This window comes from Erythrolamprus reginae, chromosome 3 (genome assembly GCF_031021105.1).
Source record: "Erythrolamprus reginae isolate rEryReg1 chromosome 3, rEryReg1.hap1, whole genome shotgun sequence".
In the NCBI taxonomy this organism is placed as follows: Eukaryota; Metazoa; Chordata; class Lepidosauria; order Squamata; family Dipsadidae; genus Erythrolamprus; species Erythrolamprus reginae.
In genome coordinates, this window is record NC_091952.1 from 102,150,102 (window position 1) to 102,222,190 (window position 72,089).

The 72,089-nt window shown below is 42.3% G+C and overlaps 1 protein-coding gene across 1 annotated transcript; it reads left to right on the top strand.

Moving 5' to 3' along the window:
* Positions 1 to 14,283: 14,283 nt before the first annotated feature.
* On the top strand, positions 14,284 to 52,690 carry LOC139165364 (mucolipin-3-like). The gene is made up of 14 exons (XM_070748554.1): positions 14,284 to 14,505; positions 16,220 to 16,387; positions 16,894 to 17,043; positions 19,206 to 19,294; positions 19,372 to 19,468; positions 23,921 to 24,020; positions 24,773 to 24,885; positions 24,976 to 25,125; positions 25,650 to 25,751; positions 25,873 to 25,995; positions 26,367 to 26,573; positions 28,440 to 28,590; positions 46,826 to 46,980; positions 51,917 to 52,690. The coding sequence occupies exons 1-14, from the start codon at positions 14,284 to 14,286 to the stop codon at positions 52,688 to 52,690; spliced, it is 2,601 nt and encodes an 866-aa protein (XP_070604655.1).
* The last annotated feature ends 19,399 nt before the right edge of the window (positions 52,691 to 72,089 follow it).

A 72,089-nucleotide genomic window follows, 5' to 3' on the forward strand; every position in this document is an offset into this window, starting at 1 on the left:
TTTGGCAAGTCTTGCCGGTGGTAGATACCACCTGTAAAATAGTTTGTAATAGTTTTCTTTATAGGCTGATGATAGGGTGATTTTGGTTATTGTATTCCATGTTTTCTCCCATTCTGCTATATGGATTTTTCTTTGTAGGTTTTTCTCCCAGGCTACCATTGGATTTTTAATCATCTCTTTTTCTTTCTCGTGTTCTAGTAAAATCTGGTATAGTTTGGTTATCTGTTTTTCAGCGTTTCCTGTTAAGATCTTGTCTAGAGTTTGGGTGGAATTTGCTATACCTGGTATTTGTTTATCCTTATTATATCTTGATTTTATTTGTATATATGTCCACTCGTCCATCCTATAATTTTGTATTTCCAATTCTTGTTTAGTTTTAAGTTCTCCATTTGGATGTAAAATATCTTTATATTTTATGGTCTTGGTAGGGTCTATTAAATTCGGATATACTATGGCTTCCATGGTAGATAGCCATGGTTATTGAATGATAATGAAAGACATATTATATATATAATATAATATGTCTTTCATTATCATTCAATAACCATTGTGAAGTCTAGCTCCAAAGATCTGAAATAAAATAAAATTTATTGGAATTATATGGAACTTTGTGTGCACGATGAGTCAAATATTCAATTCCTAAAATGCAATATGAGCAAGTTAAATAGTCCCAAAAGCCATCTATTTTGCCTGAAGAATTCCACTTTTATAATTTGTATTTTCATTTGAGAATGGGAATTATAATCCAGGACAGGACAGGAAAAAGTCAACTCTGTTGGTTGGCCTTATTTACCTTGCATTTCTCTGATCTGCCTTTTTGGGATGTTTCATCCATAAAATAGTTCAGAGCCTCAATGGCTCATTGGACATTTCAGGAAGATGAAAGTCCTCAATATTTTTGAACAGGCTTCTACAATGGAGAATTCCCTTCATGTATGATGTGTCTTGGAGTTACAAGTCCAGTGCACATGGAGGCCACCAGATTGGGTACAGCTTCTCTAAAAAAACCTAGGCTTTATATGACCTTAACTGTTTTATTAAATATGACACGGCGCCTATGCTTTGTTTTTATTGATTTATGTCATGTTCATTAGTTGCTTGAAAGTGTACTCCTTTGTTGTAGATTGTGTAAGTCTACCAACACTGAGCAATACAGCAGAAAACCCATAAACACCAGGGGCAAATTTCAGATGGGCACTAGTAAGGCTAGCCAAACAGGGTTAGCAGCATGTTTAATGACAAGTCACTTTAATCCAGTACAGTGATACCTTGTCTTACAAACTTAATTGGTTCCGGGACGAGGTTCTTAAGGTGAAAAATTTGTAAGATGAAACAATGTTTCCCATAGGAATCAATGGAAAAGCGATTAATGCGTGCAAGCCCAAAATTCACCCCTTTTGCCAGCCGAAGCGCCTGTTTTTGCACTGCTGGGATTCCCCTGAGGCTCCCCTCCATAGGAAACCCCACCTCCGGACCTCTGTGTTTTTGCAATGCTGCGATTTCACTGAGAATCCCCTCGCTGTGAAACCCCACCTCTGGACTTCCGTTGCCAGTGAAGTGCCCATTTTTGCGCTGCTGGGATTCCCCTGCTGGGATTCCTTGCAGCATCACAAAAACACGGAAGTCCTGAGGTGGGGTTTTCCATGGAGGGGAGCCTCAGGTGAATCCCAGCAGCGCAAAAATGGGTGCTTCGCTGGCAACGGAAGTCCAGAGGCGGGGCATCCCAGCGGCGGCAGTGGGTTTGTAAGGTGAAAATAGTTTGTAAGAAGAGGCAAAAAAATCTTAAACCCCGGGTTTGTATCTCGAAAAGTTTGTATGACGAGGCATTTGTAAGATGAGGTATCACTGTACTCCACACTCAACGTGTAGTCCTCAATGGAACTGCATCTACATGGAGGGACATATACAGTGGGGTACCCCATGGATCTGTTTTAAGGCCAGTACTCTTCAACATATTCATCAATGATGTGGATAAGCGTATAGGTTAGGTTAGGTTAGGTTTATTGGATTTATATGCCGCCCCTTTAGATGAAGAACTCATCAAATTTTTGGACAACACCAAGCTAGCAGGAATAGCCAACACTCCAGAAGATAAGCTTAAGATATAGAAGGATCTTGATAGATTTGAATTTGGACATTATCTAACTAAATGAAATTCAAAGATGAAAAAAGTAAGGTTCTACATTTAGACAAGTAAAATAAAATGCACAGATATAGTATATGCGGTACCTTGTTCAACAGCAGTAACTGTGAGAGGGATCTTGGAGTCCTAGTGGACAATCACTTAAATATGAACCAGCAGAGCGCTACAGTGAGCAAAAAACCCAACATAGGATCTAGGCTGCATAAAGAGAGGGATAGAATCAAGATCATACAAAGTGTTAATACCACTTTATAATGCCTTGGTAAGGCCACACTTGGAATATTGCATTCAGTTTTGGTCGCCACAACTTTAAAAAAATGTTGAGACTCTAGAAAGAGTGCAAAAAAGAGCAACAAAATGATTAGGGGACTGGAGGCTAAAACATACAAAGAATGGTTGCTGGAGCTGGGTATGTCTAGTCTGATGAAAAGGACTAGGGGTGACATGATAGCAGTGTTCCAATATCTCAGAGGCTGTCACAAAGGAGAGAGTCAAGCTATTCTCCAAAGCCCTGACTGAAGTGACTCGAGACAGCAAGTAAACGAGACGGTTCTCTTTATTTTCAGCTCTTTAGGAAGTGACTATCAGCTGGAACGCGTCTCAGCTGGCAAGGGGAAAACCGGCTCTATTTATAAAATTTTTTCCCCGCTCAAAACGAGCTGTCAGCGCCTTAACCAATCAGGCGCAACCTATTTACATAGTTTCCTCGGTAACAGAAATATACAGAGTACTCAACACCCCTCCCTTCCTAGAAAAAAAAAACATACAGATTACTCAGAAAGCCATGTGATATATTCAGCCAATCGGTGTGGTCTTTGGGTGTTCCTTGTGGACCTGCGCAATTCAGTTAGTCCTTCGTCGTTGGCATGGAAGGAGGTCGGTTCGTCAGTACCTCCTCTGGCTTCCAAAGGCCCAGGTTGAACTCCGGCCCCCAGAGTTGAGCTGGCTGGCACATTACCGACCTCTGCTGACGAAGATGGCTCCATTATGCTGGCCGAGCGGCTTCGGAAGGGTGAGTCCAAATTTAAGTCCATTAATGCTGGAGTTGCGTCGTTCTCCGTCGGTTTGTCTGTGTGTACAATCGGTGTTTTAACACTAGACTCAGTTTCTGGGCACCTTCTTAAGTGATCGATGTGCCTAGTCCATACTCGGCCATCGTTCAATGATATTAAATATGTTTTTGGCGCTTTTTGTTGCAACACTGTGCCCTTAAGCCACTTAAGGCCTCCATCAAAATTCCTTGCAAATACACATTGCCCTATAAACATATGTCTTTCAGCATTATCAGTCATATAATTCTTTGTACAAAACACAGGGTGTAATCTATCCAAGGTTGACCTGAGTTTCCTGCCCATAAGAATTTCTGCTGGGCTCCTGTTGGTTTTTGCATTGGGAGTTATATGTTGCGCCAAAAGGAATTCATCTAGGTGTTCTTGCACCTCCCCAGGGCCAGCCCTTTTCAATGCTTCTTTGGCAACCCGAACATATCTCTCTGCCAATCCGTTCGCCCATGGCGAAAAAGGAGATATGAGGGCGTGCCTTACCCCTAACTGATCTAGGAAAAGTTCAAACTGTCTGGCTGTCAGTTGGGGCCCATTATCAGAAACTAAAACATCTGGGCAGCCATGCGTTGCAAAAAGATGGCGTAAGGCTTTAATAGTTGAGCATGTGGTGATGTTATGCATCAATATTATCTCGACCCACTTAGAATATGCATCTACTACAATTAGGAAATATTTCGAATCAATGGGGCCAGCGAAATCTATGTGCAACCTAGACCAGGGGCCCTGGGGTTGATCCCAATCCATAGGCATTGTTTTTGGAGGTCTTGGCCTTGACTCCTGACAAGGGTCACATTTTGACACCCACCTCTCAATGTGGGCATCTAGTCCTGGCCACCAGAAATGCCCCCTTGCTAGCCCCTTCATCCTCACGATTCCTGGATGGCCCACATGCAGCATAGACAAAACCTTAGACTTTAGACTCTCTGGAATCACGACCCGGTCACCCCATAATAGACATCCCTTAACATAGGATAGTTCTAACCTTTTACTTTTGAACTCAGACAGATCTGTCCCCAAGTTTTCATGGTTCCATCCCTTAAGAACGCAATTAACAACCTTCATGAGAGTGGGGTCTTTAGCTGTATGCTCTGCCACTTCTTTGGCAGTTGTCAGGGGGTTATCAGCTACATCTATTAGTAAGACATCAGCAGAGGGGGCAGGGTCTTCTACTAAGTCAGGAATGGGGCATCTGCTAAGGCCATCCGCATAGTTAATGGTTGTCCCTCCTTTATGAATCAGCTCATATTGGTATCCTGCCAAAAAAATTCCCCATCTTAGCAAGCGAGGGGACATGAAAGGTGGAGTTGGTCTGTCTGGGGCTAGAAGGCCTAACAAGGGTTTGTGATCGGTTACTAATTGAAATTTTCGACCAAAAAGGTAATTGTGGAATTTTTTCACCCCTGAGACTAATGCTAACGCCTCCTTGTCCAGCTGACTGTAGTTTCTTTCTGTGCTGGACAGCGTTCTGGAGAAAAATGCGATAGGGGCCTCTGTACCGTTAGGCAGCACATGAGCCAGTACACTACCCACCCCATAGGGGGAAGCACCGCATGTAAGACGTAGGGGAAGTAATGAACTGTACTGTACCACTACGCTTTTGGACGTTAAGAGACTCTTTATTCGGGAAAAGGCTTCACTTTCAATTTTCCCCCATTGCCAAGGAACTTCCTTCTGAAGCAGCCGGTGGAGGGGTTCTGCTGCTGTGGCCTTCTGCCTCAAAAAAACAGAGTAGAAATTAAGTAATCCTAAAAAAGCTTGTAATTCAGACTTACTTTTGGGCTCTGGAGCGTCTTGTATTGCCCTGACTTTATCACTAGTGGGATGGATCCCTTCGCCATCAATTGTGTAACCCAAAAAATTAACACTCCTGGTTCCCCATACGCATTTACCGGGTTTTACTTTTAGGCCCTTGTTCTGCAGTCTAGTTAGAACTTGCCTTATCCTTGAATTTAATTGGGTCTGATCCCTTCCTGAAATTAGAATGTCATCAAAATAAGGTATAGTTCCTCCTATTCCTGTGAGCAGTCGTTCCATCAAACTCTGGAATATTCCCGGGGCTACACTGACTCCAAATTGCAATCGGGTGCATCGGAAAGCTCCCCTATGGGTGACAATAGTTTGGAATAATGATGTAGGTTCGTCTACGGGGAGCTGCTGGTATGCCTGGGCAAGGTCAATCTTTGCAAATACCTTCCCCTCCCCCAGGGAATGAAGTAAGTGTTGTACTACCAGTATGGGGTATGGATGATGTTGTAACGCTCTATTCAGGGTTGATTTGTAATCTGCGCAGACTCGCAAAGAGCCATCTGGTTTGAGGGGAGTGACAATTGGGGTTTCCCATGGTGCTTGATCTATTGGAACTAGAATACCTTGATGGATGAGCTTGTCTAATTCGATATCTAGTTTAGGCAGTAGAGGCAAAGGAACTCTCCGTGCTTTGAGACGGATTGGAGGCACCTTAGGGTCAAGTGAGAAAGATATAGGTGGCCCTGTATAGGTACCCAAAGTTGGACTAAATACATTTGGAAATTCTTTGACAAAATCAGGAATGTCAGAATGTGCAATTGTGTGGATGCCAGAAATTCCTATACCCAAAGGAGTCATCCACTCTAAGCCTAAAAGGGAATGTGTTGGCCCTGACACCACTAGCAGTGGAAGTTCACCCTTAAAACATTTGTATACAATTGGTACATTTAGAATACCTAGAACAGGAATTAATTCCCCTTGAAAATCCTTAATACTTAAATCAGAATGCATTAAATCATGTTTCCCAATATGAGGCAAATAAAGTTTAACCTTTGTCCAAGGCATAATGCTATAACGAGAACCAGTGTCCAGTTCCATCTGGCATGGTTTAGAATTTAAAAGCAAAGAAATGTTAATTTTTGTTTTGTTGGTTGTTACCGTATGAATTGGAACGTCCCGTGTACCTCTTATGTAGTCGCGGTTATAGTTGGAGTGCTTGTTGCGGCCGAAAGAGCGGAATCCTCTGTTTCCTCGCGGTTGGTTGTTGAATCTGGTAGCCCTTGGAGAGGAGAATGTGTCCTCTGGCGTTGGGGCTCTGCATGCTTCGGCAATGTGCCCACGGCAGCCGCAACGGCGGCAATCGGCGTCCCGGAAGGGGCATTGATGGCGGGGATGGTTTCCGCAGCAACCAGAACATGGAAGAAATTGACGAGGCTGTCTTGTGGCTTGGAGGTGGTCTTGCCGGATTAGAAAACAGTCGTCTTCGGGGTGTGGAGGTGCGCTGACTTCGGATGGAGAGTGGGCTCTGTGAGGAGGCGAATTGATGTGAGCCACGACTTCCTGCTTATCGTTGTGCTTGAGTTCTTTCGCAGCCGCCTCAGCAACTTCAGCGGTCTGGGCGAGCTTGATCACATTTTGAAGTGAAGGCTCCTCTTCGGTCAGGAGCTTGTTTCTTACAGTTGAATTTCTCATTCCAAAGATGAGGGCGTCAATCAGGCATGCTTCCGGGTTTTCAAACCGGCATTTTGACAGCACGGTTCTGAGGCGCGTAGCGTATTGGTTAATAGACTCTGCCTCAAGCTGTCCCATTCTGGAGAACTGGTGTCGATAGACGATTGCTGGCTTCGTAGGTTTGAAGTGGTCGGAAAGCTTCGTCTTCAGGGAGTCCCAGGAGATGGAATTTGCCGGAGTCGGGTCGGTCAACGTCTGGGCGAGATCGAACATCTCGGTGCCGCAGTAGTTCAAAAAAATCGCTCTCTTCCGATCGGCATCGGCGTCTCTCATGCCAGCAGCCTCGAGGAAAACGTCGAATTTTGCGAGATAAGCGTCCCACGTAGTCTTCTCCGGGTTGAAGAATTCCGGAGCTCTCTCGACAGGCAAGGAATCCATAGCGGCAAGCGAAGGCTCGTTCTTCTGTCGTCGCCAGGTGAAGTGACTCGAGACAGCAAGTAAACGAGACGGTTCTCTTTATTTTCAGCTCTTTAGGAAGTGACTATCAGCTGGAACGCGTCTCAGCTGGCAAGGGGAAAACCGGCTCTATTTATACAATTTTTTCCCCGCTCAAAACGAGCTGTCAGCGCCTTAACCAATCAGGCGCAACCTATTTACATAGTTTCCTCGGTAACAGAAATATACAGAGTACTCAACACTGACGGTAGGACAAGAAGCAATGGGTGGAAACTAATCAAGGAGAGAAGCAACTTAGAACTAAGGAGAAATTTCCTGATACCTAAAACAATCAATGGAACAACCTGCCTCCAGAGGTTGTAAATGCTCCAACACTGGAAGTTTCAAATAAGAGATTTGATAACTATTTGTCTGAAGTGGTGTTGGCTTTCCTGCCTAAGCAGGAGGTTGGACTAGAAGACGTCCAAGATCCCTTCCAGCTCTATTATTCTATTTTTCTCTTCACAAATTCCATTTTATAACAAAACATATACGCCTTAAAATATATCAATAAGATATATATACATTTTCAATATTTCATAAACCAATATCTTATTTTGCACCCTTTTCAACTCTTATTCTTCAGTCTGACCCAACACTCCTCTCTCTCAACCTTCATCCCCTTCCTACTTTCTTACTCCTTCTCTCCCCTTTCTCCTTCCCTCCATTCATCCTCTATTAACACTCTATATTTTCTACTTCTTTTCACTCCTCTAACTTCCCCTTCTACTTCCTCTTCCTCCCTCTAATACCGTTCCCTGAGTGTCTCCTATCCTCACTCAATTTATATTTGACAAACTGATATTATGTTCCTTATTTTCATACTAGCGGTGCCACTTCTCAAATTATTATTTTTGTTTCATTGCTATGTTTATAATTTGTACAACCTTGGCATATGTTACATGACTCTAATGTCACCTAATCCCCTAGTTTTGTCTCCTGGGCCAACCACCAATTAATTCAATTTTTATTCTTAAAATATTGCTATAGCTTAATTTTTTTAACTAATTATCATTTCTTGTGGAGCTCTATTATTCTATTCTTTTCTATTCTATTCTATTATTTGTTTGTTTTTGTCAAGTACATATTGGTAGTATACAAAGATATAACAATGTTTATATACATGATACTAATAAGAGAGGAAACATTAGTACAGGGGACAGAAAGCATGCTGGTGCACTTATGCACGCCCCTTACTGATATCTTAACAATCAGAAGTCAACAGTGGATAGTCTAAGGGTAAAGTTTTGGGGGTTAGATGATGATACTAGAGTCAGGTAGTGAATTCCATACATTAACTACTCGGTTATGAAAGTCATATTTCCTGCAGTCAAGTTTGGTGCAGTTTACTTTAAGTTTGTATCTGTTATGTGCTCATGTGTTGTTGTGTTTGAAGCTGAAGTAGTTGTTGACAGGAAGGACGTTGTAGTAGATGATTTAATGGGCTATACTTAGGTCGTGTTTTAGCTGACATCGATCTAAGCTTTCTAAACCTAGGATTGTAAATCTAGTTGTGTAGGGTATTCTGTTGTGAGTAGAGGAATGGACATATTTCTGGACATTTTCTAGAGTGTTTATGTCCAAAATGTGATGCGGGTTCCAGATAGATGAGCTGTATTTAAGGATTGGTCTGACAAAAGTTTTGTATGCCCCTGGCTAGTATGAGATTACCGGAGCAGAAGCTATGTAGGATTAGGTTAACAACTCTTGAAGCCTTTTTGGCGATGTCCTTGCAGTGGGCTTTGACACTTAGGCCATTTAATATTTATTTATTTTATTTATTTTGTCCATTTCCTGAGTGGCTCCTATCCTCACTCAATTTATATTTGACAGACTGATATTATGTTCCTTATTTTCATACTAGCCTTTCATATTAGCCTTGGAATATGAGTATTCCAAGGTCCTTAGCGAGTGAGGGTTGTCTGCAAGGTCTTGTTTATTCAGCCTGTATGTGGTGATCTATTTGCCAATGTGTAGGACAGAGCATTTGTTGGTTGAGATTTGGTCCCGAGAGAGACAAAGGCAGCTGAGAATCGGGGCGAGGGAACTCAGATGCCGCCTTCTCTCCAAACAATCCGTCAGGCCTGCTGCGGTTTGCGCCCGGGCGGGGCGGCTGACTGGCCTCGGATTTCTCCTTGCCTTTGGGCGAGGAGGAGGAGGAGGCGGCTGACGAGTCGGGCGGCAGAAGCCGGCCTCGGTCACGTGGTGCCGGCGCAGAGGAGCAGCTTCTGCCGCCTGCAATTTTCCGCCGGCTGCTCATCGCCCGGCTTTTTCTGGGGATGCTCCCCAGACGCGGCTTTGTGGTAGCAGAGTCAGGCCGAAGTCGCCGACCTCTTGCGTCGCTTCGCCTTTGCCGCGCGGCTCAGGTGACTCTTCTGCCCGGCGGCGATGTAAGGCAAGCCCGGCGCTCGCTCCCTCGCTCGCTTCGAGGAACCAGCTTCACCTGCTAGGGCTGAAGTAGGAGTTTTTTTTTAAAAAGGCCCTCCCCTGCCCGGCCGCTTCTGTCCTTCCTTGGGATGGCGGGAGGAAGGGGCTTCCTGAGCACAGAGAGGCGAAAAAAATGGGGCTGCTTCGGATGGGATCCGCCTCTGAATTATGGAACTAGGCCATCGAGAGGGTCTGACCGTGTTTTTAAGGCAGACCCTTCCCGGCGACGAAGCTTGCTTTTTTGTGGTGGCCCCGATAATCTTTCGACGAAGGACCAATAAAGGACGAAGCGGTAAAATTCCAGGACTGAGAGCTGTGGCTGGAAGGAGGAAGAGAGCAACGTATTGAACTGAATTGAATTTTTCTAAGCCTTTCTGCTGAACTAAAAAACCTCTTCTCCCTCTTGATTGGGTGATTTTTTGAGTATTTTTAAAATAATAATAATAAGAATTTAATATTTATTTAATATCACGTTTGTTCATTTCTCTCAAAAGGGATGCTTTATTTGGGACAAACTCTTAAGTTTGCATCCTCCCACTTGCTGCTATGTGAAGGGAATGATTTTTCTAAAATTGCATGTTGATTGATTGATTTGACTGACTGACTGACTTTTTATGGTTTGGGTTGTTTTTTTAAAATTTATTTATTTATTATTTAGATTTGTATGCCGCCCCTCTCCACAGACTCGATTATAAATTATAATAAGATTATAATTTAAATTAACTGGATTTGGGACGTTATATATTGTTTCATTATGTGTTGTAAGCCACCCTGAGTCTTCGGGGAGGGGTGGCATAAAAGTCCAATTAATAAATAAGAAATAAATAATATGATGCCCAACTCCTGAAGGACTCTGGGCGTAAATGCATATGCCATCTAAACATGAAGGTGGCATCCTTTTTTCCTTCAGAAATTATACTTTCACTCCGATAGCAATGTGTATAGAAGTGATCGACTGTTAAAAACTAATTTAATTCATCAGTGGAAGCCTATGTTGACTTAATGGAAATATTCATTATTCTAATTAAGGTTAAGTTCTTAGATAGATGGGCATTGCTTTCGATTCCTCCTTAGATAAATGAACATTTAAAAAAGTTTCTTCAATTGGAAGTCTTCTGGATTTGGGGAAGTCTTCTGGAGTCTGCAGAGAGGGGCGGCATACAAATTTAATAAATAATAATAATAAATATTAATAATAATAATCAAATCCCTTCCTTCCCATTCAAATAAATTATATGAAAGTTATATGAATGTGTTGCTGTCGTATGTTTTATTGTGGAGGTAATATTAAATCTATATGCCCTTTCTTTGTACAGTAGATTTCTTTTTAGGTAAATGGTGTTAAGTTTCTTCAACTGGACAACTTAGAGAGTTCTTAAATTAAAAAAAACTCTGGATGATGCTAAAATATGTTCCTTCCATTCAGATTAAAATTGCTATGGAATTATTGTTGCCTTATGTTACATTATAGAGGTAATGTTAATTTTATATGTCCTTTCTTTGAAATCATTTTAATGAATGACACTATGTTATTGGTTATGCAGATGAATCATGGCTATTTATCATTCCCATAAACATGATGATGCTGAATAACTACAAAGAAAAAAAATCCACATCTTTCTGGAGGCTTATTTTTTATTTAAAGGATAGTTGAATAATTTTCAAAATTGTGGAAAAAGTTAAAATACTGTACTTGCATATCTAAGTGAATGAACAAAAGCTTTCTAGAACTTTATTTTTAACTTCAACTGAGTGGTGAAAGTTAATCATAGCCCCTTTTTCAAATTCATCTGGCTTTTTAATTTTAGCTTGGAACAGTTCAGTTTTTTGAAGTGGATTTTAGTTATAGGGTATGATATAATAATCATCAGTGGCTAGTATTGAGACAGTGTCAGAAATTTAGATTCTGCTTCTATGAGACACTCGTATAGTAGTGTTGACAAACCATAGATGGCCAGCTAAATCTACCACTCTAATTTAATTTATAAACCTACTCTGAACTTCCTAAACACAAATCTAATAAATACATGAAAAATATACTAATTGTATTGAATTGAAAAGTATGACCAACTAAATCAAAATTTCAACAAATCTTGTCTAGTTGAACAGTGGAGTAGGGCGTACTTGTATTTAGCACTTAGAAACACTTGGTCTGTGAAGGATCTCATGTGTAGACTAGCTGAAAAAAAATCCTAGAATGCAATGGCAAGACCATTTCCATATTGTAGCCGGGTGTGGGCTACTGCACGGACCGGGGCGGGGGGGATGCAGTGGGGTAGCAAAAATGGAGCTCCACCCCAGAGCATCCAATTTGCACTGAAAGATGATGAAAGGAAATGCAGGGCGTCCTGCATAAACAATGCCCACAGTGTGGTAGTAAAAGGTTTGGTAGCCCTTCACACTGATTGTAGCCCTCCACACCCCCCCCCCCACAAAACCCCACTTTATGAATCTACCTATGTTGTCATCAGGAATAAAATTCAACTCAAGGATTTGATTACCGGTATATTATTGCCTTCCCGTTCTTTGAAAATTTTTCTGAATTCTGATTATTTTATTTCTTTCTTTCTTTATTTTATTTTATTTATCATACAAATATAGTATTGTATTGTAGTATGTTTAACATAATATAAGTATAAAGTAGAGATAGAAAAGATAAAGAGACATTAGGACAGGAACGGTAGGCACAAAGGTGCACTTATGCACACCCCTTACAGACCTCTTAGAAAAGGGCAGAGGTCTATTGTAGATAATGTAAGGTTGAAGATTTTGGGATTGGGGGAAGAAACAACAGAGTGAATTCCAGGCCACTCTATTGCTGAAATTGTATTTTCTGCAGTCTAGTTTGGAGCAATTTACATTTAGTTTGTATCTATTGCATGCTCTTGCGTTGTTGTTGTTAAAGGTGAAGTAGTCGCCAACAGGGAGTAGTACATTGTGATGTATGATTTTATGAGCAACAGTTAAATCAGTTCGGAGGCGGCGTATTACTTTCAAATGATGATACCAAAAATGGACTGTATATTCACTAATTAACTCTGTGCATATAGTTACTTCCTCTGGCTCTGATTTGGCAATTGAAATCAATAAAGAAAATGTTTAGCATTATATTTGATAAGTTGACTGCAACATTTATATACTAAATAATTTGGATTTGCATGGGTTTTGCTGTATCTTATGAGATTATGAGCATCCCTGTTGGGTTGGCAGTATTACAGGATCGATATGACATTAATAATCCTGTGGAATAGACAGTCACCTTGCACAAATATGATAGGTCCCACAAAATAATTTAATACAGTATATGAAAATATTTTTGTACTGCTTTAGAACGAGCACAAAATTACTTCCCGTTTAAATGCCAGTGTCAAATGAGATAACAATGATTTTCCTCCCATTTATCTTAATATATCAATTGTGCGTTGGTGCTTTTTGAAAGAGAAAGAGATGAATTGAGGAATCTGCCACATATAATATAGATCCTGGACCAGGGAAGAGGAGGGAAAGAGAAGGGAAGTGAGCTACTGCTTTACAGATTAACTTCTTTGTCCTTCGTATGCGTAGGAATCTGTTCCCCAAATATTGCTTCTTGTGTTTTTCATAGCAATACCAGTAATGCAATTATATTTCTTGAGCACCATACAATTCTCAATAATAAATTCTTTGAATTTAGTTAACCTGGTTTTCTGGTATCTTCAGTATTAAAGATGTTGATAATACCTTGTCTTCATTCTCACAGTGGATCTACTTCCTATCTATTGTCTTTCTACCCAGACATGAATAGAAGAAAGCTCCATTTTTCAGATGAGAGACCTGCCTCTGAGCACACTTATTTTGGAATGGAGCCACACCGGCTTTTAACATTGTTGTTGTCCTCTAACAACAATTTGTAATACATTAAGGCCAATGTTGCAAATACAGAACTAAATAATTAACATGCCTTCTGTGAGAGGGTCAATAGAATTAGAAGGAAGTTTAAGTAGATTCTATGACATCTGTACTCTAAGAGCAAACAGAATATATTGTAATTTCTAGGGTTCCTAATACTAAAAAGCCCAGGAAGTTGTTTATGGAACTCCCTCAATGTGCTAAAGTTTCTTAGCTCAAGGATTTGGATTTAAAAATTGGTTTGTTCTGTGACTTTTCTCTGAAAGTGTGATCTGCATGACGGTAAGACATAGAATGGAGTTCCATATGATATACATGTCTTAAAGAACCCAGTTATTCATTATTGGACTTCTAGACCATTCAGAAGCCGTGATTCTCAGCCATTTTGTGATGGTGCAGAAATCAAGCAAGAGCCAAGGATAAATGTGCACGTAAGAGAGGGGGAGGATGGGAGAAATGTCGAAGATTTTTTTGAGAAATAACTCGTGAAACTATATCCTGTAAAATCTTAACAGGAAAACTGATAAACAAAATAATGTGTTTATGGAAAAAACCTCCTTATGTTTGGTTCCAAAAATAGTGCTTTCTATGATAGGAACATGAGAACTGTGGGAGAACTCATTTTTCTTCACTGTTAATATCTTTTTCACTGCTGTGATTAGTTGATGAAATAACATCAATGGGCTATAAGTTGGCATGGAAGGTGCTGTAATACTTGTAGTTTAGAGTTGAAACTCTTGTTGTTAAAGGAGACAATCACACCTTGAGTTTTAGATATGCTCACAAATACATGCATAGCATTTTGGGTTAATCATTCCAATATTGCTAATGCTTTTTTCTGTTCCAGCAATGGAAAATCCTGAAGTGCTTGTAGGCAGCTGCAGTACTCAGGATGATGAACATTTATACAGTGTAAAACATCATGCATCAATGTGCCAGCTTCTGGAAGATCAGTTAAGAAGAAAACTTAAATTTTTCTTTATGAATCCCTGTGAAAAATTCTGGGCCCGAGGAAGGAAACCGTGGAAGCTGGGCATACAAATTCTGAAAATAGCTATGGTCACTATCCAGGTGAGATACAAAGCTGCAGTACAATTATTACTTACACATTTTTAGCTACTGCTATATAAATTCAAGAAATTATAACCAGTTGAGCGACAACCTCTGATTTACTGCTGCTTTAGTGACTTGTGTTTTTAGAACCATCTCTACGGTTGGTATTTGAAACTTTCAGACCTTAATACAGGCAGTCCTCGACTTATAACCATTTGTTTAGCAACTGTCTAAAGTTACAAGGGCTTGGTCATATAATTAGAATTTGGGCGCTTGACAGCCAGCATGTACTAATGATGGTTGCAGCATCCTAGAAACATGTGACCTGCATTTGCAATCTTCCCAGTTGGCTTCCAACAAGCAAAGTCAATAGGGAAAGCTGGATTTATTTAGCAACCGCATAATTCAATCAATTACTGCAGTGATTCATTTAAAAACCATGCCCCCCCCCATTTTTAAAAATAAAATCAGGTACAACTCATGTAATAATTGCCTTGCTTAGCAACAGAAATGTTGGTCATAATTGTGATTGTAAATCAAGGACCATCTGTAAGTATTGAAATGACCTGTGTTCTTACACACTGAATATTTTGGAAGAAAATATTTTTGTCAAGTATTTAGTATTGACAAATTTAATAATATATGTATCTTCATCATATGTTCTCCATCTGTGTTGCCAAAGAACTTTCATAAGTGCCAGCTAACATAGCTATCTCGTTTAGGAATTATAGAACTTTTAGTCCAAATATTTGATGGATGCTGGATTGGGGTAATGAACAGAATAGGCTATTAGTCAAGTAGAGACAATGAACAATATCAAGATTATAGTTGCAGTTTCATTTCATTATTATATATGTCACTCTTCAGCCTTCTACTAATTAAATCCTCATTGTTCACCAACTATAAGGAAATCTGTGTGTTCAGAATATAGTATGAAAATGTCCAATATGAACTATACTAATATTATATTATGTTTTTATTCAGCAAAACAGATCCAAGATCAAAAAGAATAAAATAGTCATGATATTGAACTGGGCTAAATTATAAGTGTAACAAGAATATAGTTACATAAATATATGAGGAGTCTTTGACCACTGAATGAAAATAAAAGTTGTAAATCGGAGGGATGGTACCCAGCTCTTTTTTCCTATATGTTCAATTCCTGATTTATTTACCTTTCACACTCTCAGGGTAAAATGAAACTACCAAGAGAATGAGTAGGGAATGGTGGTAGAACTACTGTATTTTTCGGAATATACAGATAAGAGGCACCCTTTTCCTCCCTAAAAGAGGCTGAACATTTGGGTGTGACTTATACTTTGAATGTTACTTTTTCAAAGTTTTTTCCCCCAGCCCTAGCAAGGTGCTGACAATCTTCTCTGCTTCCTATGCCCTCCGAAGAAGGTTTTTTCCAGCCCTAAGTCTTTGCAGGCTTGCTTTCATTCCTATCCCCTCTGAAAAAGGCTTTTTCAGCCCTAACCAAGGATAAAATAATGTGTTCGAGCTGAACTGACTAAGAACACTAACCAGATGAATACCTGATAGGTAGATTCCCCCCCTCTATTTTACTCCCCTGAAACTAAGGTGCGTCTTATACTCCAGTGTGTCTTATACTCTGAAAGATACGGTAGCTACAAATGCTACATCAATTAAAAAATTTAATGTACTTGTGGTCAGAATGGACTTTTTGAGTATTTTAGCTGAAGAATTCCCTTTCTATTGATACTTTCAGCTTGTAGTTTTTGGTTTAAGCAATCAAATGGTGGTTACATTTAAAGAAGAAAACACGGTATCCTTTAAGCATCTATTCCTGAAAGGCTATATGGACAGCATGGATGACACCTATGCAGTGTACACGCAAAAAGAGGTCTATGACCAGATCTCTTTCGCAATAAACCAGGTAATATTTATCTATCTATCTATCTATCTATCTATCTATCTATCTATCTATCTATCTATCTATCCATCCATCCATCCATCCATCCATCCATCCATCCATCCATCCATCCATCCATCCATCTATCTATCGGCTGTATGTTCCAGCATAAGTCTGGAATGACTCAAGCAATTTTAAACAAACTTGGTACACAGATGATTAATCACATTGGTTTCCTATACCATAGAGCTTGCATTGGCTCTAATGAGGCAAGAGATGCAGACCTTTTAATTCCATAGTAACCTCATGAGATAAAGGTAACACAGGCAATTGGCCCATAAAAATGAGGTTTTCTATGACTGAATCCATTTCACCGAGTTTTATTTGAACCTTAGTCTTTGTAATTCTATTCATGAGATCAATAAATCTGAAAAGCAGGATGTTCCATCGCAGACATTCTCTTGCGTCTCCAATTAGTTCAGTTTTAATTATCAGGCAGCTCCATTAACTGGTTGTACCTTGTCGCTTAGTTTTTACAGCTGCGTGCTAATTCGGTTGGAAATCACGCCTACGAAAAGAAAGGATCAGAAGAGACGCCCATGGCAATATGTCAGTACTTCTACAAGAGAGGAATTATCAGCCCTGGAAATGACACTTTCGATATTGACCCAGAAATTGAAACTGAATGACTCAAATCAGATAGATTGTTTCTGTGTGTGAGAGAGAAAGGAGAATGAGAGTGGGGTGGGCGGAGGTCAGAAAGAGAGACAACTTGAGCAAAGTCATAGTGTTTAAAAGCAAACACATAGTAATTTCCAGTATCATTACAATATAATGGGTAGACACTTCAGATGTTTTATTTGTACAGGAAGAAATTCAACTACTGCAGATAGTCCTCACTTAGCAATTGCTTCATTCAGTAACAGTTCAGAGTTAAGACAACAGTGAAAAGGTATATTTAAGACCAATCCCTGAACTTGCAGCTATTGCAACATCCATTGTCACCTTCTCAGCTTGTTTCCAACAAGCAGAATCATTGTGGAAAATGGCAGGAAGTCACAAAAGTCACATGCCATTTTGCTTAACAACCTGAGGGGATTTGGTTAATGACTGCAGTGGAACTGTCATGGGATGTTTCACTTTATGACTATATCACTTAGTAACTGTGATTAGTAAGTGAGGACTACTTGTACATTAGAGCCTTGTTTAAGTCATGAAAACTGCAGTAGTGGTGCTTCATTTAATTCCTTGCCCCATTTCACTCAAATGATGTCAGCTTCAGTCAGACCTAGTATATTCCATATAGACGTACATTGTTTATATCTATGGAGATTCTCAGTCATCCAGGTTATGGTTGTCCTGAAGGTGCTTTTTCAAGAAGTAACTGGACTTTCTGGTTTTTCTTTGAAGATGTTTTGCTTCTCATCCAATAAGCTTCTTCAACTCTGAGCTGAAGAAGCTTCATGGATGAGAAACAGAACATCTTGAAAGAAAAATCAGAAAGTCCGGGTGCCTCTTGAAAAAGCACCTTTAGGGTGTACGTGGTTTAGTTTCCAAGTGGCCTGATACCCTGCTGATAAAAATGGCTGACTCATAGCCCAGTGTGTTGACTTTATTGTATCTGAAGCAGGTTCTTCATACTGGTAATTATTGAACAGAGTTAAGGGTGCATCTACTTGCAAGATACTGTAGTATAATCAAAATTGAAGCAATTGATGTCCCTCATCCACAAAAGTGTCTTGCCAACTCAACATTGCAAACATCACCAACACTAATTGGTGATTCAGGTTCAGGGTGAACTTTACTATTAGGAAAAGTGAGGCAGTGCCCTCAGACTGTAGACATGTGATAAAAAGCATTAGTAACCTGTTGGATGACATAAATGTTTGCTGTGTGGATTATTTTGCGCTCTTACTTACTTCAATACTGAAGTATTGAAGAAAATGTCACCTTACAATGCACTTACAAATCCAGTTAGCTTACTTGCCTGAGCCATTCATGTTTATCTGCTTTAGGCAAATACCGAAATATATTGGCTGACTCTACTGGCCTCTGAAACTTTGTGAATAAATTTGAGTGGACAGTCTTAACTGTTCAACATGAATATTGATTACTGAACATATAGAATTATTGGTAGTGTCTGTTATGAGAATTCAGAAGCATTGTGACTTATTTTTGGAGTTTGGAAATAGTGACATAAATAATAATCTCTTAGCGAACTAATGTAGTAAACATATGTGCACAACATTTCCAAACAATACCAAAAGCTGAATTCTGTAAGGATATCTTAGCTTAAACCTCTTGGGTATGAAAGATATTAAAGGACTGTTGACAGATTGAGGGTCTTTTCTTGATATATGTATGCAATTACATGAACCAATGTGTAACATATACAAATAATTACAGTACAAGAACTTTCTGAATTACTGTTTCTTCATTTTATTCAGATGGAAGTAATTCATAACTGCATTGAAACATCATTCTACAGTCATAAGTAGAAGGGCCTGTAACCATAGAAATTAGGGTATTAGGGTACTGATCTGTGGATCAAGTATAAAATTTCCTTTTTGGGTTTATTTTTAACAAGCAGATATTTTCAGGGATTCTTTATCAAATAAGAATTCCCATAAGGCAGAAGTTCAGTAAATATATGCATTAAATTAATGAAAAAACATAGCTGCTTTTTTCTTGCAAGTATGAAGAAAGATTTTACATCTCGTATTATTTAGATAAGACTACTAGTGACGAGATTGGATTTAATTTCCTTATTACTGATTTTCTGTCTTCCTTGTCTTATTAAATATTGAGTATTTTCTATATGCCGTAAAGCATCTGTCTTCCCACAGAGTGTCTTTATGTGGAGCCAATGCTACCTCTGGAAAATGGGACACTGAGGAAGACTCCTTTCAATTTTACTTTGGACTTCCAGAGGTGAGGAGAAATAAAAGTTGCTGGCATTCTTGAATATTTTTGGTAATGGTGAAATAAAGCTCCGGTCTCTGTTCTAGACTTGTAACTCTGACACTCACGTTCAAACTGAAGGCCATTAATCTCCAGACTGTTCGACAACACAAACTCCCAGACTGCTATGATTTCACACTAACAGTAAGTACAGAGGTGGAGTCCTTGGAACTTTCTGAGCTTGGTTGTTTATGTGCAGATAAACTAGGAAGCAAGTAAAAAAAATTGAACTGATGAAGACTTGTAATTAGTCATTTTCTGAAGGGCAGGTTTGGGATGGGAGAAATGGGCCTAGATTGTGTCAGCTTCTTCTTAAAGTGGACTACAGTAGTCCCTCACCTATTGCTGGTGTTACGTTCCAGACCTGGCCGCAATAGGTGAAACCCGCGTTGGGGAATTTATCGACTGATAGTACTTATTTAAGTATTTATATGGTAATTGTTTGGTAAGTTTTCATTGTTTTAAGTGTTTATAAACCCTTCCCACACAGTATTTATTTTAGATACCGTATTTAAATACAGTATTTACAATTTTAGATATATTTTTTTTTAAAAAACCTGCCGATCGAGTTCGGCGGGCTGTTTAAATCTGCCGATCGCCTTCCTCAGAAACCCGCGATGAAGTGAAGCCGCAGTAGGTGAAGAGCGGTATAGCGAGGGACTACTGTATTGCAGTACAGTGGTACCTCAAGATACGAACCTAATTGGTTCCAGGGGGAGGTTCGTAAGACGAAAGGTTCGTAAGACGAAACATTGTTTCCCATAGGAAACAATGTAAAGTCAATCCGTGCAACAAGAAAAAAACCCCCGCAAAAAAACGCTGCCGGCGTCACAACAACCGGGAGGCTTCCGCCTTTGGGTTTTTGGCTGGGGGAGCAGGAGGACCTTCCTAACTCCCTCCTCCCCGAGCCGAAAACACAAAGGCGGTCTGCTGCCGCCCGCTTGAGCCAGGAGGCATTCAGGGCGTGGAGGAATGGGAAGCTCAAACGCCGGTGGCTCCAGCTTCCCATTCCTCCATGCACTTCGCCCTGAATGCCTTCTTGCCGCCTGGCAGAGCGGGGAGCCGGGCAAGAGCGATCTTCTGCTGGCCATGGGTGAAGGGCGGGGAAGCCGGCGGCTGTAGCAGCTGGTGCAAGAGGCTTCCCCGCCCTTCGCCCATGGCCAGCAGAAGATCACTCTTGCCTGGCTCCCCGCCCCTCTTCTGCTGGCCACGTTGACTGCAGCGGCAGTGACAGCTGCGGCTTCTCCTCCTCTTCCTCCTCCACCTCCTGTTGCCACTTTCCCCAAGAAGCCTCCCGTCCACAGAGGAGGCAAGGATACCTTTGCGCTGCTTCAAAGCCCGGGCGGCTCCGAAGAAAAAGGGGGCTGCGGCGGCGGGTGTTGCTGCAGCTTATCCTCCTCTTCCTCCTCCTGCGGCCGTCTTCCCCAAAGATCTTCCCGTCTGCAGAGGAAGCAGGGAGAGCTTTGTGCCACTTCGGAGCCCGGAGGAGGAAGAGGAGGAGAAGCCGCAGCTGTCACTGCCGCTGCAGCCAACGTTTTCTTCAAAGCCACACCAAGCTCCAAAGCAGCGCAAAGCTCTCCCTGCCTGCTCTGCGGTCGGGAGGCTCCTTGGGGAAGGTGGCCGCAGAGGAGGCAGGGAGAACTTTGTGCCACTTCGGAGCCCGGAGGAGGAAGAGGAGGAGAAACTACAGCCACCGCTGTGGCCACACTTTCCTTCGGAGCCCGGTACAAAGCTAACCCCGCCCCCTGGGCAGCCAGAAGGCTCCTTTGGGAAGGCGGCCGCAGGGGGAGGAGGTGGAGAGGCAGGATAACTTTGCGCCGCTTTGGAGCCCGTTTCTTTCCTGCTGCCACTATCTCCTTGAAGGTTTTCCCGACGAAGCGCTGCGCTGGGCTCCGAAGTGGCGCAAAGTTCTCCCTGCCTCCTCTGCGGTTGGGAGGCTCCTTCGGCTGGCAACAGAAGTCCGGAGGTGGGGTTTCCCAGGAGGGAAGCCTCAGCAAATTCGCAGCATCGCAAACCTCTGCTGGGGCTTAAGAGCCAAAGCATGCTACTGAGACGGCTTTAGCCCCAATCCTGCTTTAACGGGGCTAAGGCTGCTTTAACCCCAGCCCACCATCAAGCCAGAGCAGCGAAGGAAGTGAAGGAAGCTTTCCTCTTCCCCATTTGCTCTTTATATGTCCTCCAGTTTTCACAGAGGGTTTCTAAGGTGTCCTCCTGCCTATTTGCTCTCTATGTGTCATCCAACTTTCGTGGAGGGTTTCTTAGCTTTCCTCTTCCCCATTCTCCGTGAAAGCTGGAGGACAAATAGAGAAGAAACGGTGAAGAGAAGAGCCTCCTTGAAAGGTTGAGGACACATGGAGAGCAAACTGGGAAGAGGAGAGGTGAAAAACCCTCCGTGAAAGGTTGGGGACACATGGAGAGCAAACTGGGAAGAGGAGAGGTGAAAAACCCTCCGTGAAAGGTTGGGGACACATGGAGAGCAAACTGGGAAGAGGAGAGGTGAAAAACCCTCCGTGAAAGGTTGAGGACACATGGAGAGCAAACTGGGAAGAGGAGAGGTGAAAAACCCTCCATGAAAGGTTGGGGACACATGGAGAGCAAACTGGAAAGAGGAGAGGTGGAAAACCCTCCGTGAAAGGTTGAGGACACATGGAGAGCAAACTGGGAAGAGGAGAGGTGGAAAACCCTCCGTGAAAGGTTGGGGACAGAGGAGCGGTAGAAAACCCTCCGTGAAAGGTTGAGGACACATGGAGAGCAAACTGGGAAGAGGAGAGGTGGAAAACCCTCCATGAAAGGTTGAGGACACATGGAGAGCAAACTGGGAAGAGGAGAGGTGGAAAACCCTCCGTGAAAGGTTGAGGACACATGGAGAGCAAACTGGGAAGAGGAGAGGTGGAAAACCCTCCGTGAAAGGTTGGGGACACATGGAGAGCAAACTGGGAAGAGGAGAGGTGGAAAACCCTCCGTGAAAGGTTGGGGACACATGGAGAGCAAACTGGGAAGAGGAGAGGTGGAAAACCCTCCGTGAAAGGTTGAGGACACATGGAGAGCAAACTGGGAAGAGGAGAGGTGGAAAACCCTCCGTGAAAGGTTGAGGACACATGGAGAGCAAACTGGGAAGAGGAGAGGTGGAAAACCCTCCGTGAAAGGTTGGGGACACATGGAGAGCAAACTGGGAAGAGGAGAGGTGGAAAACCCTCCGTGAAAGGTTGGGGACAGAGGAGAGGTGGAAAACCCTCCTTGAAAGGTTGAGGACACATGGAGAGCAAACTGGGAAGAGGAGAGGTGGAAAACCCTCCGTGAAAGGTTGGGGACACATGGAGAGCAAACTGGGAAGAGGAGAGGTGGAAAACCCTCCGTGAAAGGTTGAGGACACATGGAGAGCAAACCGCTTTCGGAGACTGCTGGGGAGCCGCGCGGCTGTTTTAAAAGGTGACAGCCGGGCTGGGGGGCCTTCCCAGCAACCTCCCGAACCCTGAACCCGGAAGTTTGGCAAAAGTTCGGGGTTCGGGAGGTTGCTGGGAAGCCCCTCAGCCCGGCTGTCACCTTTTAAAACAGCCGGGCCGGCTTCCCAGCCGTCTCCCGAAGCCAACCCGGAAGTTCGGGTTTGGCGTTCGTAACATGAAAAAAGTTCGTAAGAAGAGGCAATTTTTTTCTGAACCCCGGGTTCGTATCTTGAGTTGTTCGTAAGACGAGGGGTTCGTATCTTGAGGTACCACTGTATATACATTAGCAACTTAAAAGTAGAGAATAAAGTGAAATGATAACGCTGAAGCTAATCAAGAGGCAGGCACCAATGATTTATTGCTACCAGAGATTTGCCTGACCACAGCTGCAAATACCCATTTGGTAAATCAGCTATTCTTTGTGTGTGTGTGTGTGTGTGTCCTACAATTCACATTAATTCTCGCGGTAACTCACCTACTCTTCTTTTAGTTAAGTTCAAAACATAATTCTATATAGTATTAGCTTTTTGACAATAATATTAACAATAATATTAATACTTTTATTATGTGTGTAACTATATTGTAATTGTACATTTTAAAATTTGTTTCTATTTATTTTTGGTTGACTGTGGCTGGCGATCAACTTGAATACTCCTCAGATGGAAAAGTGCAATAAAACCCAAATAGTGATAAGAATAGCAATATTTCTGAAACAATATTAAAAAGATGAAGACATTGGGTCATGTTCTCTTGTTAAGTTTTGTTCGAGGATTATTCAGATATAGTCTTCCTTTATTCTATTTCGCCACCTTATTTTTAAACTGCTTAGATTTGGGGGAGAATAGTGCACTGACAGAACTAAACTAACTCCAAGCATTTTCTGTTTTCTACAAAACATGCTTTTTATATGCCATCACTGCTTCAAAGTTATACTTCAAGCTAACTATAAGACTTTATGGCTTTTTTGAGAAGAATAGTAGATAGGTAAATAGATGGATGGATGGAAGGTAGGTAGGTAGGTAGGTAGGTAGGTAGATATAGATTTTGATTTTATTACCAAGCATTAGGCATAAACTATTCAGATTCTATCTGAACTAACGAGTGTTTAGAAATAAGAATAATAGCATCTTTTCTATCTCCACAATATCTACAGATACTCTTTGATAACAAAGCTCATAGTGGAAGAATTAAAATAAGCCTAGACAATGATATTGCCATCAAGGAATGTAAAGACTGGCATGTTTCTGGATCAAGTAAGCTTAAAAAACATACTTTTGTTATTACTTATTTAGTGCTTATTAGGTTTTATTGAAGGCCTAGTGATGCATGAAGTTAAATATAGTATTTGCTATGTTCTGTAGTAACTATATTTTTTAAAGTATGTTTGTCAACTGAGCACGCAATTTGAATATGTGTGTTACATCATTTCACCTATAGTCCTTAAAAAAGTCTCTTTCTATATGGTTAATATTTGAATTACTGGCGAAATTCAAAATTTTTCCCTACCAGTTTGGTGGGTGAGGTTTGGTGGGTGTGGCAAGGAAGGATACTGCAAAATCTTCATTCCCACCCCACTCTGGGGCCAGCCAGAGATGATATTTGCCGGTTCTCCTAATTAGTCAAAATTTCCGCTACTGGTTCTCCAGAATCTGTCAGAACCTGCTGAATTTCACTTCTGATTTACAGTATATTAGAAGGGAATTCCCCACAATGGGAAATTTGCCCCAAATGCAAATAACTACATAACTTGAGGGAGGAGGGGTCCTCTTTAGACTATCAAAAGTGTGAAGCATTCATTCTTTTTGATGGCTTTGAATCCTTTAATTATCCACCTCTCCCTGTATTGAAAAATTAAGTAAGATGGAGGCCTCTTCTCCATTATTAGCACTCTCTCAAGGCAATTTCACGAAGAAAATTTCCCCTCAGACACAAATGAGTATGTGTTCTATGAGAGTATCAGGTTAACTATTATGCATAGACAAGTAAATCAATCTTTTTTTCCCAGTACAGAAGAATACCCATTATATGATGATCTTTGATGGTTTTGTCATACTGACATGTCTTGCATCACTGATTCTCTGCACACGATCTGTAATTAAAGGAATTTATCTACAAAGGGTAAGCTTATGTTTGTCAGTATCTCTTAATAAATTTAATTGCAGCTTTTCAATAGCAATTTCTCTTTTCTTGCCCTCTCACGTATCCTAGGAATTTATGACTTTTTTCCAACATCACTATAAGAAAGAAGTATCTTTCTCTGATCTAGTGGAATTTGTCAATGGATGGTATATCGTGATCATCGTTAGTGACCTTCTTACCATAGTTGGTTCTACATTAAAGATGGAGATACAAGCTAAGGTAAGTGACTTGAATGCTGATTACATGACCTGTGTTCCAGTTTTGGAAGTCCCAATTGAAATCTTATTGACCAACCTGAATTTTGTTATTTTTATAGTTCACTTGAGTCTTCAACTGGGGGAAATGGTCACATTGAGAAAACTGCTGCTCCAGAGAAGGCATTTTTCTAGCTGTATATTTTACCTATCCATGGTAATATCATTAGAAATTAGAAATGAGCAGTATCTGTGCATATCATCAAAAGTCTATTAATTTGCTGTGCAATGCATTTGTGCTCTTTGTCCACCAGGAAACAGCCCTGACATTTTTAGCCCATTTCTTTTTAATGGAATAAGGTTTACTCACCTCCCCAGAACGGTCTCCTAATCTAGCAGAACTTTATGTCTCCCATCTCAGTGTCAAAAGAAAAGAAAATATGGTATCCCCAAGAGTTAAAATGAATATAAAAGGTCCTTTTTTTATGGGCACCCCAACTGAAATTCCGTTAGTGTAATTTATTGAACATCATCTTAATCTTCATATAGAGTCTGACAAGCTATGACGTCTGCAGTATCCTGTTAGGAACTTCCACCATGCTTGTGTGGCTTGGAGTGATCCGCTACCTCATCTTCTTTAAGAAATATAATGTAAGGATCTTCTGGAACACTCATGCTCTTGGTATTCTTTTCTGTTATTACCTGGCAATGCTGAATGTCTTTGGAAAGTCTAATGAGCATCTCTGGGTTTTTCTTGGGCCTTGTTTTTCAGCTGCTTATTTTGACTCTCCGTGCAGCATTGCCCAATGTCATTCGATTTTGCTCCTGTGCGGCTATGATCTATCTGGGTTATTGTTTCTGTGGCTGGATTGTGCTGGGCCCATATCATGCTAAGGTACTGTGAGTTGGATGTTTGTCATCTAGTTTTGTATCTGAAGGGTCTTGGGCAAATGTTAACAAAATGAGCACGCTGCCAAGATATCTGAAAGGGCCAGTTTATCACTTTAGTTATGTAACTATACATGATCACCAGAATATGGAGTTGTCACGTATAGGTATATATTCTGCATTATCTGAGGCATTGATGCACATTAATAAAATATTGTAATATCCAGAGATTTTCAAGGGCTGGTATTGAGTAAAACATGTAACATTTATTTGCAGTTTACTGTATTTGACCAGTATTTTTTAAACAACTTGAGCAAAAAATGGAAATAATTTTCTTTTCTTTTGTCTGTTTGTTCCTGAATATTTGTTCTCTTCTAGTTCCATACCTTGAATATGGTTTCTGAATGTCTTTTCTCTTTGATAAATGGAGATGACATGTTTGCTACTTTTGCAAAAATGCAACAGAAAAGCTACCTGGTGTGGCTGTTCAGCCGGATCTACCTCTACTCTTTCATTAGCCTCTTTATCTACATGGTTCTGAGTCTCTTCATTGCCTTAATTACAGACACGTATGAAACAGTGAAGGTACATAAACATCACTATAGGATGTTACGTTTAATTTTTGAAATGTGAATTTCCAAAAGTTCTGAAATAGTTTTCTGAATATCAAATGATTTTGTTCATTTCATTATTCTCTTGTGGAAACAGAGATATTCTACACCTTTGCAAGAATTCAGCATAACATCATGACATCATCATACAAATGACATAGAGCTCTGATAAGTTCATATTTACTGCAAGTAAGCAAAAAAGGGCCATTTGCATGATGACATCATGATGCAGTGTCATCATTTATTCAGTCTATGTCAAACTCACAGAGTCATGTTACCGTCATATAATGTATTGCGATGTTTCCCCCCTTTGCGGAACTGGGGTGGGCTTGGCCTGCGCATAATGCATCCAAATCACAGGCCATCTGTTCCATTTATTCCATAGCTGAGTGATAAGTTTTTTGTATTTAATTTTTTTTGTTAGCATGGTTTATCTGGTTCTAAAGAACTGAGCAAGTTCTTTAGAACAACCAAGACTGAAGTTTAAGGCTATAACCTATTGCTTAATTTCCCAACTCTACTTTAATCTGAACTACTATGCTTAATTTCCCTTGGGCAAGAGGACATGTACTATGATAACAGTTGTTTTTCCCTTCCCATTGCCTATAATATGAGGGAATCTCTTCAGAAGATAGTTTGGGTGCTCCAACTTCCTAATGTCCTCTGTAGGCCCTAAAGACAAAAAAAATATGAAAAGCCCTCAAGCACTCTTCTTGCAATACTGACATGAGAAGACCCCAGGAACAAGACAAGATTTTAAGTTAATGTTATGTTTATATTGAATTACAAGGATATTTAATTCAACACAATTCCTATGATTTTTGTTGTTTTTGATGCAAAGTTGTGTCTAATCCATTGTGGCCCCATGGACAACATTCCTTCAGGCCTTCCTGTCCTCTACCATCCCCTGAAGTCCATTAAATATCACGCTGACTGCTTCAGTGACTCCATCCAGCCACCTCATTCTCTACCATCCCCTTATTCCTTTGCCCTCAATCTCTCCCAGCATTAGGTTCTTCTCCAGTGAGTCCTTCCTTCTCATTAGGTGTCTAAAGTATTTGAGTTTTATCTGCAGCATCTGGCCTTTTAAAGGGCAGTCAGGGTTGATATCTAGGACTGACCAATTTAATCGCCTTGCAGTCCAAGGGACTCGAAGAAGTCTTCTCCAGTGCCATATTTCAAAGGCCTTGCTCCCTCTCTATTATTTTATTACTGCCTTAGCAGCCGTCCGCATCTTCAGGTAGCTAACGTACGATTTGACAAAGCAGATTTGGCTCTGGTTAGCTTTCATATTGGAAGTTGAAAAAAATCTAGTGCTGTGGGAGGTTGAAAACCCATCCTGGAAGGTGGCAAAACCACATCACTTTCTTACCATTCCTGGGCAATAAAACTGAATGGATGTATCCATGTAAATCACAAGGAGTTGGAGAAGGTGGCTTTGCTCTTTGATTTCAGAATTTTCCTTTTCTCTCATATGAAAAAGTATAATTTGGCAGCATCATTTGGAAGACATCTGAATATTTCCTCCAAGGCTACTAGAGTCTGCCTGGAATCCTGAGGCTCAAAGTTGTGTTCCCCTGTCATTTCTACCAGAGTTTAAAGACCGATAAAATGCAGATTACAAGTCCACCCTAATCTCCAAATCTCTTGTGGAAACTTGGGGGAAGGTGGATGAGAAATAGGGTGCAAGAACCTCACTTTTCTCCTTTTTAATAGCTTCTAACTCACCAGGAGAAACCTGACCTTTCCTATTTTTCCTTATCCCTCTTTAAAAATTGTGTTTTTCATAGCCATATAATATCCACTGGAGTTGTACTACATAACAACTTTTTTTTTTTAGCATTACCAGCGTGAAGGCTTTCCAGAGACAGAACTTCATTCATTCATAGCCCAGTGCAAAGACCTGCCAAACTCTGGAAGATACAGATTAGAAGAGGAGAGTCCTATCAATATTTTCTGTTGTTGTAAAAGGTTGGTGACTAAAGGCCTGGGTGACAGATGCATCATCTGATAGCTTGGTTTCTTCAATATTAAATTAAGTTGGCTGCTGTGAGAACAGAAAGCAGGTTAATAGAACATCAGTGTTGAATCTAGTGAAACTGTAGGCACTTTCTCATAAGCCTAGTGACCGTACACTGGTTTGAAAGCTGCTCTGGATTCCCATGATCCCCCAATGTCATAGATAGATAGATAGATAGATAGATAGATAGATAGATAGATAGATAGATAGATAGATAGATACCCATTTTTCAGAATTGCAAATGGTTAAAAGTGAAAGCAATTACTGATTTATTTTAAACTTTCTGAGGGTTGAGGAATAAAGATACCAGTGAACCTTTAAAATAATGGTGCATAAGATAACTTTGGTATTAGTTATACTTTTGTATAGTGAGCAATTGTGATTATCCCCACTAATTCTTTGGGTTTTTTTAACAGTACAGTTTCTAACCTTGCACTTCTTATTCAGGGTGACTTATTTTTATTAAAATTATTTTCTTTAGATCAATAGATCTTGTTTGATTTTATAAAATGGGACCATTTTGATTTCTTTCTCTTTATTATATTTTTGTGCAGCTGGATAACATCTCTGTACCTTTTCCCCTTCTTTTAGGTCTTAATAAAAACATTGGCAAAAATTGCTGAAAGTAGTTGGAGATTCTGGAGCTGGACAATCATCACAGATTCAGTAAGAAATCATCAAAGAGGAAAGAAAGGAATGAAGGGAAAGAGAGACAAAAAAAGAGAAAAAGAGAAAAAAGAAATAGAGGAAAGAAGGAAGGAAGGAAGGAAGGAAGAGGAGGGGGGAAAGGGAGAAAACAGAGAGAGAGAGAAGAGGAAGGAAGCACCACAAACTGTGGTTCTAGACATTGTTTCAGAAGACACTTTGAAACAACACAGCAATTTAGGGCTGGAAGACATCTAGGAGGTCATCTAGTCCAACCCCCTGCTGCAGCAGGAAAGCTTACACTGTCTGGATTATTTTGGTGCCTCTAACAGAGAGAACAATTGCCAGAAAGAAGAAGGAGTTTACTAGGACAAGGCTGCCATGCAGAGGAAGGCAGAGATAGCCCTTAACTTATGACCACAATTGAGCCCAATTGAGCGTTGTTAAGTGAGTTTTGCCACATTTTATTCAATCCATGACATCTCTTGGCTCTAATAGTGATGTGCAAACTAGGGAAGTAAATCTGAAGGCATGTGGAATGTTTTAATGTACAGAAGTCAGAGTTAAATGTGTGGCAGAGCGTGAACTCTGGGTATGTTTTTTCCAAACGCAATAAGTGAGATTGAATATGTATAGTTTCAGAAGAGGTGTGTTTGTGTGTGTGCGCGCGCGTGTTCATGCACATACAGTACACATAGTAGATAATGTATATTTTTGTGTGCCTGTATGTAATATGTAAGTCTACATATGGCATATATACATAGGATTAAATAACATAGTTTGCATGCTGAGTAATAGTAAATAGGGAAATTGAGGCGAGGAGAGGTCAGACACCCTAACCCTAACTAACCCTTGATGTTAGTGATGTCAAGTTGGCCACCCTGACCCAGTCACATGACCACCCAGTCAAATAATCACCAAACCATCCCACCTCAGTCACATGACCACAAAGCCGCTCCCACCCAGTTATATGACCGACAAGCAACTTCTACAAATTAAGCCACGCCCACAAAATTCTCCTCATCCAAAATTCAAAGCTTCCAAGCACTGTGTGAACACATGAATAGCATAGTCTGAGTGATCAGGGTTTGTTCCTGCTCCTTTTAATACTAAAAGTAGATGAGACCATTAGGTGAGGTCATTTGGCAGGTGTAGTATAGCGTTATGTGGTCCCTTATGGGCTCTTTTCTTTCAGCTTAACCTAGAATGAAAGGAACGGAAGGCTTTCTTTGCTGGTGCCCAAATACTAGCTGTCATGGCTGTAGAACCAGGAGCCAGCCCAGAATTCTGCTTTCTAGAAAAATGACTTGGGAGGAAGGCTTCTCCTGGCATGGAGATGATGTGCTCCATTTCAGGAGGGGTGAGCAGAGCATGGCTTCTTCCCTTTCAGACAAAGTGGCAAGGGGCTTGTGCTCCTCTCCAGCATCTTTGCTCAGCCGGGGAGGTTACTGCGTAGGAAAGCAAGCAAAGCTTCCTATCCTTGGCACAGTGTGGCTTGATGGTTTGGTAGTGCTGCAGCCTGCTTTGGACTGCCTATGCAAGGCCAGATCCATTTTGGTGGTCCATCCCAGGTACCTTATGGATACAATGGATTTCTGGTGACAGCCTGGTTTACCAGTGATCTTGTTCTCTTGGCACAATTGCTTCTGAACAATAAATGTGTGTGGGTGGCTCCTTGGTTTGTTTGTATTATTATTATTATTATTATTATTATTATTATTATTATTATTATTATTTTATTAGATTTGTATGCCACCCCTCTCTGAAGACTTGTAAATTTACCTTGTTATTCAAAGTAAATAAATCTGATATGTTTCTGTGGTGGGTGGGTGTGTGTATGTGTGTGTGTGTGTGTGTATGTGTGTGCAAGTGTCAGGCAATGGCCAGCTGCCAAATAAATGGCTTTTTGAGAATCAAAACCAAACAAACACACCAGTTCATAAGGAGATTTCAAGCTTTATTAAGTACCTGTAGGAGGCAAATTAAATGGAGGAAATATCAAGTCCAAAGATCATTCTATAGTTGCTGGGAACTCCAGTTCAAGCAACAGAGATATTCTGTGGCCCTGGATAAGCCGTGGTCTGGTCTTGCAATGACCCTGGAATTTGGCTGCCAAACTTTAATTAAAAAGTTGAAATTGGATTTCAACTGCAAAGCTCAGAGCTGAAAGGGCAATTTCATGGCCCTTCAATTGAAATCCAGTTGAAATCCAATTTCAACTTTTTAATTAAAGTTTGGCACCCAAATTCCAGGGTCATGGCAAGACCAGACCACGGCTTATAACTGTGAGATGGCCATGGAAGTCTGAGAACTCTCCTCATAAGGCAGCACTTCCCTTCCACAAAGGCTGTACTGTTATGCTAGCAATGTTGCAGTCAGGGAAGCAATCCTGATTTTGGTTGATTCCTTTTCACCTTCAAAATGTCCAGCTTTCAATTTGGCTTTTCAATGCCAGATACACATGTTTCTCTGTATCAATTTATACATACAGCTGATTTGATTCCAAGCAAACAAAATGATCAACAGTGAAGATCCATTGAAAGTAGTCCAAAAGAGTGCAGCGCATGCCATAACTTAGCTGACATTGGACAAATCTTCTCCAGTAAGATTTTATATTCCTTGTTTTTTTTTCCTGGGAAATGTGAGGTGGGTTGAAGTCATCAAGGAAGATAGGTAAAGTACCTTTGGAAGTACATTCATCTTAATTACTGAGATCCCTAACAGGGATATTTGTAATTTAGAACATTTCGTTAAATCTTTCTGGATATCCTTTAAAAATTTTGGGTAGTTGTCTTTTTTTATCGAAGTACATTTGGCTGTAAGCCAAATCCCCAGATACTTAACTTTTTAAACTGATTTAATTTCTATTCTTTCCTCTAATTCCTCTATATGTTTCTTGGACAAGTTTTTAGTTAACATCTTTGTTTTATCCTTGTTGATTTTGAGCCTCGCTACTTTTCCAAATTTTTCCATTTCCCTTAACAATTCCAATCCCGAATTTAATGGTATGATATAGACTAGGTCATCGGCAAAGGCTTGTGTCTTATAATGTTGCTCCTTAATTTTCAAACCTCTAATATCTGGATTTGTTGTCACAAAGTTCAATAAGATTTCAATGTACAAAATATATAGTAGCGGAGAGATTGGACAACCTTGTCTAACTCCTTTTTCAATATTAATTATATCTGTCTTATCTCCATTTATTATTATATTAGCTGTTGGCCTGAATATATAGTTTCTATAAAATTATTAAATTTATCTCCAAAATGCATCATTTTAATTAATGTCATTAGAAAATCTGGCTCCTAGCTTGCAAAATTTGCACCGACAAATCCTTCAAAACCCGGATCGAGGCTCCTTTAAAAGTAAGGTTAGTAATTTTCCTTTGTAGACTGTTTCAGCTGCTTTTTCTGAGAGGAATTTAATTACGATGTCTCGTTGATTCCCGTCTCTTCGCGCTCCGAAAACCCAATGTGCACGTTCTATTTAATGATCCTGAATTTCAATCTTATACTCCTTATACCATTGCTGAATATTTTGGATCATATTTCTGCCATCGGCAAAATCTGCTTTAAATCCTCTCAGACGTAACTTTGCTCTTCTTAATCTGTCTTCCAGCATATTTATACGTTGGCGGTCCTGTTCCCTTCCTTCTTCTATCTTTAAAACCCTAACACCCTGGGCTTGCTGTTCTATTTTCACTTCTTGCTGTTCTATTTTCACTTTTTGCAGCTCGGTCTCAGTCTTAGCCACCACATCTTGCATTTCTTTTAGCTGCTGACCGACCATAACAAAAGTTTTAATCAAAGCGTCCATTCTCTCTGTCAGTTCTGCCCCAACTGCCTCCGCCATTTCCCTCCCCCAATTAACTTATTGTTTACTCACAGTTCCGAATGGAAAGCAGGCTGTTTTCCCGTTGTTTCTACTCTCCCCCGATAAGCCCAAGGTATTTCCAGGTTCCAAAGTTTTAGCTTTTTACTTAGTCCAGTTTATTTGAGACTCCAAGAGGTTCAATGGGGTTTAAAATCCAATGTTTATTTTTTTCATTTGAGGAGCGTTCAGCGTTCAGCGGAGCGTCTACATTCCTCAACGCATACAAAAACACCTCCTCAACTGTTCTTCAATCTTCTCAGAAATTTCATTTTTTTCTTTGCAAAGTTGCTTATTTTCCTTTACAAGTTCGTTAATTTTTATTTCTAATTCTTGTTTTTCATTCAGGAGTTTTGAAATTTCCATTGTCTTCCTGCAAATAATGAAAACCAGAGAGAAATTAGCCCCAGGGTTTTTTTTAACTTGAATTATCAACCTTTTTATTCAATTTTTATTAAATACACATTAAAAATACCTTATGAAATCATACAGACAGGGTGAACTTAATAGGATTGTGCAAAGATTTGATGAACTATGTGAAGACTTACGAGCCTTTCCTCTGTAGTTTCTGGTGGCTATCTAAGAATTTCTCACCTCCACTGCAATTTGTAATGTTCTCGGCAGAGCTCCTCATTTTTATCAATATTTTCAATTTTTTGGAATGTGGTTTTTTCAATTTCAATTTTCATTTCTTCTTTTTCTGTTGTAATTTTTTCTATTACTGCCATTTTCCTGTAAAATATAAGGACCAGAGAGATATTAGCCCTCTTGCAATATAGAGGCGGGAGGAGTGGAGGAGCCCATATCTAGGGTGGCACAGGGCCAGAATATCCCGGTTTTGCTGGGGAGAGGCAGATATGTTGGGAGACATGGGGTAGGCTGCTCTCGGGGAACAAGAGGTTGCTGCTTGAAAGCAATCCCTTGTTCCGGCCCCATGAGCTTAGCTCGGGGTACTGGCGACAAGCGAATCTCGAACCATAGGCTCAAGCTGTTGATATTCAATGCCAGGTCAGTTGTAAATAAAGCTCCCCTCATCCAGGATTTACTCCTAGATGAGGAGGCTGACCTGACATGTGTTACTGAGATCTGGCTGGGCCCAGAAGGAGGAGTCCCTCTCTCTGAAATGTGCCCAGCTGGGTTGCAGGTGTGGCACCAGCCACGACCCCAGGGAAGGTGGGATGAGTGGCTATTATAGCGAAAAAGACCTTCAGCCTACGCAGGCTCGCTGCTCCTGAGATTACGGGTTGTGAGTCCCTCTTTGTGAAGTTGAACCTAGGGGTTCAGGTGGGCTTGTTGCTCATGTACCTGCCTCCCAGCTGCGTGTCAACAGCCCTACCTGTGCTACTCGAGGAGGTAGCTGGGCTGGCAGTGGAGTTCCCCAAGCTTATTGTCTTGGTGGACATTAACCTGTTGCTCGGAGAATCCTCTGGATTGGTGCAGGAGTTTATGGCCACCATGGCAACCATGGACCTGACCGAAGTAATTTAGGGTGCAACTCATGAGGGGGGCATGCTCTTGATATGGTATTCCCCACAGAGCAGTTGAGCAATGATCTGAAATTAAGGGTCTTAAATATGTTGCCTTTGTCATGGTCAGATCATTTTCTGCTATGGCTTGATTTCAAGGCTTCAATCCTCCTCTGCAGGGAGATGGAATTGATTAGGAGATTCCTTCCCAGGCACCTGATGGACCCAGAAAGCTTTCAGAGGATACTTCCATCTGCTGGTCCATTACTCTGGGGGGGGGAAAGAACATCATCTTTCAGCTGTGGCAAGGGGCACGTTTTCCTGGTGCACCAGTTGCGGCCTTATTTGGACCGTGAGTCTCTACTCACAGTCGCTCATGCCTTTATCACCTTGAGATTCAACTACTGCAATGCTCTCTACATGGGGCTACCTTTGAAGAAAGAGTGTTTGGAAAATTAAAATTGTGCAAAATGTGGCCGTGCAAATGGTCATGGGCATTCCTAGACATGCCCCTCTTTCTCCAACACTACGTGGATTGCATTGTTTGCTGATTGGTTTCTGGACACAATTAGTGTTGGTAATGACCTATAAAGCCAAACATGGCATCGGTACTTGGCGGTACTTGTGGGACCGCCTTCTGCCGCATCAATCCCAGCAATTGGTGAGGTCCCACAGAGTTGGCCTTCTCCAGGTCCCATCAACTAGACAATGTCGTTTGGTGGTGCGTAGGTGAAGAGCCTTTTCTGTGGGGGCTTCTGAATCAGCTCCCCCTGGAGATTCGCTCTGCCCCCCCCTTCATTTATGCCACCAGGCTTGGGGCAGTTAGATCTCAGTCCCCCTGGCCGACCAAATGTTTGTATGGCTGTTGTTTGAATGGGTATGACTGATTTTTAATATAATTGAGGGTTTTAGATTGTCTCTATAGTTTTAATTTAATTGGATTTGCTATTGTATTTGTATTGTATATGTTTTTATATGTTGTAAGCCACCCCGAGTCCTTAGAGAGGGGCGGCATATAAATCCAATAAATAAAATAAATAAAATAAAAATAAACATTTCTCACCTATGCAGTTCTTCTTTCAACTCATTAATTTCTTGGAGGAGCTCTACTTTCTTGATGGCATCTTTTTTAATTTTTGTGCTGAGACTTTCATTTTCTTTTATTATTTTTTGAATCTCGTCTTCTTTCTCTTCACAAATTTCATTTTTTTCTTGGCAAAGTTTCTTATTTTCCTTAAGAAGTTCATTAATTTTTATTTCTAATTCATTTTTTTCAGTCAGCAGTTTAGAAATGTCCTTTGTTTTCCTGCAAATAATGAAGACCAGAAAAAAATTAGCCCCCAGGTTTTTTTTTAACTTGAATTATCAACCTTTTTATTCAATTTTTATTAAATACACATTAAAAATACCTTATGAAATTATGAATGTCATGCAGACAGGGTGAACTTAAGAGGATTGTGCAAAGATTTGATGAACTATGTGAAGACTTACATATATCTCTGCTCCCTCACTCTCTTCAAATCAGCATCTGATCTTTGCGCTTTTGTCTGAACAATCTAGAGAAGCCAAAATAGATCATAAGCCTTTCCTCTGTAGTTTCTGGTGGCTATCTAAAAATTTCTCACCTCCACTGCAATTTGTAATGTTCTCGGCAGAGCTCCTCATTTTTATCAATTGTATCCATTTTTTGGAATGTGATTTTTTCCATTTCAATTTTCATTTGTACTTTTTCTATTGTAATTTCTTCCATTACTGCTGTTTTCCTGTAAAATATAAGGACCAGAGAGATATTAGCCCTCTTGCAATATAGAGGCGGGAGGAGTGGAGGAGCCCATATCTAGGGTGGCACAGGGCCGGAATATCCCGGTTTTTCTGGGGAGAGGCAGATATGTTGGGAGACATGGGGTAGGCTGCTCTCGGGGAACAAGAGCTCGCTGCTTGAAAGCGATCCCTTGTTCCGGCCCCATGAGCTTAGCTCGGGGTACTGGCGACAAGCGAATCTCGGACATTAGGCTCAGGCTGTTGATATTCAATGCCAGGTCAGTTGTAAATAAAGCTCCCCTCATCCACGATTTACTCCTAGATGAGGAGGCTGACCTGACATGTGTTACTGAGATCTGGCTGGGCCCAGAAGGAAGAGTCCCTCTCTCTGAAATGTGCCCAGCTAGGTTGCAGGTGTGGCACCAGCCACGACCCCAGGGAAGGTGGGATGAGTGGCTATTATAGCGAAAAAGACCTTCAGCCTATGCAGGCTCGCTGCTCCTGAGATTACGGGTTGTGAGTCCCTCTTTGTGAAGTTGGACCTAGGGGCTCAGGTGGGCTTGTTGCTCATGTACCTGCCTCCCAGCTGCGTGTCAACAGCCCTACCTGCGCTACTCGAGGAGGTAGCTGGGCTTGGCAGTGGAGTTCCCCAAGCTTATTGTCTTGGTGGACATTAACCTGTTGCTCAGAGAATCCTCTGGATTGGTGCAGGAGTTTATGGCTACCATGGCAACCATGGACCTGACCGAAGTAATTTAGGGTGCAACTCATGAGGGGGGCATGCTCCTGACATGGTATTCCCCACAGAGCAGTTGAGCAATGATCTGAAATTAAGGGTCTTAAATATGTTGCCTTTGTCATAGTCAGATCATTTTCTGCTACGGCTTGATTTAAAGGCTTCAATCCTCCTCTGCAGGGAGATGGAACTGATTAGGTGATTCCTTCCCAGGTGCGATGGACCCAGGGGGCTTTCAGAGAACACTTCCATCTGCTGGTCCATTACTCTGGGGGGAAGGAACCATCATCTTTCAGATGTGGCACAGTCACAGTCGCTCATGCTCACAGTCACTCATGCCTTTATCACCTTGAGATTCAACTACTGCAATGCTCTCTACATGGGGCTACCTTTGAAGAGTGTTTGGAAAATTAAAATTGTGCAAAATGTGGCCGTGCAAATGGTCATGGGCATTCCTAGACATGCCCATCTTTCTCCAACACTACGTGGATTGCATTGGTTTGTGATTGGTTTCTGGACACAATTCAAAGTGTTGGTAATGACCTATAAAGCCATACATGGCATCGGTACTTGGCGGTACTTGTGGGACCACCTTCTGCCGCATCAATCCCAGCAATTGGTGAGGTCCCACAGAGTTGGCCTTCTCCAGGTCCCATCAACTAGACAATGTCGTTTGGTGGTGCGTAGGTGAAGAGCCTTTTCTGTGGGGGCTTCTGAATCAGCTCCCCCTGGAGATTCGCTCTGCCCCCCCCCACTTCATTTATGCCACCAGGCTTGGGGCAGTTAGATCTCAGTCCCCCTGGCCGACCAAATGTTTGTATGGCTGTTGTTTGAATGGGTATGACTGATTTTTAACATAATTGGGGTTTTAGATTGTCTCTATAGTTTTAATTTAATTGGATTTGCTATTGTATTTGTATTGTATTTGTTTTTATATGTTCTAAGCCACCTCGAGTCCTTGGAGAAGGGCGGCATATAAATCCAATAAATAAAATAAATAAAATAAAAATATAAATTTCTCACCTATACAGTTCTTCTTTTAATTCATTATTTTCGTGGAGGAGCTCTACTTTCTCGATGGCATATTTTTTAATTTTTGAGCTGAGACTTTCATTTTGTTTTGTAATTTTTTCAATCTCCTCTTGTTTATCTGAACTAATTTTCCTGTAAAATATCAAGAGCAGAGTGAAGTTAGCCCCCTTAGTTTTTTTTATTCAAATTGTAAAATTTGTTTAAAATAAAAACTAATTGAAATATTGAAGAAACGACGAGAAAGTCAGGGTTGCTATCAAAAATTTTCTCACCTCCTCAACTTTTCTTCAAACTCTTCAGAAATTTCATTTTTTTTCTTTGCAAAGTTGCTTATTTTCCTTTACAAGTTCGTTAATTTTTTTTTCTTCTTGTTTTTCATTCAGGAGTTTAGAAATTTCCATTGTGTTCCTGCAAATAATGAAGACCAGAGAGAAATTAGCCCCCAGGTTTTTTTTTAACTTGAATTATCAACCTTTTTATTCAATTTTTATTAAATACACATTAAAAATACCTTAGGAAATTATGAATGTCATACAGACAGGGTGAACTTAATAGGATTGTGCAAAGATTTGATAAACTATGTGAAGACTTACATATAACTCTGCTCCCTCAATCTCTTCAAATCAGCATCTGCTCTTTCCGCTTTTGTCTGAACAATCTAGAGAAGCCAAAATAGATCATAAGTCAGGAATATATTTCCGTAGCAGCCCACTTGCTACCCCTCACTACCCAATCAGTCACACTGGGCTTTCCCCCCTCTTTTTATGATATGAACTATGTCTCGGTCATGCACACTCAACAGGTTCCTTATGTACTAGATTGCTTACCTGATGGGAACGCAACTTTATGCTGGGCTACAAAAAAAAGTAGTCTTAGTTAATTTCTTTAGGAAATGTAAAACACAGTGGTTCAAAACAATTGTGAATCATCTAAATTTTATTTCACTACTATTGGTTTTGTATGTGGCCAAAGAAACTAGCTAATGTAACAAAGAAGGAACCGACCAAGAATTAGCATCAGCTCTGATAATTGCCATTCTTTTACAGAAATTACAAATAAACTAGTCTGTATAGATGTGTGTATGGATTTCATATATGCAATAGAAATATACAGCGAACATATATACTACATAAAATATGCTGCACATGCATTATTAACCATTACCAATTGTGAAAAAATCATTTATTTTCATTTTTCTCATAATTATATTCTAAGGTGAGCTACACATTATATACCTCAGCATGTCTTTGTGCCAGAAGAGGAAGTCTCGAACTTTCTTCTTCCGGATGCAAAATACCCTATTTTGTAAAAGCAAACTGACAGTGATTAAAGACACTAATTTTTCTATCAACAATTCTAAATGATATTAAACATTGTTTCCTCTTCAAATCTGGGGTACCAACTATATCTCTGCCATCTAATCTTTGACACATGCCTGGAAATTCACACTAATGAAAAAAATAACATTTTACTATTCTTCCAAAACTGAAGAAACTTCTTGGATTACGGTCTAAAATTTTTCAAAAAAACCCCCAAACAAACAAAAAGGAAAGTCCAGTTCCTTCTCGGTTGGATGAGTTCCTGCTGTTTTCCTAACAAGATTTTTCAGAAGTGGTTTGGTGTTGCCTCCTTTCTAGGGGTAAGAAAAGGTGACTGGGTCAGGGTCACCCACTTGGCTTTGTGCCTAAAGTGGGGCAAGGAATGTCGGTCTCTGGGTGCGCAGAGTGATGCCTTAACCACGATACCAAACTGGCTTTCTTGGGTTGCTAATGCAAGCTAACTATGTATTTCAAAGGTCAAAACAAAAACCTAAACGGTCAACTGAGGATAAACAGAAATCACAATTCATATTCTGTCTGTCTATCTGTGTTTCTCCAACTACCTACTGTTCTTTCTATCTATCTGTCTGTCTGATTGACTGTCTGTCTGTCTCTCTCTCTATATATATATATACTTTCTATCTATCCCTACCTAGCTACCTAGCTACCTGCCTAAAATTTCTATATGTTCCATCACACATTTACTGTGACAGCGTATGAACAAATGTTTTCTCTTACCTCCTTTTGGAGACGTTTCATGTTTTCTCTTAATTTTGTCAACAAATTGTTTTCCATCGCAAAATCAGTAATGGAAACTAGAAGACAAAGTAATAGGTGAGAATGCAGAACAGCCTTGACATTTTTATTTCCAAAATTGGAATCTAGACTTGAGAGACAGTGTCCAGAATAGCACATAATTTTAAAATTATATTTGCCCTCTAATTCCTCTACTCTGATCCTTTAGGTAAGGTGACCAGATGTCCCACTTTTGGGCAGGACAGTCCCAATTTTTAACAATTTGTCCCACATCCCGCAGCATTTTTAAAAAGTCCTGATTTTTTTTTTACTTCCAACTTGACATCGCATCATGGCAGGGCAGCCTCCAGTGAACTCCAGGGCTGTTCTCTGCTTTTGAGCTTTTTTGGTTGCAGCTTGGAGAGCCTCCACAACTTAAAGAGGAACTTCCCGTGTATCTGTGGTGATCCCCCAGAAAGTGAGAAATACCCTCAGGACCACAGCTGATGCAGCTGCCTGACACTTAAAAGGGAAGCAAGAAATAACAGCCAAAATAAGCCAAATAAGGGACTAAAACGATGGGGATTGCGGATTTGTGGAAAGGTTCGGAGTAAGAGGTGGTAATAGTAGAATGACTTGGAGAGAGGAGCCCTTGATGCTGTCTGGTTGGATTGATTTGATTGTATTTGATTTGATCGGGGCAAGGCAGCAGTCATTGCATTTCATCAGGAACAGTGAGGACTTGAAAGATGGGCGAGGAGAAAGAGTTGAAGTGGCGGATGGGTGATTGGAGATCGGAAATCGGAGATAGGAGACCAGCCACAGACTCCCTCCTCCTAATACCAGATTTAGACCTACTTGGGAATCATTCCGGATGAGCTGTTTGAATAGCAAAGGGCACGGTGGTTTTTTTGAATGTATATGAAGTTTTGTGCAAGTTGAAAGAACTTAGAAGACTTAGAGGTGACTAGGCAAACCGGAAGCCCCACGCTGAAAATAAAGGGAGTATCACCAGCTCAGCGGGTTTATTAATTTGGATATAAACGGATTAGAACTATAAGCAACTTGATGACCAATAAGGAACATTGTTGAATTAATTTAGGATTGGGTCAGACTGATACATTAATTAGAAGACAATTGGGTTCTTAACTAACTTAACTTACCTTAAGTTAACTTCTTAACTTAACATCTTGAATCTCCAATGACCTACGCCAGGGTCCTCTTTGTGGACTTCAGTTCAGCATTCAATACCATCGTACCGGACATTCTCTTAACCAAACTAAATCAGCTAGCGGTACCTGAACACACTTGTAAGTGGATCACAAGCTTCCTAACAGACAGGAAGCAGCAGGTGAAGCTAGGAAAAATCACATCAGATATATGTACAATTAGCACAGGTGCCCCCCAAGGCTGTGTACTCTCACCACTTCTCTATTCTCTATACACTAATGACTGCATCTCATACGATCCATCTGTTAAACTACTGAAGTTTGCAGATGATACAACAGTGATCGGACTCATTCGAGACAATGATGAATCCGCATACAGACGGGAAGTTTAACAACTATCCTTGTGGTGTGACCAGAACAATCTAGAACTGAACACACTCAAAACCGTAGAAATGGTGGTAGACTTTAAGAGAAACCCTTCCACCCTTCCACCTCTCACAATACTAGACAACACAGTATCAACAGTAGAGACCTTCAAATTTCTAGGTTCTATCATATCTCAAGACCTAAAATGGTCACCTAACATCAAAAACATCATCAAAAAAGCACAACAAAGAATGTTCTTTCTGCGCCAGCTCAGGAAGCTCAAACTGCCCAAGGAGCTGCTGATTCAGTTCTACAGAGGAATCATTGAGTCTGTCATCTGCACCTCTATAACTGTCTGGTTTGGTGCTGCAACCCAACAGGACCGACACAGACTTCAGAGGATAATCAGAATTGCAGAAAAAACAATTGCTGCCAATCTGCCTTCCATTGAGGACCTGTATACTGCACGAGCCAAAAAGAGGGCGGGTAAAATATTTACTGACCCCTCGCATCCTGGACACAAATTGTTTCAACTCCTACCCTCAAAATGTCGCTACAGAGTACTGCACACCAAGACAACTAGACACAAGAACAGTTTTTTCCCGAACGCCATCACTCTACTAAACAAATAATTCCCTCAAAACTGTCAGACTTTCTACTAAATCTGCACTTCTATTCTACTAGTTTTTCTCATTATTCCTATCACCCATTTCCTCCCATGTTGACTGTATGACTATAACTTCTATTCTACTATTCTACTCTATTCTATTCTACTAGTTTTTCTCATTATTCCTATCACCCATTTCCTCCCATGTTGACTGTATGACTGTAACTTGTTGCGTATATCCTAAGATTTTTATTAATATTGCTTCTTCATTGCTTATTTGACCCCTGTGACAATCATTAAGTGTTGTATCACATGATTCTTAACAAATGTATATTTTATTTTATGTACGTTGAGAGCATATGCATCAAGACAAATTCCTTGTGTGTCCAATCACACTTGGCCAATAAAAATTCTATTCTATTCTATTCTATTCTATTCTATTAATAACATTAAGAGTTCAAAACTGATCTTATTTAATAATCAATATAAAACTGTCTAGGTATATCCTAATTCCTATTTCTCTGTTTCCTCTTCTGATATTCATTTAAAATTGACTCCCTATTAAATATAGAGTTAATATAAATACAGTACTGATCAAACCTAATTAATCAAAATTACTTACCGTATATACTCGAGTATAAGCCGACCCGAGTATAAGCCGAGGCACCAATTTTTGCCACAAAAACTGTGAAAACTTATTGACCCGAGTATAAGCCGAGGTTAGAAAATGCAGTGGCTACTGGTAACTTATAAAAATAGAAACCAATAAAATTACATTAATTGAGACATGTTTTAGAATATTTATTTTAAAGAAAACCAGTAAACTAGCTTTAAGCGATCAAGAGATGAATGGGTGAATGAATGGACGGAGGGTGGGAAGGAAGGAAGGAAAGAGGGAAGGGACAGGAACAGAGGAAGGAAGCAAGGAAACTTATGAAAGGGTAGAGTAAGAGAGGAATGAGTGAAGGGAGGGAGGGAGGGAAGAAGGTGGGAAGGAGAAAGAGAAGAAGAAATAGAGGAAGGGAAGGTAAAAGAGAGAAAGAAAAAGAGAAAGAAAGAAAGAAAGAAAGGGGGAAGGGACAGGAACAGAGGAAGGAAGCAAGGAAACTTATGAAAGGGGAGAGTAAGAGAGGAATAAGTGAAGGGAGGGAAGAAGGTGGGAAGGAGAAAGAAAAGAAGAAATAGAGGAAGGGAAGGTAAAAGAGAGAAAGAAAAAGAGAAAGAAAGAAAGAAAGAAAGAAAGAAAGGGGGAAGGGACAGGAACAGAGGAAGGAAGCAAGGAAACCTATGAAAGGGGAGAGTAAGAGAGGAATGAGTGAAGGGAGGGAGGGAAGAAGGTGGGAAGGAGAAAGAAAAGAAGAAATAGAGAAGGGAAGGTAAAAGAGAGAAAGAAAAAGAGCAAGAAAGAAAGAAAGAAAGAAAGAAAGGGGGAAGGGACAGGAACAGAGGAAGAAAGCAAGGAAACCTATGAAAGGGGAGAGTAAGAGAGGAATGAGTGAAGGGAGGGAGGGAAGAAGGTGGGAAGGAGAAAGAAAAGAAATAGAGGAAGGGAAGGTAAAAGAGAGAAAGAAAAAGAGCAAGCAAGAAAGCAAGAAAGCAAGAAAGGGGGAAGGGACAGGAACAGAGGAAGGAAGCAAGGAAACCTATGAAAGGGGAGAGTAAGAGAGGAATGAGTGAAGGGAGGGAGGGAGGGAAGAAGGTGGGAAGGAGAAAGAAAAGAAGAAATAGAGGAAGGGAAGGTAAAAGAGAGAAAGAAAAAGAGCAAGAAAGAAAGAAAGAAAGAAAGGCAACTTCAAAGAAAGGCTCACTGAGCATCTCTCACTCTCTCTTTCTATCCCTCTTTCTCTTTCTCTCCCCCTCTTTCTCTCACTCTCTCTTTCTCACTTTCTCTCTATCTCAGTGTTTCCCAACCTTTTTTGAGCCGCGGCCGTTAGCCCGGCTGATTTTTCCCTGCTGCCGTTTTCGCGCAAAACTGTCCTGGACTCCCAGATCGCTCGCTTCTCCGGCATCGCGCCTTTTCAATGCCGTCAGAGGGGTGCGTCAGCGGCTTCCGGAGCACAGGGAAGGGCTTAAGCCGCCGTCTTTTCCCCGTGGGAGCGCCAGACCTCTTGTCTGCCCGGCCCGAGGCACGAAATCGCTGCTTATGCCAGGCGGCTCGCCTGGAACACAAGCAATGCCGCCTGGCATAAGCAGCGATTTCGTGCCTCGGGCCGGGCAGACAAGAGGTCTGGCGCGTCAGAGGGGCGCGTCAGCGGCGGGACCCGGCCGCCGCCCCCCCCCCCCACGTAGAAGCCAAGCCCCCCCCAGCCGAGCCTGGTGGCAAGCTCGCCCCCAACCCCCGGAGATCGAGCGCACGAAGAGGCATCTCTCGCCTTCTGCCGTGGCGGAGGAAGGCGAATGCGGCTTGGAAGCTGGGAGGGGGGCGGAAGAGCTTCCAAGCCGCATTCGCCTTCCTCCGCCGCGGCAGAAGGCGAGAGATGCCTCTTCGTGCGCTCGATCTCCGGGAGTTGGGGGCGAGCTTGCCACCAGGCTCGGCTGGGGGGGGCTTGGCTTCTACGTGGGGGGGGGGCGGCGGCCGGGTCCAGCTCCCGCCGCTGACGCGCCCCTCTGACGGCGTTTGGCGGCTTCCCCGTGGGAGCGCCAGACCTCTTGTCTGCCCAGCCCGAGGCACGAAACCACTGTTTATGCCGGGCGGCTCGCCTGGAACACAAGCAATGCCGCCTGGCATAAGCAGCGATTTCGTGCCTCGGGCCGGGCAGACAAGAGGTCTGGTGCATCAGAGGGGCGCGTCAGCGGCGGGAGCCGGACCCGGCCGCCCCCCCCCCCACGTAGAAGCCAAGCCCCCCCCCAGCCGAGGCTGGTGGCAAGCTTCCGCCCCCCTCCCAGCTTCCAAACTGCATTCGCCTTCCTCCGCCGCTGCTGGGCTGCGCGTGGCGGGAGAAGCCCGGACAATGCTGGAGCGCTTTCCCGTCGCGCCTTCCAAAGCAGCGCTGGGCGAAAGAGAGCCTTCCGCCGCCGCCGCCAGCCGCGGTTCCGAGTGGGGCTGCACCCTCTCTCTCTTCTTCCCCGCGACTGCCCCGATGGCGTGCGAGGGGAAAAAGGCGAGGGGAAGCCGGCAAGGTGGGGGGGGGACTCGTGAAGCAGGAATCCACCCCCCGACCTCACCATCGCCTTTTCCCCCTCTCGCACGCCATCGGAGCAGTTGGCTGGCGCCTTTGCTGGAGCCAGGGAAGGGAAGGCACCTGCAAGAAGACTGAAGCTCCAGCTCTAAGAGCAAAGGCAAAGGGCTGGCGTCGTTGCTAGAGCTGGGGAGGAGGCAACTGCCCCATTCTTGCCACAGCCGCTTCGGTTGGAGCGCCCTTTGCCGCCGCACTTTGCCCTTTCCCACACCCGCCCAAGCCAGCAATGTCTGACAGGCTCCCGCGGTGCACCCTCTTGTGGTGATCCGGCGCCCTCTTGTGGTGACCCGAGTATAAGCCGAGGTCGGGTTTTTCAGCCCATTTTTGGGGCTGAAAATCTCGGCTTATACTCGAGTATATACGGTAACTATTTATTGGCTACTTTATTTAACATTGCTTTGTAAATGAACTGTCATTGATTGATTTGCTTTATTACTTACTATAGTGATAGATTGCTTGCTTGTTATTATTATTAGATCTTTAATTTTTAATTACATTAACTATTCAATATTAGAGAGGCAGAGATATTAATAGACAAACCTGACACATAGCAACTCTTTTTTGAAATAGTTTAAATAAATATAATAGAAGTATATGGTTAATTGGAGTTATATTCTTGTTATATTTAAATTAAAATATTTAATTTAAAACTGGCTTTTTGCCAGTTTTGGATTAGAATGTAGTAAAATGTTGATGTCTTCAGCGACTACATTCCAATCCATGGTAAGGATGCAGCAATCAATCAATCAAAATTATGAAAAGATGACAGAAACATGGAAGATATGAGGGGTAATATTAAAAGAGTAGAGGATAGAGTAGTCAAAATGGATGGGAAAATAGAGTCTATTCAATTAACATTATCAAAGAATGAGCAAAAAATGAAAGAAATAGAAGAGAAGAGTGAAAAGATGGAGGCAAAAATGCAAGAAACAGAAACTAACAGGTTGACAACTATTAAAAATATGGAAGAAGCTTTACTTAGCATGGAACTTGAAAATACTGCTTTGTTTCTGAGGTTCCAGAACATACAGGAAAATAAAGAAGAAAATATTGTAAAAATAATGGCTGTTCTCCAGTGCTACTGGAAGGAGAGTCCAACATGGGTTAAAATCCAATCCTATTGGTAGAGACTGAGTTAATTTAAATAATTAGCAGGCACCGCCTCTAGTAGCCCCCAAGAGCTCAGTTTTAAAGACTCAGTCCAAATGTAGAGACTGTAGTTTTTGTCTACTGAGTTTAAAATGTGTTTTAAATGGTTTAAAATGTGTTTAAAGTAATAAATTGTATATGTTTAATTTTTTTCTCTTTGTCTTTGCTACAGGTTATGAAAATTCTTCAGAGGGGTCTCTGCCCTCCGCGGGCACCACCCCATTGAGATCTCGGGAGCCTCTTCCCTCAGAGGGTACTGTGCTGATCGAGGAGCAACACAGCCTGGGGGCCCTGGCCTCCGAGGCCATACCCGGCTGCGAGCCGAAGGTGGGGGGGTCCGTCCCCCCCACTGGGAGGCTCGATGAGCGCTGAGAACCGTGGCGAGAAGCCGCTGGCAAGTTGCTAGTGCCTGTCAGCTGTTTGGCGGCCGTGCCGCCGCCGCCGATTTCGCCGCCGATTTCGCCACTTTTTGCCTTCCTGTCAGCGTTGCCTTGCGAGCCGGATTCCAAGGGCTGGAAGAAGCAAGCGGCTTGTCCTTCTCACTGTGGAGAAGTAAAGCGGGCGAATGGCTAATGCCTCAGGGCGACGCCATTTTTAGGCGGTCTCTTTGCACTGCTGTCATTTAAAGGCGGGAAAGTTCCTCTCCGCCCAAATGGGCGCGAATGAACGTTGGGCTATTCTGCGTTTGCGCAAGCCCCTATTTTGACAGCAACTATTTGAGCCGAATGAGAGGAGAGAACGGTTGCTGGCTTATTCTGTTGGTTGATCAATAAATCTGTGAGTAGAATGGAAGATCACGCCGCTCCGGAGGCGGTGTCTTCTCCTGCTGCAAGTTCCAAGGAAAAGGTCAAGGCCAAGGCCAAAGATAAGGAATCTGAGCTTCAGGGGGTAATTTGCATACTCCTGGTGCATGCTGGGAAGAAGCTAAAAGCTCACCGCGAGGCAAAAGAACACTGGGTTTGCTGACCAGGGAAGCAGAGGAACTCACCACCCAGGAATCTGAGCTTCAGGGGGTAATTTGCATACTCCTGGTGCATGCTGGGAAGAAGCTAAAAGCTCACCGCAAGGCAAAAGAACACCGGGTTTGCTGACCAGGGAAGCAGAGGAAATCACCAACCCAGCAACAAGAGCAGACATGTCACCTCTGCACTCTCCCGCACCCACCCTGCAACCTACCACACACATAAAGAACAACACAGAGAGAGAGAGAGAAGATACACCAACCATGCACACAGAAGTCAAGCATAGAATGAAGACGGAACAAGCATAGATGAAGACGAACAAGCATAGATGAAGACGGAACTGAATCCATGGTGTGCTGCAGTTTGTGCTCCATGTACTCACTCCTCCCCTCAAACCTCCCAAACTTTACCTGCAACAAATGCAAACTCATCCAGCTACTTGAGGAAAAAATCGAAAACCTAGAGAAAAACCTAACAACCCTGAAGCACCAACACCACAATGAGAAAATCCATCAGACTCCCAACAAAACCAACACCCCAGAGGAGCTAAGCCGAATCCACGCCCCAGAAGCAGTAAATAGATGGACACACATCACCCTAAGACGAAAAAACAAGCCTCCACCAACTCCAACCCTCCTCCTCCCAACCCCACTGCCTACAAGCAACAAATATTCAGTACTCTCGGAACAAGAAAACCTGCAAACATCTGACAAAGAACCACCAAGAACCAAGCACAACACAACTCCACCAAAAGCCTCAACAACAGAAGCTAACCTCCCTCACCCCAAGCCAGCCAAAAAGAAAAGGAGAGTACTGGTAATTGGAGACTCAATCCTCAGGGGAACTGAGCCTCCCATCTGCAGACCAGACAACCAATCTAGAGAGGTGTGCTGCCTCCCTGGAGCTAAAATCTCTGACATAACTGAAAACCTCACCAAAATACTCAAACCCACGGACTACTACCCACTATTGGTGATTCATGCGGGAATCAACGACACAGGGAAAGACATGAACCAAATTATGAAAGACTATGACCACTTGGGCAACACAATCAGAAAAACAGGTGCTCAGGTTGTTTTTTCTTCCATCCTCCCCACTAGAGGACGACACCCCGCCAGAGAACGCAAAATCCCGCAGATAAATCACTGGCTTAAAGGATGGTGTCGCCATAAGAACTTTGGCTTCCTCGACCATGGCCTGCACTATCTCCAAGAAGGGCTTCTAGCAAGCGACGGGCTACACCTCACTAGAGCGGGGAAGAACCTCCTAAGCAACCGACTAGCTCAACTCATCAGGAGGGCTTTAAACTAGCTCTGAGAGGGGAGGGTGACCAAACTATACGACAAAACACTGAACAAAACAAGGAAGGGGAACGGGACAAGCCTACAAACAAACCTGAGAATAAAAAAATTCTACCTGCAAACAAACAGAAACATCTAAAATGCCTGTACACAAATGCACAAAGCTTGGGAAACAAACAGGATGAACTGGAATTATTAATACACGAGGGCCAATACGATCTAATTGGAATCACAGAAACCTGGTGGGACGAAACGCACGCCTGGAACACACAGATAATGGGTTACAACCTCTTCAAGAAGAACAGGTCAAACAAGAAAGGAGGAGGTGTTGCACTATACATCAAAGACCACTACACTGCCACAGAACTACATCCAACCAAAGATGATAACCCCCTAGAAATCATAAAAGAAAAAAAGAGCAACACCACAATTGGAGTATACTACAGACCACCCAATCAAACAGACACAATGGACGACCTCTTCACATGCCAACTAACAGACATATGCAACAAACACAGCACGACAATAATGGGGGACTTCAACTACCCGGACATCAACTGGAAAACTAACTCAGCACCAAGCGGAAAGTCTGCCAAATTTCTTTCCAGTCTAGCTGACAACTTTCTAACCCAAAAAGTTGAAACAGGAACCAGTGGGAATGCTATATTAGACCTAATACTAACAAACAGGGAAGAAACAATAGAGGGAACAGAAGAAGAAGGGAAACTGGGAGAGAGCGACCACGTCATCCTCAAATTCAACATAGTGCAATCACTAGCTACTATACCCAACACCACCACAGTCCCAGACTTCAGAAAAGTGGACTTTAACAAGCTCAGAGCGAACCTTGAACAATGCCCCTGGAACGAACTCTTAGAAGGAAAAACCACTCAGGAAGCCTGGGCGATCCTAAAAAACAGCATCATAGACGCCCAAAACAACGCAATCCCCATGAAAAGGAAAAACAGGAAAAGCAAAACTAAACCTGCATGGCTAAACAAAGCCCTCGCAGATGACATAAAAGGAAAAAAAGCTAATTACAAACAATGGAAAGAAGGACTCATAACCAAAGCGGAATATCAGCAAACAGCCAATTCCTGCAAACAAAAAATAAAAACAGCAAAGGCACAATATGAACAACACCTTGCAGCGGAAGTCAAAGACAACAAAAAAAGATTCTTCCAACACATCAACAATAAGAAGAAAATCAAAGAAACAATCGTCACACTAAAAAACGAAGAGGGTAGAGAAATCACAGACAGCAATGACCAAGCACAGCTACTCAACGCCTACTTTGCATCAGTCTTCACACAAAAGGGAACCTCCCTCCAACCAATCTGCAATTTAACTGCAACAAACTGCCCCAGAACCAAACTCAACATAGACAAAAGCACAGTGAGGGACTACCTGAGGGAACTCAACGAATACAAATCACCAGGGCCAGACGGACTTCACCCCAAAGTCCTAAAAGAATTGGCAGACACCATAGCGAAACCACTCCTCCTCATCTACCAAATATCCTGGATCACTGGAGACCTACCGGAAGACTGGAAGCGAGCTGACGTAGTCCCCATCCACAAAAAAGGCAAAAAGACCGACCCAGGTAACTACAGACCAATCAGTCTGACCTCTATACCTGGAAAAATACTGGAGAAAATAATCAAAAAACAACTTACCCACTTCCTAGAAACAAACAAGATCATATCCAATAGCCAGCACGGATTCATCAGAAACAAATCATGCCAAACCAATCTCATATCATTTTTCAACACCATAACCAAGTCAGTTGACCAACGCAACTCAGTGGACCTCATATGCTTGGACTTCAGTAAGGCTTTCGATAAAGTCGACCACAATCTCCTAATCCACAAACTAGAAAAAAATGGAGTAGACTACTACACATGTAGATGGATAAACAGTTGGCTGACCAACCGCACTCAACGAGTTGTCCTCAACAGCACCAAATCCACATGGAAAAAAGTAGACAGTGGAGTACCACAGGGCTCTGTCCTGGGTCCTGTACTCTTTAACATCTTCATCAACGACCTGGACGAGGGAATAAAAGGGAAACTAATAAAATTTGCAGATGACACCAAGCTGGCGGGGGTAGCCAACACCCTTGAGGACAAGCTCAGAGTACAAGAAGACCTAGACAGACTATCACAGTGGGCCCATACCAACAAAATGAGGTTCAACACCGACAAATGCAGAGTCCTCCACCTCGGCAAAAGAACCCTAGACATAGATACAGCCTGGGAGATATCCCACTCAGCAGTAGTGACTGCGAAAGAGATCTTGGAGTCTTGGTGGACAATCAACTAAACATGAGTCAGCAATGTGCAGCAGCAGCCAAAAAAGCCAACTCAATCCTAAGCTGCATCAACAGAGGAATACGCTCCAAGACCAGGGAAGTACTATGCCCTGGTCAGACCCCACCTGGAGTACTGCATCCAATTTTGGTCACCTCACTACAAAAAAGACATCGAAACTCTGGAGAAAGTGCAAAAAAGAGCAACCAAAATTATTAGGGGACTCGAAACCAAGACTTACGAAAAGAGATTGAGAGAACTGGGCATGGACAGCCTAGAAAAAAGAAGGTCTAGAGGGGACATGATAGCAGTTTACAGATACTTGAGGGGTTGCCACAGTGAGGAGGGGGTCTCTTTATTCCCCAGGGCACCAGAGGGCTGGACGAGGAACAGTGGTTGGAAGCTGACCAAGGAGAGATTCAACCTGGAAATAAGGAAGAACTTCTTGACGGTCAGAGCGATCAACCAATGGAACTGCCTGCCAGGGGAGGTGGGGAACTCCCCAACTCTGGACACCTTCAAGAGGAGATTGGACTTCCATTTGGCTGGGGTTCTGTAGGGTTTCCTGCTCAGGCAGGGGGTTGGACTCGATGACCTAACGGTCCCTTTCAACTCTATTAATAAATAATAAATAAATAAATAAATAAATAAGGCCAAGACATTTCACGCCCCCTCTTCTTCCCTTAAAGAGGCGGAAAGGCGTATCAAGGCCTTGGAACAGAAGCTGGAGGCAGCTCTTCATGTTCCCCCACCCATCCCTTCACTGTCCTTGCAGCATTTGGGCTTGGTCAGACAACCCTCAATTCCTCAGTTCATCTCCAGACCTTCAGAGGCCTTATCTGAGAGGGATTGGTCTCCAGACAGGCAGACATCATCCATGCCTCAGGTTCTTCCTTCTCCAGGCCTCAGCATACCTAGGCCAGGCTCTACATCTCACTCAGTGAGGAGCATGCAAGGCCCAACAGCAACTTTCACGCCTACAGTGGTAGGGCTTCGTGTACAGCCAGAGGCCTGGCAACAAATGTTCCCCATGCTGCAGGACATTATCACAAACACCTATTCGCAAGGAATGGCAGCTGGGGTGAATCAACATAGTCAACCAACTCGCCCATTACAATCTAGGAACTTGTGGTCTGCTCCGCTCCCCTCGGGTTTGGGGTCTTGGACTGAAGAATCTCCCTTTGAGGAAATTGAAAAGGAATATGATTTATCTGATGATGAAACGGCCCCTGAACAGCCTGTTACTGCGGGGTTGTTCAAAGCATCAGTTTTTAGAGTTCTACTCCATAAAGCCAAGCAGGCAGTAGACTTACCTGGGCCTACCAAACCTGATGAGACCACTGGCGAGGCCAAACCTTCTGTGGTGTTATTTAAGGCGCCTCAACCCGAGTCAGACCACATTCCTTCCTCGGAAATTTTCTGTCAAAGCGTGAAGCGCCCCTGGCAATACCCGGCAGCTGCTTAAGGCCCCTCAGCCATGGAGAGGAAATTTTACACCTTCGATGAGGAGGTGGAAAAGCTTTTAGAATTTCCTCCCATAGATCAGCCAGTAATGCAGCTGATTTCCAAGGCTTTAGTTCCTTCCGAGATGGGTGACAGCCTTAAACCAGAGGACAGAAAGGCTGAGGTCCTCTTGCGTAAAACGAACCAGATGGCGAGCTGGGGGTTTCGAGCGGCGGCTGCTGCATCATTTTTCAACAGGGCATCGATAGTGTGGTTGCAGGAAATGCAAGCCCGACTAGGACCAGAGGACGGCCGCCTTCGGCAAGACCTAGGTAAACTTCTGGCAGCGGCAGAATTTTCAGCTGATGCCACCCTCCACGCGGCCAAGTTTTCTGCCCGGAGTATGGCAACCACATTCTCCTCCAGGCATCTCCTCTAGCTGAGGAACTGGCCGCCTGATTTAAAATCAAAGTGGAATCTGGCCTCATCGTCCTTTCAGGGAGATAAGCTTTTTGGGGAAGCCTTAGAGCCAGTTCTCATTGAGGACAAGGACAAAAGAAAGTAACTTCCCAAGGCTTACAGACGCCAGGAGCGCCGGGCAGGCCCTTATGCGCGCAGACAGTCCTTTCGGTGGGACACCTCTTCCAACAAAGGTCAGTACACAAGACCCTATCCTCAGAACCAATACCACCAGAATACCTTCAGAGGAGACCGTGCCTCTCAGGATAGGCAAAGAGGATTTCAACAGAGGCGCTCCTTTAGAGGCGGTCAGAGGGGCTTCAAGCGTACCAAATGACTTTGCACCCCAACCCTTAGGAAGCAAACTCCAAAACTTCAGTGCCTCCTGGTGGACCACGTCCTCCGACAGATGGGCATTGGCCACTGTATCTCAAGGGCTGCGCTTGGAGTTCCTCCAGCCCCCACCAGCAAGATTTATCCAGTGCCCACTTCTGCGAGATCCACAGAGGAAAATTCAATTGCGTCAAGAGATCACTCATCTTTTAGATATTCAAGCGATAGAAAAGGTGCCAATACTAGAGGAAGGTACAGGTTTCTACTCAAGAGTATTCCTGGTGCCAAAGTCATCGGGAGGTTTCAGAATGATCCTGAACCTGAAACATCTAAATACTTATATCAAGTACCGAAGGTTCAGGATGCATTCCCTCCAAACCATTCTGGCCTCTATCCGCCATCAGGATCTTATGACATTGCTAGACTTAAAAGAGGCTTATTTGCAAATACCAATTCTTCCAGCTCATCGCAGATTTCTCCGCTTTTACCTAAATGGATCTCATTATCAATAACGAGCCATGCCGTTCGGCCTATCATCGGCTCCTCGGACATTTACCAAACTGCTCGACATCTTGACAGCCCATCTGAGGTCTCAATCCATCAGACTACTGGCATACCTGGACGATATTATCATCCTGTCCAGGTCCCACACCAAAGCGCTAGAGGATCTAGCTTTGATGAGACAAACTTTAGAATTCCATGGCTTCACCATAAACGAGGAGAAAAGTCATCTTCTCCCCACAACCAAGCTACTCCATCTGGGATCTATCATAAATACAACCGAAGGTATCGTAACCTTATCCCTAGACAGGATAGCAAACATTTGGTCGTTGGTTTCCAACATCCAACACCAGGATCGAGTATCCCTGGCCCTACTTTCAAAGGTGTTAGGGACTTTGGTGTCGTCCATAGGAATTGTGCCTTGGGCTCGGCACCATATCAGGGCCCTTCAATGGTTTCTCCTTCCTTCGCAGAGGGCCAGAGTGAGTCACTCGCACAGACGAGTAAGGATTCCACGAGTGGTCAGGGAATCACTGCAATGGTGGACCTCCCCAGCCTTACTTCAGGGTTCACTTTTTCGCGACCAGGACCGCCTTATTATCACCACAGATGCGAGTCTGTCAGGCTGGGGGGCTCACATGGGTTTTCATTTGGCCCAGGGACTTTGGACACCAGAAGACTTGAGCCCTGTAAATATCAATTACCTCGAACTCAAGGCAGTTTTCCTGGCCCTACAAACCTTTGCATGCTTGGTCCAGGGCAGACATGTCCTAGTATTGACCGACAACGTGGCTACCAGGGCTCACCTAAACCATCAGGGAGGAACAAAGTCTCGCCGACTCATGACCTTGACTACGGAATTGTTCAACTGGGCCGAACACAGGTTGGCCTCATTGACCGCAGAACACATCGCGGGGACCAGCAACATTGAGGTGGACTGGTTGAGCAGATCGGCCTTGGATCCCTCGGAATGGAGACTGGACCCTGGGCTATTCCAACAAGTAGTTCGCCGCTTCGGGTCTCCAGTGGTGGATCTCTTTGCAACCAACGTCAATACACAATTGGGGAGATTTTACTCCCGTTTTCCGACTCTGGGGGCAGAAGGGGTCAATGCTCTTTTGTCACCCTGGCCTCAAGGTCTGCTGTATGCCTTTCCTCCAACATGCCTCTTGCAGAGAGTGTTGGACAAAATAATTCAGGAACGGGCAGAAGTGATTGTGGTGGCGCCTCACTGGCCTCAACGCCCATGGTTTGCAGACCTGACGGCCCTATCAGTGACCTCCCCTTGGAGGATTCCAGATCAAGACATTTCCCTCAGCCAGGGGTCCATTCAACATCCGGACCCTCAGTGGTTCCAACTAGCCGTCTGGCATGTGAGAGGGATAGACTGAAACAGCAGTTGCTACCAGATAAAGTCATTAGCACAATGCAGGCTGCCCGTCGTCCCTCAACAACGAGAGTGTACCAAGCAACGTGGGCAGCTTTTTGTAGATTCTGTTCGGACCATCATGCTGATCCTAAGGAGGCGTCCATAATTTCAGTGTTGGAATTCCTACAATCGGGCATTGAACGAGGACTAGCTCCTAACACACTGAAGAGGCAGGTAGCCGCACTTTCAACTATCCTTCGATTGTCAGAAACCCGTTCTCTGGCTCAACATCCGTGGATAAGGGACTTCATTAAAGGTGCCATTAATACGCACTCCCCTCCAATACGGAGATTCCCGACATGGGATCTTTCTCTGGTCCTGCGGGCGCTTACCGGACCTCCCTTTGAGCCCATGAGATCTATTCCATTCCGATTGATCTCGATTAAAACCTTATTTCTAGTGGCGATTATGTCGGCCCGACGAGTTTCTGACCTATCCGCCCTGTCTATTAGACAGGATTTATGTATCTTTCATCCAGATAAGGTTGTGTTGAGGTTGGATCCCTCTTTCATTCCAAAAGTGAATTCTGGGTTTCACAGGAAACAAGAACTTGTGCTCCCAGACTTTTGTACGCACGGCCAACATCCTTCGGAGCTCAGGTGACACAATATTGATGTCAGGAGAGCCTTGAAGCTCTACATTAGGAGGACAGCACCTTTCAGAAAGACCGAGACACTATTTGTCTCTTTTGCCCAGAATAAGATGGGACTGGGTGTTTCATCTCAGTCTCTCAGTCGCTGGCTTAGAGATTGCATCGAGGAGGCTTATAAAGCACGATCCTTGTCACCTCCGGCAGGGGTGACAGCACATTCTACCAGAAGTGCAGCTGCATCGGCAGCTTGGGCGACTCAACCATCCATCGAGGACATTTGCCGAGCAGCGACTTGGGCTTCTCCTTCTACCTTTATCCGCCACTATAAACTAAACTCCCTAGCTTCAGCGGAGGCTTCGTTTGGCAGACGTGTCTTGCAGCGAGTGTGTACCACTCCAACGACCTTGACGCAGCCTTTTCCCACCCAAGGGATTTGATCTTTGGTATATCCCATGATGGACTCTCCTTCCAGTAGCACTGGAGAAGAAACGTTGTACATACCTGAATGGTCTTCTCAATGCTCTGGAAGGAGAGTCCAAACCCACCTGGCATGGTTTTTGGCCAGGTCGCCGGAGTATTTGGGTTGTTTAAAGTTATATGTTATTAATGTTCAATAAATTCTTGTTGTTCTTACATTGTCTTCGTTTTTAAAACTGAGCTCTTGGGGGCTACTAGGGGGCGGTGCCTGCTAATTATTTAAATTAACTCAGTCTCTACCAATAGGATTGGATTTTAACCCATGTTGGACTCCTTCCAGAGCATTGAGAAGACCGTTCAGGTATGTACAACGGTTCTTTTAAAAGGTGACAGCTGGGCAGCGGCGCCCAGCGGAGCACCATTTGGGGATTTTTTTTCCCCTTGCACACATTAATCGCTTTTACATTGTTTCCAATGGGAAACATTGTTTCGTGTTACGAACATTTCGCCTTACGAACCTCCTTCCGGAACCAATTAGGTTCGTAAGACGAGGTATTACTGTACATGGCATTGCAAAGGTTTAACCTCAATCCACGATCTGGCAACTGTTATAATTGCAGTAAATATGGTCATTTCAAAAACCAGTACAGGCCCTAGGAGGGGGGGCCGCCCAAAAGCAACGCTTTAACCCTAGCACAGCCAAACCACACACTCTTTGTCCCAAATTCAAGAAACGGTATCATTGGGCAAATCAATGTAAAGTACAGCCTCAACCTCAGCCCCAGGACCAGGAAAACTAGAGTGGGGGCATTCAGCTAGCCCTGCACCAAAGGCTGAAATTTTTGATTTTGGGCGTATGCTTCTTTCTTTTGGTCTCTATGCTTCTGAAACTGTGTCTATGATGACCCCTGGCCTTACTTATTTTTTACCTCTTGAACCAGAGCCTGATTTTTATTTTCCGGAAGCAGGTGAGGATGATCCATCTGGTCTGCCCCCCCATTGCCATTGATTTTATACCCCAGGAAAGAATTTATTACCCATGGAGTCATAGCCTCTCCCTTTCTGAGAGATGCCGCAGACCTTGTCACGCTGAATATTGACAGCCCCAAAGACATTCAGAGACATTCAGTAATTAAATAGTTAACTGCGTGTGTGTTTTATTAGCTCCTCCTACTATGATGTAAAATCCTGCCACGTCATTATAGCTCACATTCGTCTTTATCCTCCTCTCCATTTTAATTAAGTCAGTCCTGTGTTAGCAGCCATAATGTGAAGATGTATTTTTTATTTGTCTCTCATGACATATTTAATTTTCTACTTTTATGATAAAAAGAAATCTTGCTCTGACAACAAATGTCTGCTCTCTCAATCCATCACCTCCAGAATGATTTAAGGTTCAAACGGACTTTAATTCCCCTCATTCTGACATGGCAGCAGAGGTCGGTTAGTAATCTCTTTTAAATCTAAATTGCTCCACACTTATCTAAACTTCTAGCAATGCAAAAGGATCTGATAGAGAGAGGCTATCAAATAGACGACATACAGATGACAACCGCAATAATCACGTCTTTAAATTATGAATGGAAAGATGCTATTACAAAGTATAATAACATACCTTTAGCTCAAAGAACTACGTCCAGAGTATGTAAGCTGTTAACAGAAGAAGAAGTGATTATGCAAAGTAGACTCAAAACTACAGCACCTGGTTACAAACCTACAATGAGTCACAGCTACCAACAAAGGGGCTACACTCCAAGATATTCACGGCACAATCAGCCTAGAAGAACAGATTTTCATTGCTCTCAATCTGGTGATTTTCAACGCTCTCAATCTGGTGATTCTCAATGCTCCCAATATCCTGCTCAGCTCAGAGGAACAGATCCTAGGGGTTCCAGAAGCAGAAGCTCCAGCAACTACAGATCATCTCAACGAGGTTCTAGAGGTGAGCCATGTCCTTACATCAATTCTTTCATCCTGAACAATGTTTGACAAAAGAGTCCACAGTACGACATTCAACATTTATGGACATTAGACAGCGGAGCAGCTTTTCACATCACCTACCAAAAAGAACTGTTCATAAAATTTTATAAGACTGATATTAAAGAATTACATGCAGTGTCAAATCACTTATGCAAAGTTGAAGGAGAAGGAACTGTCTACATAAAAGAATTAGACCAGATGATTCCACATGTTCTATATATTCCACAAGCTACAAGCAACATACTCAGCACATATCGTCTAAATCAGTGTTTTTCAACCAGTGTGCCGTGGCACACTAGTGTGCCGTGAGACATGGTCAGGTGTGCCGCGAAGCTCAGAGAGAGAAAGCAAGCAAGTGAGATAGAAAGAAAGAGAAAGAAAAAAAGAGAGAAAGAGCGAGAGAGAGAGAAAGAGAACAAGAGAGAGAGAAAGAAAGCAAGAGAGAGAGAAAGAGAACAAGAGAAAGAAAGCAAGAGAGAGAAAGGGAGAGAAAGAAAGAGAGAGAGGTAGGGAGGGAGAGAGAAAGAGAGCAAAAAAGAGAGGAAGGAAGGAAGAGAAAGAAAGAGGGATGGAGAGAGAGGAAAAAAGAGGAAGGAAGGGAGATAAAGTGGGAGAGAGAAATAGAGCGAAAGGGAGGAAGAGAGATAATTTTTTTAGCCCCCCCCCCCCCCTACTCAATGTGCCCCAGGGTTTTGTAAATGTAAAAAATGTGCCGCAGCTAAAAAAAGGTTGAAAATCACTGGCCTAAATGAAGATATAGGTTCCGAAGTGACTTTTAAACTAAGTGAAGGCTACATTGTCAAGAACAGAAGAGTCATTGCTACTGCTTTTCCAATCAGAGGTGTTTACTACTTAAAGCCAAATCCTCATGTAAAACGTGATGTAGGTATAAAAGTTCCAAAGGGCAAAAGCACAGGTCCAGAGAGAAAACCTGTTGCCACTATAGAAACAAAGGCTCCTAAAGCCAATGAGGTTCAAGAGGTTCCACATGATGTTGCAAATGTTAAACCTGTATTAACAAACAAATCTTTTCATTCCAGGTGTGTTCACCAATGGCACCGTCGTTTGGGCCATGCATCTTATCCAGTCTTATCCAAGATGCCTGAACTTGTAAATGGTTTTAAGGTTGATAGTAATTGCAAAATTCATTTAGACTGTTCTGTTTGCAACTCTTCTAAATCTAAAGCTGCACCTATTGCTAAGCATGCCACACATTTGTCTACACGCATTTTTGATTTGGTTCATACTGACATTGTCGGTCCATTTCGGCTTACTAAAAGGAACTGTAAGTATTTCTTGACTATTGTTGATAGTTATTCTAGATATGGGTATGTATTCCTAATGAAACAAAAATCTGAGACTTTTCAGATCTTTAAAGACTTTGCTGCAGAGGTACTAACAACATGGTGTCCGCATCAGAAGAATACAAAGTGATCATGTCCCAGCAATTCCAAGGATGTATGAGGAAAAATGGAATCCATCATCAAGCGTCAGCACCTTACTCCCCGGCTCTTAATGGAATTGTAGAAAGAAGACAGGGTGTTAGCAGCCATAATGTGAAGATGTATTTTTTATTTGTCTCTCATGACATATTTAATTTTCTACTTTTATAATAAAAAGAAATCTTGCTTTGACAACAAATGTCTGCTCTCTCAATCCATCACCTCCAGAATGATTTAAGGTTCAAACGGACTTTAATTTCCCTCATTCTGACAGACTTTGCCTCTGTTGCCCTTATTTGTCTTCTGGACACGCCTTTAACAGTGGAAAAGGGTGAACTTGTTGCACAAGCAATCCCAGTCCCTTTAGAAAGGGAACCTCAGGACTTCCATAGAATCACTCGCATTGGTGCTGCTCAAATGGATTGCCTTACTGTTGACACTCACATTTCAAATTCCCACATTCTTTTTCAGGAATTCTGGACACTGGGGCGAATGTCTCCGTAATTCAACAGTCTGAATGGCCATCCCAGTGGCCCGTCATTTTCTCGCCCGCTGTCCGAGGTGTTGGGGGTGTTCAGAATGCTCAGGTTAGTAAGGATTGGCTTACTGTCACTTCCTCTGAGTGCTCTGTTACTGCGCACATCAAGCCTTTAGTCCTACCCCTTCACGTTAACTTGTGGGGGAGATATCTGATTTCACAATTGGGCGGACGCTTGGTTTTGCAATAATGCCTCCCCCTCTCTCACTCACCCTGCTTGACTCCTCCCTGGTGTGGGTGGATCAATGGCCTCTTCCCATGGAAAAGTTAACTGCCCTTACTGCACTAGTGGAAGAACAATTGCAAATGGGTCATATCGAACCCTCTGTGAGTCCTTATAATACTCCTGTTTTTGTAATTAAAAAGAAGTCAGGAAAATGGAGATTCTTGCACGATCTACGGGCCATTAATAGAATTTTACAGCCTATGGGTGTGCTTCAATGCAGCCTGCCAAACCCCAATCTTATTCCCCGAGACTGGGATCTTATGGTAATTGATTCAAAGGATGCCTTTTTTCCCATCCCATTACAGAAGAAGGACTGACAATTATTTGCTTTTACGGTCTTACCATTAAACAATTCCAAACCTTCTTCTCGATATTAGTGGAAAGTTTTGCCACAAGGCATGATTAATAGTCCCACCATGTGCCAGTATTATGTCAATGCCGTTTTACGACCTTTCAGATTGCAACATAAACAGCTCTTAATTTACCATTATATGGACGATATCCTTGTGGCCACACCAGGCCCACTGGGTACCGTCCAGCAGTTCTTAGATTCTCTTCTCTCCTAGGAATTGCAGGACTTCATGTCTCCCCTGAAAAAATTCAGATCAAGGAGCCCTATTTATATTTGGGTCATAGGCTCTTGGCAGCCAGAGCTGCTCCTTACTTGCCACACCTTTTTTTACCGGACACAACCACCCTAGTTAAGTTACAACAGTACTTGGGCGCCCTCAACTGGGCGCGCACGTATTTGGGTTTAACATCAGCTCAATTAACTCCTCTTTTTTCTGCTTTTTCCGGCGGCAAGGCTCCAGGAGACAGGATCCCTTTGAACCAGCAGCAAAAGGACACCCTTGAAATTGTTGATACAGCTCTTCAGCAAGTATGGGTAGATTGTATGCAAGAGAATGAGCCAACTGTCTTAATTATTTTGAACACTGCTACCCTACCAACTGCTGTTTTGTCTCAAATCGGCCCTCCATTGCGATTTTTAGAATGGCTTCACTTGTCCCACACCCCAAGGGCAAGTATTACCCAAAAGTATACTCTTTTTGCAAATCTCATTTTCAAAGGCCATCGCAGGTGCAAGCTTTCAGCAGGCATTGAACCACTTTCATTTATAGTTCCTTCTCCTTTGAATACCTGGGATGCACTTTTTAAAGTTTCAGAGGATCTTCAATTCGCTTTAGCGGATTGGCCTGGACATATTTCATATCATACTCCTTCAGATCCTAGATTTTCTTTGATGAAGAAGGGAGATATTCAAATTTAACAGTTTTATATTTTATATTTCCAGAGTAATACCATTTCTCCTTCCTTCCTTCCTTCCTTCCTTCCTTCCTTCCTTCCTTCCTTCCTTCCTTCCTCCATTTCTCCTTCTTTCCTTCCTCCTTCCCTCCCTTCCTCCATTTCTCCTTCCTTCCTTCTTTTCTCCCTTCCTTCCCTCCTTCCCTTCTCTCCTTCCTTCATTCCTTACTTCCCTTCCTCCTTCCTTCCCTCTATTCACAGTCTTCCAATTCTCTCCCTGCTCCCCAACCTAATTTACCCCCACTGGGGGTGGGAGAGGCTCCGCCGCGAATTCCCAAAGAAGGTTATGTCAACTTAAGGGAAAGGTGGAGAGGGTGAGGTGAGAGTTCCAGTGTAGGCAGCGCCATCAGCCAAGCAACAGGCATGATGCGATTGCCATTTTTTTGCCTTTTGCTTCTTCGTGCAGGTGGCGAAGCCGTCCGACTCCACCATGTGGCTTTTGGTTTTTGCCTGCACGCATATGCGCGCGCACAGGTTGGAGTGACCTCCACAGGCCGGTCACAGACAGCGGGCGGGCCACATCCAGCCCCCAGGCCGTATCTTGCCCAGGTCTGTTCCAGAGGGTGGGGAGAGGTTGTTTTCTCCCATAATGCAATGTGCTCCTCTGTGCAGGTGCGCACAACCCCCACTGCGCTTTCCTAATGCTCATAGTGCTTACTGAAGCCTCCAGAACCTGTGGATAGCGAAAAACAGATTCCAACTGATTTTTGGCCTTCCAGAGGGTGGGGAGAGGTTGTTTTCTCTTACTCCAGGCTTCAGGAAAGCTTCCGGAACCTGTGGATGGCAAAAAATGGACCCAATAGCCCAACCAGAAGTTCGGAAATGAACTTACGGTTGGGCCTTTGGGCAGTTTTTCACTGTCCCTAGGTTTCAGGAAAGCCTGCTGTGCATAATGACTGACATACGGCAACACGTGTGTCCTCAGATATGGCTCTCTGGGTCATCTGTGACATTTATTTATTTTTATTTATTTATTCATTTGTCCAATACACAAATACATAGGAAGAAAAATAGACACGTAGTAATATATATAAGGGTAAAAGTGAACTCAGAGGAGAGGATATATGAAAGAAAGAGAATATACTATATGATATGTGAGAGAAAGGAAAGACAATTGGACAGGGGACGAAAGGTACACCAGTGCACTTATGTACGCCCCTTATGCGTGCCATAGCTTCACCATCATGGCTATATAGTATGGAGGCAGGTACAGCAGCAATAAACCCAACTGCTTTTTAAAACCCATCTTCAATCAGATAATCTGACATCCAGTTACCTGTGAAAGCCTCTGAAATCCCCCAAGGATACCGAAATGATAGCTGCCATCCCACCTACCCCTGGCCACACATCCCACAGCAACCAGTTCTCTTCACCCCAGATCACAATTCCTAAAAGTGGAACTTTCAGTCAGATCTTAGTTATTGACACCAGACCACCTCATCTGCAATTAAGTCATTCCTAAGGAAGATCTTAACAAATACTGATCTGGCATTCAAAAACATCATCAAACCTTAACAATGACAGGATTGGATTTTTAAGGGGAAGGTTAGAAGTAGATTAAAAGTAAGGATTAGTCTCTTGCCCCTTTTCCTTTTAATACATTTTGCTAAGCAGAATTTTTCAAAATACAGTGGTACCTCGTGATACAAACCCCCCGTGATATGAACATTTTGAGATACGAACCGGGGGTTCGGAAATTTTTTGCCTCTTCATACGAACTTTTTTCGACGTACGAACCCACTGCAGGTCGCAAAAAGGCGTTCTGCTGGGCGCTGCCACCCAGCTGTCACCTTTTAAAACAGCAGGGGGGCTTCTCGGCGTTCTCCCGAACCCGAACTTTTCGGGTTTGGGTTTGGGAGGCCGCTGAGAAGCGCTGCCGCCCGGCTGTCACCTTCTGAAACAGCCAGGGGGCTTCTCGGCGTTATCTCGAACGTCGAATCCAGAAGTTCAGCAAAAGTTCGGGTTTGGGTTCAGGTTCCGGAGGCCGCGGAGAAGCACCTGGCTGTTTCAGAAGATTACAGCCAGGCGGCGGTGCCTGGCGGAGCGCCGGTTTTGCAATCGGCAGCGGCGTTTTCGGCCGATCTGGAGGCTGAAATGGAGGTGGGGAATCCCAATAGGGAATTCCATGGGCATAGCTTTGACGTCACGAAGACGTCCTTCCTGGTCGGCCGAAACGGTTCCAACTAAGGAACTAAACCAATTCAATACTCCAAAATTTGCAACTTTCTCAAAGAACTGTTTTATTCAGTACATCATTTTGGCATGAATGAAAACAAAACCAGCTCTAATTATTTCCTGTGGTTTCAGTATAATTAAGGAATAGATAATGCCCTCCCTCTTTGGCAACCCCTCAATCTCTGGTCAGCACCTGTTGAGATGACCTCGGTTCTCACGGGATGATCTGCTGTTCTCTGGTCTGATATTCCAGACCTCCTCCTTCCCACACAGTGGGGTAAACTGCGAAATGGCTGTGGCAGGCCTGATCTGTTGACAGTTGGATCCTCCTAGAAAGTGAGAAGCACCTGGAAAACAACAAACACACACATACATTAATGAAAGCCATTAAAGGTCCTTTGGTTTCTGTGGGTATTTCTCACAAAACATATTGATCCATCAGTCTGTCTTCATATTCTGCTTTTTCACCCATCTAGCATCTGACCTTGGATATCCCTTCCATTGAACTAGTTATTGGTGCTTGCCTTTGTGTAACCTGGAATCTAGGATCTTTTTAACCTGGTAATGTGTTTCCCCTTCCAATATGATTGGACCTGGCACTATCACGGCAACTGGCCACAGTTCTGACCCCACCAGCGGATTAAGCAAACTGCAGTGGAACACCAGGTGCACTTTTCCCAGTAGGTGTGGCAGCTTTAATTCCATTGTCATTGGCTTTAAGATTGTCACTACTATGGGAAAAGGCCCTATAATTTTTGAACCCAGATTTCGGCAGGGTCGCTTCGACTTCAGGTCCTTTGTGGAGAGATATACTTTGTCTACAATGTGAAACTGTCTCTGGGGTGACTGTCTCTTGTCTGCCTGCACTTTCTGAGTCTCCTTTGCTTTGGCTAGCACTCAGTTTACATTTCTCCACATACTCTGCAATAACCCACCCATTCTGTTAAACTCATTGAGGAAAAGGGTTCCTGAGGGTATTCTGGCACGGGGACAAATCCCCCCTTCCCCATGGCTACTTTATGCAACCTCACCAAAGGGGAGGAGATCTGCCCCATTAGACATAGCATCTCAAATGCTGCTCTACCACTGCGTTGGCTTGTTTGGCAGCTCTATTCGTACTCAGGTGTAAAGCAGAACTAAGCCCCTGGAAGGATCTTATGAGGGCAAGAGAGAGGGTGAGAGGGGGAAAAAAGAAATGGGGAGAAAGAGAGGAAGGGAAAGAGAGAGGTGTGTGTGTGTTTGTGTGTGTGAGAGAAAGAGAGACAAAACCACAGTTCTCCCCTCCCCACCCGTGCACCAGCTTCACCTTGCTAAATAGGGTCTAGCACCTGAGGGAGGATGAAAAATTTAACGGCCGAGGTGGAGGTGGGAAGGGAAGGACTGAAAGGCAACCAAGCGAGGCTTGTGAGGTAAACTCCAGTTTCTCAGCATGGACCAGCAAAAGGCGGCAGCGGGAGGGAATACAAAGAACAACTGGAGAGATGGAGCCACACTCGGCTACCTAGGCTTTCTGAGAGAGAAAGAAAGGCAAATAGAGAAGAAGGAGGACAGAGAGAGTCCCATTTTCAAGAGGGGAGAAAGAGAGAAATGAGTCCCGTTTTCCAAAGAGAGAAAGAGAGGCAACTGGTAGGAGAGAGGAAGGAAAGAGTCCTGTTTTCAAGAGGGGAGAAAGAGAGAATCGAGTCCCATTTTCCAAGAGAGAAAGAAAGGCAAATGGAGAGGAAGGAGGACAGAGAGAGTCCCATTTTCAAGAGGATGGATGGATGGATGGATGGATGGATAGATAGGAACTCTTTCCCCTCTCCTACCCACTTGCCTCTCTTTCTTTCTTTGGAAAACGGGACTCATTTCTCCCCTCTTGAAAAGGGGACTCTCTCTGTCCTTCTTCCTCTCCATTTGCCTTTCTTTCTCTCTTTGGAAAATGGGACTCCTTTCTCTCTTTCTCCCCTCTTGAAAATGGGACTCTTCTTTCCCCTCTCCTACCCATTTGCTTCTCTTTCTCTTTGGAAAACGGGACTCATTTCTCTCTTTCTCCCCTCTTGAAAACGGGACTCTTTCTTTCCCCACTTTCTTTCCCTTGAGCTCTGGAGGAGGAGGAGGAGGAGGCATCTCGCCCAGCTGCTGGAAAGCAAATGGGAAATCCCGGCGGTGGCAGTCACAAGGTAGGGGAATCCCTGCGGCAGTAAGAGAGTGCACGTGCAGTAAGAGAGCCCAGGCTTGGGTTCGTAAGGTGAAGATGGTTCTTAAGAAGAGGCAAACAAATCTTAAACACCGGGTTCGTATCCTGAAAAGTTCGCATGAAGAGGCGTTCGTAAGATGAGGTACCACTGTATTTCTAACCTAATGACAGACATAGTATTCTCAATCAGAACTATATATCTGCTATCATTTATAATGGCAGATCATAAACCTAAACACATAATTAATATAAATATTAAATATTAAACCAAATAACATACATATGACAGAGCCCAACATTAATAAATACCTTGTTTTCTGTGCTTTAATTCTTCCAAATTCTTGATTTGAATCTGAAAAAGAACCTCAAAAGGAGAACAAATGATCATGTTAAAAGATATAATCTAAGCGGTGGCATGTCTTCTTTACTGCAGTATGTCTAAATGCACATGAACGACATGAATATGGTATAGAAAGATTAAAATAAAATATGTTGGAATACCTGAATCTATAGTAGAATTTTTTTACTTTGTTTTCTATAACTATTCTGTGATTTTGTTAACCAGAATTTTAAATTTTAAGTATATTATTTATATATTATTTTAGCATTTTGTTAATATTCATATAAAATTATTATTTATTTATTAGATTTGTATTATGTTTAAAAAGTTTTCATTTTTTATTTTTCTCAATCTGAAACCAATTTCCCTATTTTCCATAGAAATACTACTATGAACAGTGTGAATTTGAATAACATTCACCACTTCATGGAACTCATTAACCTCAATGAGACCTACCTGTATTAGGAAATTGTTATGTATCTGCTGAATTGGGCACTAATAAAGACCAGCATAAAATAAAAATAATTTGCAACACAAAATCAAGCTTATTATCAGATATATACAATTTTTTTCTACTTTGTAGTCATTCAGTGGAAGCTCTTATATCTCTTTCTTTCACAAAAGAACTCTTCAAACATATACTGTACACTAATATCTTATATATTTATAAACCTCTTAAAATATAGCTTTTCTCCATCCAATATTAAAACATTACGATAACCTATACATTAATCGTTGTTCATTTAAATTCACGCCTTATTTTAATCTTACAAATCTATTTAGCTAATTGTTCCCAAAAACAATTTTCATATAATATCTAGTAGTGGAGTAAGTTATATGCAAAATATAACATATAAATCTTCATATTACAATAAAAAATCTAGAAAGCCATAATCCTACATATCTAATAAACTGACAATGGGTTTGACCCAATACCATAGAACAGCTCTCACTAGAGCAAGATTTGAGCAGTTAGATTCTATGATTAATTACGGATGATTCCACTAAGTACCATATTTTGAGAGAACACGCATCTGCAGCGCACCAGAAATAGAAGATATTGCGCACGTCCTACTCAACTGTAAATTATACTCCTCAGTAAGACCTCAGTATTTACAGTCCCTACTTGACAAAATTACACATTGGGACTGTAATAAACAATTAACTTACTTTCTTCAGGGTGCAAATATATATATGTAGTTTCTAGAACTGCTAAATTTATAGTCAAGGCCAGGGGTGGGCAATTAATTTTGCCATGGGGCCGCATGAGAAATTGGGATGGTTTTAGAAGGCCGGACTTTAATTATTTTTTATATTTAGATATATGAATTTAGGAATTGCTGATCTGTTTTAATAAAGTTAGAAGTATTGATTATAATAAGATATGTAGTGTTGTGGCTGGCTCTGGGCCAGCTCCTACTCCAAGGACTGTGGGGGTTGATGTGGGAGAATCCTCACATTATCAGAGGCCGGTTTTACTGCCAACAGCTTCCGACGGTGAAGCGTCTGTGTCATGGGACGATTCTGGAAGTGAAGTAGGATCAACGGAGGAGGTAGTTATAGGCAGCCCATTAGCTAATTACCCCATTAGTGAACTATCATCATCATCATCATTATCATTGTTAGATTCAGAAGGGGAGGCATTCATAGATGTTCGCAGATGCAGGTTGATGTCAAGGAAGGAACAAATGCGCAAGTATTATAGGAAATAAGGGAGAACACCTGTGGCTGGGGCAATTAGGCTAATGGGGCTTCTGATAAATTGCCAGTGTTGTTGCCTCTCTGCGTGGGAGTTTATCCGTTTTGAGAGAAAGAGACTTGTGGTTTACTTCAGAAATTTACAAAGACTTGTGAACGGCTTCAGGATTTACAAGGACTTTGTGGAACAATTCACAGTTAAGCATGAGGACTCTTGAAGGGGGGTGGTTGTGATGTCTTCACAGCTGCTTTTTATCTGCTTTGCTTTTGTTTTATATTTTTCACAGCATTCAAGGCTTGTGGTGTGTGGGAGAGCACTTTGGCTGATTAAAAGTGCATTTTGGACAGTATCTTCCTTTTGATAAACCAACTTTGTTTACTTTACAAACGTGTGTGTTTGAATTTCTACTTTGGACTTAATTAGGGGCTTGTAACGTGAAGCCCGGCATAACGTAGTAGGTGATACTGATTTGGATTAATGCATAAATGGAATTGAATTTTGAATGGTTGGGGAGATTAATGATGTTAATGATTTTTAATTGATTGAAAATAGAGAATATTTAGAATTTTTTCCTTTTTTTTTCCTTTTTTCAAATTGACTGAAATTTAAGATTAATAATGAAGTAAGAAATGCAGATAAGTATTAATTGGCTAAATGTTAGATGGGTTGAAATAATTTTTAAATTTGGGATTAGGTAAAGTTGCTATTTAGAGGGGGGAAGAAGTCTGAAATTCATATATGTTTATGTTTTGTTTTTAATTTTCTTTTGTTAACATCTGATTGGCTATACAAGGTTTTATTGGTTTATAGAAAAATGTATAAAGAAAGAAGGAAGCACTTTGGCATAATGGTTAATAAGTTAGAAATATAATTGGTGTCGTACTTTTTGAAGGAACATTAAGGAGGGAATTTAATTAAAAGAAAATGTAACTAGATGACAAAATTAGAAAAAAAACTTTTGCAACTCTTTTGATGATTGATATTAGTTACTAACAAAATACCGCATTTTATTCATGGAAAATTAGATGACACACTGTATTGTTTGAAAGTATGTTGAGAGAAAAATTTAAAAAAATTACCACCCCCCAAAAGTCTTTCCTTCCTCTGTCCCTCCATTCATTTCTTCCTTCCTTCCTTCCTTCCTTCCTTCCTTCCTTCCTTCCTCCTTCCTTCCTTGTTCCCTCCATTTGTCCTTTTTTCCCCTTTCTTCCTTCCTTCCTTCCCTCCTTCCTCTCCACTTCTCTTTCCCTCCCTCTCTTTGCCTTTTCTTTCTTTCTCTCTATCTTTTCCCTCTCTCTCATTCTTTCACTCCAGGTCTCTCATTTATTTCTGTGTATTTCTCCCTCTTCCCCCCCTTCTCTCTCTTATTTGTTTCTCCTCCCTTTTTGCTCTCATTTCTGTCACCTTAATTTCGGGTGGGGGGTGCAGCTGTGGTGGCAGGCAAAAAGCCGTTTTCTTCAGGGAGGGGCCATGTGCCTCTGTGGGGGGAGACTGAGTGCAAGCTTTAAAAAGAAAGGCTGAGGGAGGCCGAGGCAAGAGCTCTGGTTTGGGCAGCGCCATCATTGGACAATGGGAGCAACCGCCCCTTTCCCCCCACAGAATACACACACACACACACAAACACACATACGGCACTGCCCAAACCGCAACTCTTGTCTCGCCCTCTCTCCGCTTTTCTCTTTAAAGCTCACGGCGGAGTGTTTAGCTTCCCCCCTGCCCCCGAACATGGCAGGTTAAGGTACCAGATTAGAAACCAGGAGATTATGCCACCTTAAATATGAAAGTCAGCTGTGTACTTTGGGTTAGTCACTGTCTCAGTCCAGTCTACCTTAAAGGATTGTTATGGGGAAAGGTAGGAAGAGGAAGGGCTATTAGGTATGTTCATTCCCTTGAGTTACTTATAAAATAATAATGGGAGGAAATAAATAATTAAGAAAATGAAATAATTAGAATGTTAATGTATTCCAGGATATCTATTTATGTTTTAAAGGCTCTTTTGGATTTTTTTTCTTTTCAAACTTTGCTTTAGAAAACAGATAATACTAGTACTACTACTACTACTACTACTACTACTACTACTACTAATAATAATAATAATAATAATAATAATAATAATATATTAGATTTGTATGCCCTCCGTCTCCAAGGACCCAGAGCGGAGATACAAAATCTAATATGTTCAGGTATTTTAAAGACCCACACAAAATAATTTTCAAGCACAAAGATTACTTATCATTTCAAAAGCAGCAGGAGAACCAAAGAAAGGCAAAGGACTGGGGGATTTGATTCATTTTATTAACTTTATGTATTTTGCCCCTGCAAAAATCCAAGGTTTTTCTTTATTACCCTGTTGTCATTTAGCACTTATCGAATATTTACAGCCCAGATCTAGTTCTTTTAGATTATATGATTAAAATCTGAATCTAGGGAGTTCATGCAAGTGTTGCTGTTTATCTATGTTCTAGTCTAATATTTGGAATCAGTGTTAGTTGTAGCAATAAAATATGTTATTTTGAAGAATGCTTGTAAGGTGTATATTGCTGCAAGATTCATTTGACTTAAGCGGGACAACCTTAGCACTGTTCGAATGTGGTTCTAACAAATCATGCACAGATTCTAATCAATTTTCCCAGTTAAATTTTCTGACTTTTTCCTCTCTTTCTGCAAAGCCGCAAAGTTAGCTCTAAAATAATAATCCGTGTGTGTCCAGTGACCTCCCCCTATCTCGACGAAGTACTAAAGCTGTTGTGTAGTATTTTTTAAAAATAGATATGCTCCATTTGACAATAGCCCCTTTATTTATTCTGGATTCTGCTATTAAATATGTAAAATAAATTTTGCCTTTCTCTTGGCCGTAGAACAGTAGCTAAGCAATCTCTGAGAAAAGATGGGGAAGGAAGGGTTGGGAGGGGGAAATCAGAAGACTTTAACAATATCAGTCTGTGTTAGCCTACTTAAAACTAAAACCTATTGACTCCAATAGAATCGAGGCATCTACTGTATACGTTGGACTGTGGCATCAGTTTCTTTTAATGGATGATTGAGGCACAGTGTTAAGTAATGTGAAATGGCAGGACACTCCTTTGCTTTGAGGAACACTTGTTTGTATTCAGGGCATGGCTAGTCTCGTGAAGAGAAGGACTAGGGGAGACATGATGGCAGTGTACCAATATTTGAGAGGCTGCCACAGAGAGAAGGGATGAAATTCAGCAGGTTCTGACTCATTCTGGAGAACCAGTAGCGGAAATTTTGAGTAGTTTGGAGAACTACTCTTGCTGGACCCAAAGTGGGGTGGGAATGGAGATTTTGCAGTATCCTTCCCTTGAAGTAGGGTGGGAATGGAGATTTTGCATATCCTTCCCTGCTACGCCCACAGAAGTGGTAGGGGAAATTTTTGAATTTCACCTTGGGTCAAGCTATTTTCCAAGGCACCTGAAGGCCAGACAAGAAATAATGGATGAAAACTGATCAAAGAGAGATACAACCTAGAAATAATTTTTATTTATTTTTATTTATTCATTTGTCCAATACACAACACATATGGAAGAGAATAGACTTGAAGTAATATATATAAAGATAATATGTAAAAATAGAGGAGAAGATATATGAAAGGGAGAAAATATATATGATATATGAGATAAAGGAAAGACAATTGGACAGGGGATGAAAGGCACACTAGTGCACTTATGTACGCCCATTACTGACCTCTTAGGAATCTGGAGAGGTCAATCGTGGATAGTCTAAGGGAGAAATGTTGGGGGTTAGGGGTTGACACTATTGAATCCGGTAATGAGTTCCACGCTTCG

Excerpts from the sequence above, each read along its gene's own strand:
- LOC139165364 (XM_070748554.1), top strand. The coding sequence starts at position 14,284 with ATGGAAAATCCTGAAGTGCTTGTAGGCAGCTGCAGTACTCAGGATGAT. Across the intron at positions 24,021-24,772 it reads CTGGCATGTTTCTGGATCAA|TACAGAAGAATACCCATTAT; the intron begins GTAAGCTTAAAA and ends TTTTTTTCCCAG. Across the intron at positions 46,981-51,916 it reads TACCCGGCTGCGAGCCGAAG|GCGGAAAGGCGTATCAAGGC; the intron begins GTGGGGGGGTCC and ends TCCCTTAAAGAG.